Source organism: Cryptotermes secundus, unplaced genomic scaffold, assembly GCF_002891405.2.
Source record: "Cryptotermes secundus unplaced genomic scaffold, Csec_1.0 scaffold1232, whole genome shotgun sequence".
NCBI lineage: Eukaryota > Metazoa > Arthropoda > Insecta > Blattodea > Kalotermitidae > Cryptotermes > Cryptotermes secundus.
This window is the reverse complement of record NW_019719383.1, coordinates 217,819-289,907: the sequence shown is the minus strand read 5'-3', so window position 1 is coordinate 289,907 and position 72,089 is coordinate 217,819. Positions and strand designations below refer to the sequence as shown.

General features: G+C 39.6%; 3 protein-coding genes and 1 long non-coding RNA gene across 7 annotated transcripts; 3 read left to right on the top strand and 1 right to left on the bottom strand.

Moving 5' to 3' along the window:
• The first annotated feature begins 19,830 nt into the window (after positions 1 to 19,830).
• On the top strand, positions 19,831 to 30,528 carry LOC111866497 (JNK1/MAPK8-associated membrane protein). 2 transcript variants are annotated; one of them, XM_023855496.2, is made up of 6 exons: positions 19,831 to 20,105; positions 20,848 to 21,085; positions 21,618 to 21,830; positions 26,477 to 26,646; positions 27,850 to 27,926; positions 30,290 to 30,528. In XM_023855496.2, the coding sequence occupies exons 1-6, from the start codon at positions 20,012 to 20,014 to the stop codon at positions 30,503 to 30,505; spliced, it is 1,008 nt and encodes a 335-aa protein (XP_023711264.1). In that variant the 5' UTR covers positions 19,831 to 20,011; the 3' UTR covers positions 30,506 to 30,528. The 2 variants fall into 2 exon arrangements, with proteins under 2 accessions (XP_023711264.1, XP_023711272.1); XM_023855504.2 differs by having other exon boundaries at positions 21,618 to 21,819; positions 30,290 to 30,504.
• A 74-nt stretch (positions 30,529 to 30,602) lies between these two features.
• LOC111866488 (WD repeat-containing protein 92) lies at positions 30,603 to 66,171 on the bottom strand. Its single transcript, XM_023855484.2, has 8 exons — positions 64,636 to 66,171; positions 59,708 to 59,808; positions 54,119 to 54,249; positions 51,161 to 51,262; positions 47,568 to 47,683; positions 46,776 to 46,910; positions 43,939 to 44,036; positions 30,603 to 30,825 (listed from the first exon to the last, which is right to left on the bottom strand). The coding sequence occupies exons 1-8, from the start codon at positions 64,807 to 64,809 to the stop codon at positions 30,618 to 30,620; spliced, it is 1,065 nt and encodes a 354-aa protein (XP_023711252.1). The 5' UTR covers positions 64,810 to 66,171; the 3' UTR covers positions 30,603 to 30,617.
• LOC117282483 lies at positions 30,819 to 38,871 on the top strand. The gene is made up of 2 exons (XR_004513234.1): positions 30,819 to 30,901; positions 38,374 to 38,871. It is a non-coding gene; the product is annotated as an uncharacterized LOC117282483 (long non-coding RNA).
• Positions 30,909 to 38,871, top strand: LOC111866477. Of its 3 annotated transcripts, none has more exons than XM_033752338.1 (3): positions 30,909 to 31,976; positions 36,210 to 38,244; positions 38,285 to 38,871. In XM_033752338.1, the coding sequence occupies exons 2-3, from the start codon at positions 36,210 to 36,212 to the stop codon at positions 38,290 to 38,292; spliced, it is 2,043 nt and encodes a 680-aa protein (XP_033608229.1). In that variant the 5' UTR covers positions 30,909 to 31,976; the 3' UTR covers positions 38,293 to 38,871. The 3 variants fall into 3 exon arrangements, with proteins under 3 accessions (XP_033608229.1, XP_033608227.1, XP_023711221.1); XM_033752336.1 differs by having other exon boundaries at positions 36,210 to 38,284; positions 38,325 to 38,871; XM_023855453.2 differs by having other exon boundaries at positions 36,210 to 38,871.
• Positions 66,172 to 72,089: the final 5,918 nt, after the last annotated feature.

Here is a 72,089-nt window from a genome sequence, read left to right as displayed (position 1 = left end):
AATGTTCATAATCTTCAAGGGAAGTCTCTCCTGTGAACGAGTTAAGTGAATTGGCGAAACGCGTAATGTTATTTCGCTCCCTTGTACGTTTCCTCTTAAGGTTATGTAGTTGTTCTACGTCGGCCATTATGAAAATCGTACACTAATTCTCCCTCCTCGTGATAGTCGCTTGAAGTGGTGTATGTAGTTCTGTTAGTTCTGCCTCCCTCTCAAAGATGGCGGGATACTCGTAAGTTGTGTTACCGACCGATTTTCTGGTAGTTCCGCTTTCCTCCACCAGGTACGTGACGGGTTCTGCAATGCGTTTCTACGTTATGGAGTTATGGAGTCACTTGCCTCGTGTCTGAAGATCCTGGCGTCTTTGTGTTTCTCTGTCCAAACCTCTACTCACCCAGTTTCTTCACTTGAAAATACACTCCGCGACCTTCACAATAATAACAATACACTCTTACACTATCACGTCGCGTAATGGCTCGCTTGTCCCGGGTTTCGGCACCAAAATGTGGGAGGAAGTAAAACAGCACTATGCACACAGTAGCCATATTTATTCTCTCTCTTTCTGTCTACATAGAGGTTGAAAGTTAGGAGAGGATCGTATTACATAGAGGAAGCAATGCGATGGTGGTGCAGGTGTAGTTAAAAGACGTCAGTCTTCCACATCGTGGGGTGGTACTAAGAATGTTAGCAGGAATGAGACTGATGAGGGACTGATCCAAATAAGGACTTTGTAAACAAGAATACTCACACAAATGTTTTAGTTAATAACCTACCACACAGACATTACTTGGAGCAAGAATCAATGATGAGGTGAAATCATTTAGCAGAAAGTCAAAAAAATTTATGAAAATTTTTGGAAATTCACGTGTTATTGAGGTGGAATCCGAAAGGGACATGTTCATTAAACATGGGTTACATATGAAATCAAGAGGTAAGGAGAAGGTAGCATAAAGAATAGTAAAAGAAATTTTGGATATGTTGAGGGAGAAGAAGTCTGACCCAATTACATTTAAAGGGACGGATGAACAAGGGCCGGAAGGGGAAGGGACTAATATTCCACCGACAAAGGAAACACAAGGATCGATGAAAGAAAAAATAAACCTAGGGAAGAAAATGACAGGCAAATAAGTAAGAAAATGGTGAATTATGTAGGAGAAGTGAGGGATGGCAAAGTAAAATGGTGCAAGAACTGGTTCAATCAAGAAGACCTCATAGATTACACCTACAAATTGAAGCGAGGATTTTTTATGGGTATCCCCCAACAAGAAATAAAAATTATGACTAGTGAGGTTAGCAATAAGCAGGTTTCAACATCAAATGAGTTATTAATATGGCCCGGATTTTTATGACCTAAAAACTATAAATATATGCATGCACTTATGACCCAAAATTATGTCAAATATGACCCAAAAAGTGTAAAATATGACCTTAAATATTAAATGGGATATAAAATTTCACAATTTTAATTACAACTTTTACTACAGTTTAAGAATAAAGATGATGAATATATGATAGTAGGTCCTACTTACCAAATTAGCCCTATTATGTCTCTGAAGGAAAGAAAACTGATGGAATTTCGACATTTCGTACTGGATTAAACCATTCATTGCTTTCTTTTTAATACTGATATTTGCGTCCATATTTTAGACAAACACTGATGCACAGTGCACACTAACTTAACTCTGTTATCTAAAACCACCATTTAAAAGAACACAAGTTATTCACGTCTCAATTTTCACTGTTACAATTGCAATTTATAACTACATGCATTTTCAAATTTTCAAATTTGAAAGATCGCCGATTATCACTAAGGATAGTTTTGTATTTGGAAAAACTTCGTTCCACATCACATGATGTGACAGGAGCATATTTGAAGAATGTTAAGTCGTTTGGTGACAGTTCTGTATCATCTTCGAATGTTGCTAGTTTACCGGAAAGTATATCTGCAATCTTGCATAATGTTGAATAACCAGCATTCCGATGAAGAACACTTTCTATTTTGGTTTTAATCCTGTCACTTATTTCACCACGAGTTCGGTTTAGTTCATTCTCAATGCTCTTTACAGTGTCCAACGCGTCACAGAGTTCAGTCCCTACAAATTCCAGGCTAGTTATTGCACCTGAAATTGAACAGAAGTTTGACTTTATGTATGCCAGATTTTGTGCTAGAGTGGTAGAGAATAAGTCCTTGACAGCTTTAATTGATGTTGACTCACTGCTGTCAAAGCCATTAAACATTTTCTCAATGGCTGTGTAATTTTCACAATAATATGCCACAGCATCCAACCATGTACCCCACCGTGTGACGACAGATTGTGGAGGAAGTGGCAGTAGATTAGCTCCTTGTTTAAATTTCTGCACTCGAAGAGGGGCCTTGATGGATATTTTCTTTCCGTTTGAAACTAGCCTATCTACATCAGGAAAATGTCCTCGAACTTCTTCAGCCACTCTATGCAATGCATGAGCGAGGCAAGTAATATGGACCATTTTCGGGTAGAGGATTCGAAGTCCTTTGGCAGCCTTCTTCATGTATGGAGCGGCATCTGTTACTAGGAGAAGGACATTATTTCGCTGTATTCCATTTGGCCACAACAACTTCATGGAATTATCAAATAGGACAGCTATAGTCGAATGATTTGCTCTTTCGAGAACTTCACAGTCAAGAAGAAATCTCTCTCCAGGTTGATCTTGTTTCAGGGTCCCAACTATAACATTCGCAATATACCGCCCATCTACGTCAGAAGTCTCGTCCAAGGAAACCCATATCTTGTTGTCAGCAACAGATGTTCGAATCTTATTTAACATATCTTCATAACATGTAGAGAGATAATTCTTTCTTAACGTCGATTCACTTGGGATAGGATGACTAGTGTATGTCTCCAAAAATTGTCTGAAGTGCTGATTATGCAATTTCTCTAATGGAATATTCGAAGATACCATCCACTGACACAAATCCTTCGAAAATTCCGACCCATTGTTCGTTGAAGAAGGTGAAGGAGAAGAAGAAGAAGAAGAAGAAGTAGTGGAACTGTTTTTAAACAACAAACTTTGTCTGCTATCCTTTGTAGATAATCTGCTTAAACATTTACCATGTTTAAAAGTTTTACAATGCTGCTGCACAGTAAATCGCTTTTCTGCCGTAACTTTCACGCCACACAACTTACAATAAAATATCTTGCCATCGGTACTAAACACTTTTTCACCAAACTTCTGTACAAAACTACGCAACTTTGCGCTCCTTGAACTACATGTACTCACTTTAGGCATTGTAAAGTCAAACTGAAGTCTTATAACACCCTCCACATATATAAATAGAATACTTCTAAGCCCTCCAAGAAAGAATGGGATGTATATACCTTATAGTAAGACGGAGTACAATAGGAGAATACCCGTTACACTTTCCTCCCTCCTGCCTCGACTGGGAAAGGCCGGCTTGCCAGGTCATAAATACTACATTTCACAAATTTTCGCCTTTGTAACTGCAAGTACTGTCCAGTCAAAAATGTGGTTTTTAATGCGAACTTCATGTACTTGAACTCTATTCCACATTGAAGCAACAGTCCAGCCTGAAATTTATTATGTAATACTAAATATTATGGAGCCGAAATTTTATATTATATCAAGGAATTGTTTCTAAAATGACAAAAATATGACCTCATTTCAAAATTATGCCAAAATATGCTGTAAAACCAATAAAACTCTAAAATATGCATTTATATGCACAATAAAAACGACATAATTTCAAAAAGAATGACTGGAAACATGCATAATTACATTTAAAAATAGGAATAAACCCTAGGAAAAAAATATGACATGTCATAGAAATCCGGGCCCTAGTTATTAATATTACAGCATAATGTTCAGAGTCTGAGAAATAAGTTATTGGAGTTAAGCGTTTTAATGAATACAGAATTTACAGGCTTAGATATCCTATGTTTCTCTGAACATTGGCTAAATGATGAACAAATGAGATCATTAAATATTGAATACTATAAATTAGTAAAAAATTTTAGTAGAATTAGTAGAAATGGTGGAGGTTCATGTATATGGGTACGTAAAGATTAGCAAGCAAGAGAATTAAGTTATTTAAAATGCATGGGCAGTGAAAATGATTTTGAGATGACTGAAGTGGACTAATGGATTTTAAGCTAATTTTAGTTTGTATTTATTGATCACTACATAGTGACTTTTATACGTTTTTTAATAAGCTGGAAATAGTGACGTCTAAAGTGCAAATGAAAGGTATGAAATTAATTCTGTGTGGTGACTGGAATATAAACTTTTTGCAAGATAGTGCACAGCTTAGTGCAATACTGAATCTTTTATAAACCTATAACTTGATAAATACAGTTATATTTCCAACAAAGGTCACAAAAAACTCAGTATCATTAATAGATGTTATGATAACTGATAAGTTATACTGTAAAAATTTAACGGAATTGTTAGATTTGGGGTATTCAAATCACTTTGCACAGATATTATGTATAAAGGTAAATAAGCCTAAAATAAGATGGAAAAAAATTACAAGAAAACAGTTTTCATGTAGGAATATATAAGAATTCAAACATCTACTTAAGATGGAATCCTGGGAAGATGTTCTTTTATATGATGAAGTAAATGCCCCTTACAATAATTTTTGAACAGATTTTTTGTAATATTTTGAAAGAGCTTTTCTTTTAAAGACAGTTTATAAGAAAAACTGTAGCGAGATTAAATGGTTTGCTCAGGGGATAAAGGTTTCGAGTCAGAAAATGAGTCTTTAAACACTCGAAAGAAAATTACAAATTTTTCAAACGATGTATTAGAATACATTAATATATATCAGAAACTCTTTAAAGGGGTTATAACAGCAGCTAAAAGGAAAGAAAAAGATAGGTTTATGTTAAGTTCACATAGCAAAACAAAGGCAATTTGACAAATAATAAATAAAGAAACTGTAAATTCTCGGCAGGGCGACTATATAACTACGAGTAGTTAAAAGAATAGAAGGGAGGAAATATCAAATCCACAAAAAAATGGCAGACATGTTGAATTCCTTTTTTATTGAAAGTGTTGAAGATCTTTAAGCGAATACTGTAAACCATTCTCCAGTACAAATCTCACAACAGAGGATTCAATATCAAATGAACACAATATTTTGCTCCCTGTTTGATGAAATTCCTGAATATTTAGCCAAGAGATGTTCACTTTACATAAAGAAACTTTAGTACATATTTTCAGTGCCTCTTTAAAATTGGGGGTCTTTCCGGAAAAGATGAAAATAGCTAAAGAAAGACCACTATATAAAAAATGGGAAAGACAGGAAGTTTGTAATTACAGGCCAATATCAGTTTTACCGGTTTTCTCCAAGATACTAGAAAAATTGGTGTATAACAGGTTGATATCCTTTGTAACAAAATATACTCTTGTGGGAACATCCCACATACTATCACGCTAAATCTACAGTGCTCACTTTTCACCATCACGCGCACTAGCCAATCGCATTCAGAGTCACACTCAGAGTCATGTTGCAACTGACGGTCAGTCAGCCTGTCTATCTTGGTGTCGAGCCCCAGCTGGGGCTCATGACCAGATATTTCTTTTGAATGAAAGTTACTGTCTTGTCTATGTGGGGCGCCCTCTCTGACTAGAGGCAGGGTATGTCATTTGTCAGTCAGTCTGTTTTAATATGTCCACTGTCTGTATTTACAAAAATTTACAATACACACTTATTTCTTACGTTTATATACAATATATACAAGGCCTCTAACAGTACAGGCCGAGTACAGCAGATTATGCCCTATTTCCAGTATTATTCGCTACCACGGCAGTCTAGTCACTTGAACGGTCGTATGCCTGACCGCCGCCAAGTTTAAGCCTCTTATACTTTCTGTGGCGGGCTTCACCTTGTCCGATGTTGCGAACATTCTTATTCTCATGATTTTGTATGACTTCTGCTTGTTGCCTGCATAATTTTGTTGTAAAATAATATACGTACGAGATTTTGAATGTCATGTGCAAATCGCGGACCCTTGTGCGCGTCGGAAAATTGCCAATGGTGCAGAGAACCTTGTTTTGCAGGCGCAATCGCATTCAAGGTCAAGCTCATGTTACAACTGACGGTCAGTCAGTCTGTCTGTCTTGGTGTCGAGCGCCAGCTCGGTCTCATGGCCAGATATTTTTTGAATGAAAGTTACAGTCTTGTCTATGTGGGGCGCCCTCTCTGACGAGAGGCCGGGTCTGTCACTTGTCAGTCAGTCTGTTTTAATATGTCCACTGTCTGTATTTACATAAATTTAAAATACACACTTATTTCTTACTTTTATGTACAATATATGCAAGGCCTCTGTCTGTCCAGGCTCAGTACAGAAGATTAGGCCCTATTTCCAGTATCATTCGCTACCAAGGCAGTCTAGTCATTTGAACGTTCGTATGCCTGACCAACGCCAAGTTTAAGCCTCATACTTTCTGCGGCGGGCTTCGCCTTGTCCGATGTTGCGAACATTCTCATTATCATGATTTTGTATGACTTCTGCTTGTTGCCTGCATAATTTTGTTATGTAATCATATACGTACGGGATTTTGAATGCCATGTGCAAATCGAGGACAGGTGTGCGCCTTGGAAAATTGCCAATCGTGCGGAGAACCTTGTTTTGCAGGCACTACAATTTCACTAGTTGAGTGTCTGCCGCAAACTCCCAGGCGGGACTAGCATAAGTCATTACGGATCTAATAAGAGCTTTATGGAGGGTTAGTTTAATGTTAGCGCACAATCGCTCATTTTTGAATAGGAAATACACTCTAATGAATGTTCTGAAGGCCTTGGCTTCGATCATTTCTATGTGTAATCTCCAAGTCACTCTCTTATCGAAGATTACACCTAGATATTTTGCACTATTTACAAATGGAATATTTCTTCCATTTAGAGTAAGACAAGACTCAGGCGGTCGACGACCACGAGAGAAGTAGACCCCCCGAGTCTTATCTTCATTAATTTTTATATTCCAGCGCTCACACCAGGTCTCCATTGAGCTGAGACCGCGCTGGAGTTTTCTAACAATAAAACCCTCTTTGCGATCTGATGCATATAGACACGTGTCGTCCGCAAAGAGGGCCAAATGAATACCATGAGTTGGGGGGGCATCATTAATATACATGTTGAAAGAGTGGGAGACAGGACAGAACCTTGTGGCACCCCTGCTTGCATTTCCCTTGGCGTTGACATTTCGCCTTCAACAGAGACCCTGAATTTACGTTTAGAGAGAAAGGACCCAATAAGCTTGGTCAAAGAGTTGGGAAATTCCGATTTTGATAATTTAAATAGCAAGCCTGAGTGTCACGTGGTATCAAAGGCTTTTTCGATGTCCAAGAACACTGCAGCCGTAGACATTTTATTGTTGAAATTAAGGGTCACGTGGTCCGCCAGCCTCATACATTGCAATGTCGTGCTGTGACGTGCACGAAAACCAAACTGACTTGCGTTGAGCAGGCCTTTTTCTTCAATATGTTTACGGAGGAATTTCAAAACTACTTTTTCGGATAGTTTTCCTGCCGTGGACAGCAGGTTGATCGGACGTAGATTTTTCGGAAATTTCGGGTCTTTACCGGATTTGGGTAAAGTTATTACTTTTGCTTCCATCCAAATATTGGAAAATGAGAGAGCCGAAAACAGTGATTTAATAAATGAGTTAAGTGAACCACTGGCCGCCTTGGAATGTGCCTGAGGCATTTATTTCGGATGCCGCGAATTCCACAAGACTTTTTAATTTCAGGGACTTTATCAATTTCTGAACGTCACATGGCCTGATCCTTAGAAGGGGGCTTTCATCCACGGCTTCCAGTAGAGCTTGATCTCTAGCCTCCACCCACTGTTCATGGTTTTCGTCTCACAGGTCATGTGGCGTGAACTGAATTTCCAAACTGTCGGCAATTTCGTTGGCGTTTTCAGAAGGATAAAATTTAAGGCCAGAAGAACCGTGAATAGCAGTTGGTGCCCTTGGTCCGTCTCTCTTAAGGAGAGATTTCACAATGGGCCATATACTCTGAGGTGTGACTTCAGCATTACCTATTTTTGTTTCCCACCGTTCAAGTGCCTTTTTTCGAGTCATTCGCCTGTTTGATTTGGCGACCCAATAGACTGCCGTTTTACACGCTGGATCCCTGGTTTCTTGCCACAGTTTTCGTAGCCTCTGTTTATATTTTATCAAATGATCTAGACGAGGAAGATCATTGTTTATGTGCGAAAGTGTAATTTTACTTGTCGACAACCTATACAAGTATGCCGAAGCAATAGAGGCTGCAAAGTCGCGTACCGCTTTATCAGCTTCTACTCCAGATTTAATTTCTAGTTTAGGTGATATTAATTCCGAAGCGAGGCTTTCAAACCGCTCCCAATCTGTAAATTTTTCAATGGATTCCGAAAGATTCCTAATTTTAACGTGATCCAGTATGTGGAATACTATTGGTAGGTGATCTGAATCCAAAATATCAGAGAAGATGACATCTAACACTCTGATATTTTTGTGAACCACAGTGTCTAACACGTCACCATTTCCCGCAGGGGAATAATGAGTAGGGCGCTGTGGTGATGAAATTTCGAAATCACTCATATCAAATAAATCCATAAGTTTCAAGCCTGGGGGTTTTGAAACTCTACTATTCCAAAAGGGTTCTTAGCATTCAAATCACCTGCCAAAATAAACTTACGTCTGAAGCTTAAGAGCTCAGTGAAACAAGGGGAGGTAGGTCTACATGATTATGGGGAATGCCTTTTCTTACTGCAACGGCTGTCCCCCCTTTCTGCCCGAGTGGCGGTCGATTCTATAAAGGTGGTAATTTGGGATAAAGTGCCTCTCATGAGGTTTCAGATGTGTCTCTGAAAACAGGGTCACATCTACGTGTAGGTCTTGCAGCTGTTTACTGAGCTCATAGCGCTGCCTCCCAATGCCGTTCGCATTAAATGCTATGACTTTGAGGGGCCTATGAACTCTAGTGTTCATTCTGTTTCATAAGGTTTAGAACAATTTGGTAATGGCCATTATTTTGTCCTCTTCGGACACTGCACCACTGACCTCTGTCATAATCTTCTGTACTACAGTCACTGCATTCACTTGTTTCTTTTTTAGCAAGGTATAAAATGTCACTAGCTTTAACATGAGCTGCCAATAGTTTATGACAAGACAGTTTCTTCCTAATCGACTGTTGTTTCTTGTCTTTTGTTTCACCATATTCCTTGACNTTTTTCTTCAACCCTGAAGATGGGGGCGATACGTTCCTCCGAAACGTCGGTTAACACCACATATACACGGTGCCAAATCCCAGAAGACTGCTTTCTTCACAGCCTAGCCCTTGTTTACTAAGTGTCAACCACTCGTATATTTTCAATTTTTCTAGCCCTTGATCTTGTGTCCAGTAATTAAGGAAATAATTAACGTCATTTTAATGCACCTGATTTTGAGTCACGCTGTTATCTATTGCAGCTGTATTCACACATACGGTGGTTTCGTCTTCGTTGCAGTGGATGGAACTTTCAATTGTTTCACTTTTACTTACAGTTGCACACGGTTAATTGCTGCCACTTTCACTTAACTTGGGTTTCTTACTGCGAATTATTCATTTCTCCGTTTTCACCGATAAATGAAAACTGATGCTGAACTAAAATAACATTTCGTACAGTTTCTGTCATTGAAGCAAGGATTAACCCGAGGACCCACCCCCACTAAAATTTCTGGCTAAATTCCCATTGGTTGGAATAGAATAATATATGTGTGTCCTTACGGCTGGGACGTGTCATTGACAATAGAAACATTTGTGATTATTTACTGTAAACGTCTGACCCATCACTTAAATGGGATGAGTTTTCACATTATTCTACAAGTTTCTATATGTATTACCGGATGTGAGAATACAGCCTGTACCCGTCATAACTCTATTTGTAGTTTGCCGACTGTGCTATTTCAACACCAAATTTATTTCTGTCCAATGAAGTAGGAGGGATTAGGAAATGTGTACCTCATTTTCTGCCAAGATATTTTGTAACGCCGTGCCGAAGGGGAGCGTGGAGTTTCCCCTCCTTACCACCACAGCTTACGCTGTAAGGAGTTAACACAATACTCCTAACTTACCCTCAGCTAGGATTCTCCTGTTCCTGGGCTTCCTTCTCTCATAAAGCTGCCACCATCTATTATATCGTACGAAGGTAGGTGAAAATACTAAGGGTCGGTAGCGCGGTAGTCGAGCGTTCTCTGTTGGCTGACCCTTTCATCCTTGTCACCTCTTATTATTATTGGCATAGAGCGGGCATGTCAGGTCTGACCCGCCTCTACCTATCGTCTGTCATCTCTATGGTGGGAACTACCCCCTGACATATTGTCATAGCTCCTTCCTGGCATCTCTTCATATAGTTTGCAGGTAGCAACGTATTACATTATTATGATTCTTAAGGGGGCGGTGACACCATGGCTACTAAACGCTGCCTGCGTGCCAGGTGCCTATCCCCGTCCAGTAGTACCTCCCCTGATCTGTGGATGCATTCGGCTGCTGTTGCCTTTCATATTGGTAGGATCCGCGGGATCGGTCGTGGAAAGGTGAATATGGAGGGGTGAATCACAATTCCGGTACATCCTACTCTAACTATCCTGTCTATTTACACTCTTATTTACCTTATTTACAATATTAATAAGACCGACCTACAGTCTGGTCTGCATAGTGTCTTTACTTCATTCTACGCTTCCTCATGTTCTCCCTTAAAATAATCTGCCCGTAAAGTTTTACATATTAAAAGCCCACATACTATATTTATCACTACACACTACCAGTAATCTTGACACATACACTATAACGACAGCCATATTGCCGGACTATCTACCTGGGCAATTACTTGTTACATAATTATTACTCTCCACTAAGAGCTCGCCGAGCACACTGGAGTTGCTTCCGATATTTTCCACTACACTTTTATCAACATTAATATTTAACAACATGGCTTATATGAGTAAACGTGACTTACTTGAAATAAAAGAAGCAGGCCAACTTCCAACACTCGTAAGACCCATATTGAATAGCGCCTCCGGCTGACAACCGGTTACTATCTTTGAGATCAAATCCCAAGTCTCCTAAATTCAGTAATTTATATCTTTAACCTGCTGAATCAGTTGTTGACGAAAGATGGAGGTTAACTCCTCCTTTCCTCCTAAATTTCGGGGTGGAAGGTTTCCATTGGCTACCCTACGGTTGTGGGTGGGCCCGTGATACTTTATCATTGCGTATTTGATCATATTATAATACTCCAGTGGCCCCGTTAGCAGAGCTTCTTACTTATGTGATTATGCATAAATGCTGATCATCAACATTCTTAACCTAGTTGCCTGTCCAGGTGTTGACATACTAATGTAATGGCTGTAAAACACTTTTTGCAAGTCTTTGAATATTTAAGCAACGTCTTTTGATTTTCAGTCTCGAATTTGGGACACGACATATTGTGTTTTCATTTTCAATAAAATAACTAAGAATTCATAGTGACATCATCAATAGAAAAACTTAAAATTTTGTTGTAAACAACTGTTCTGTTGGAGAGAGGCAACCTCCGCATTGGGATGGGATGGGATGCAAGGCAAGAGAAGGACAAACTGTTTCCGACGTTGTATAATTTATTACCGGTCTTAAGAATACGAAAATGAATCTTTCCTTAACCTTTAACCGCCGGAGATTTCAAACGCAGGTAAAGCTACCTGACCGGGGTTTATTTAAATGCTCGCCGCTTCCAGGGGTTTAAATCCACGTTTCTGCTCTACGTTTAAATGCCAGTTCCACTTAGAGCGCTTGAGCGTTGTATTTGGAATTGCTCTATCTAATACAATATTTATGATAAAGCAATGGAATTAATAAAAATATTCTTCACACAGCCGTTCTGCCGTATAAAATTTTTCCGCTCCTACACACAACAGTTCTGCAGTATAAAATCTTTCCTGTTTGTAACACTTGGGCTTGTTAGCAGAAACTCCATGCCATAAAAGTGTGCTGGCCATAAGCCATATTTCTATCTTCACAAGTTTCTCAGCTTATTCAGGGTATTTGGTGGAAGTTGATATAAAGGAAAATAGCCTGCCCCTACTTTCTTTGAAAAACCCTTTTTGCTGCTAAACAAGCGTCTTCCACTTACTGGATCTGACGATTCTGAACAGTTTCATCCTGCTATCATCCTGCGGTGCGAAACTGTCACATAGGGACTTTCGTCTTACCCTTATGCGCAACATGCTGGAACATGCTGTAATGTGTCGCTCCCAACCACAACGCCCGTTAGGTCGACCTCCTGCTTTGTCATCCACAATATTTCGTCTAGAGGAGGCCAATCGACATCACTGGCCGACATCTTGTGCCATGAGAATGAAATGCCGTGTTTGTTCTGCACGTGGAAAGAGGAAAGGTGTTCAGACGAATTGCGAGAAATGTAATGTGGGACTGTGCATTCTCGGGTGCTTCAAACAGCACCACACGAAAGCAAAATTTAGTTAGACGACGCAGGGGAGTGGCCTGTACAACCATGAAACAGATAACAACTACAACAACAACAACAGGAAAGGTATTTTACATTGAATTTACTGCCAAACAAGTAACGGGATGCTTTTAAGCCATTTAGAAAAGAACCGGGATGCCATCCCGCCGCATCTCACCCCACCTCAAGCCCTGCTGCTTGGTACGCTCATACTGCTTACCTCCTCTGGGTCGGAATTTCCCTTTGTCCTGATAGCTGTATTGACTTTTGTAGTTCTGTTTCTCTCCTGCATCTTTCGTCTCTGTTTGTCTCCTTGAGTAATTTCTCTTCACTTTAAGCGCCTGATGTTCTTCTTGTTCTTCTTCTGCAATTAAGTATTGATTAACTACTGCCGTTTGAAAATTATTTGGTTGCACTATCAATGTCTTCAATGTTATCTCATATTTGGGTTTGGGTAGTCCAGTTAGACATATTGCTGCTAACTGTCTGTCCGAAAATCCAAGATTATTTCTCTTCAGTAACCTATTAAGAATCATAAACTCTGAGCAGTAATCTTGCATGCTTACATCCTCATATTTTTATGCAAGCCAATTCTCTTAGGTTTATCATGGTACCGTATTCTGTGTTTCATTTACATACTTTGTCCAATATTCCCCATGCGTCTCTGGCTTCATTGCCGTCTTGCATGTCGTTGATCAGTTCGTTACTTACAGTTCTCATGATGAATGCTTATGCCGTAAGATTCTTTGACCCACCCCCTTATCTCCGTTTGTGATATTTGCGCTCTTGTAGCGTCTTCATATCCTGCGATTGCCTCCCAAAATTCACGTAATAAAAGTTCTGACTACACACGCGCCATTCACCCATTATAATTGTGTCGTGTTATTTTCGTATCGTTAAAGTTTTCTCCTCTTGGTTACCCACACCACAGTATATACTTCGTTCAGCCATCTTGACTGGATCTCTTCAACAGATGCCTGCCTCTCACGTCTAACAATTTTCCACGAAAAATAAGAGAACTCCCACACGAATCACTGAACCAGCTCGACCATTTCACACAACACAGTTCAGGGCATAATATTTGTTGCCTTGGCCCATAACCTGTCAATTTATTACGTTGTAAAACTGTTTCTTTGTCTTTATATGAAGAGGTATCAGGTAAACAAACTAGGACGCTACATGGCTGCTACGTGACTGTTTATTACACTCATTCATTCAGTCATTCTTTCATCAATCCTGCAGATCATGATACAATTATATGGAACAAGTCTTTGAGCTAATATACGTTATTAACAGTATTTCCAAAAAGAACGTACTATTTTGGAATCAGAGTTTTTAATAAACTTCCTTCTCGCATAAAATATTAGCTCATAACACGAAATAATTTAAATTTGCTTAAAAAATTTATACTCTTAAATTCATTTTACTCATTGAGTAATATTTTAACTTCAATATCGTTAATTTATTATGTTGTAAAACTTGTTTCTCTTTGTCTTGTATGAAGAGATATCAGGTAAACAAACTACGATGTTACATGGCTACTACGTGACTGTTTATTTCACTACAGTACGCCGACTTACAGAGCGCAGCAATACTTACTCCTAATCAATCATACCAACATAACACAATTTGAACCTAAATTTCGTCCTGTTAACACCCCTCCTGTATATTATAGAATTCAAAGTAAATGCAATTGTATATAACCACTTAACCTGAACACAGCTAGTGCTCAATTACAAAACACTGAAGATACAGTTCTGAGAGAAAAATCAAAAGTCATAAACAAGGTTATCTTAACTTATCTTAACCTATAATTTCTGAAGTGTCCCTTTCGGGTCAGTGATGAGTATGGTCGTCGTGGCCAAAGTACCTCGTTTTGGCCTGTCGGGCATTTAAACTCCGCTAGTGGAAGCGAGCGCACACGCCGATAGTAGAAGCGCATGCAGTGCTAAATATTTATTTTTAAATGTAGTAATTACCAGACAAACTTGTGTAAAACCATAATAGAGGAATTAAAATAATACCTAAGTGAACAACAGCAAAAATATACGTATGAGTTATATCGAAACTCATCCACGAGCCAGTTCATTTATTGCAGATTCTGCAGGTTAATGTGTTGAAAGTATATAGTAAAATTCGATGTACATACATTTTTTGTTGTTATCTGCTTGGTGTATAAATAGGCTGAAATCAAATTACTGCATTCGATTTCACTACGAACGCACAGAAAACAGATCGCATTTATTTCTCAGGCACGCTGTAACTGTCTGATCATGATCCTGGAAAGGGAAATTATCTCTTACAGCTATAACGGAAGGTCTTAGCACTGAATAAGGGACGCCTCTAACTTTCTCTTGAATAGCCATTCTTTCATTCTTCTGTCCTTCGGGAAAAGGATTAGAAAATCCGAAGGGTGTAACAGAGTTGTAAGATTTTCCAGCAGATATACAAATGATTTTATTGCTTCTATCTGTTTTATGACACCAGGGTCTGCTGAAATTGGTCAAGTTTCACAAACAGAAATGAATTTATAATGCAAAATAACTCTGTGAAGAACTGGGAAACCATTTTTGCAGTACGCATCAAAATTAAAAGAAAAACAATGAAAATGAAGTATAACTCTTTTTATAAAATTTTCCAAATATTCCGTTATAATATTCGACACTATGTTCTTTGCTGATAAAAAACAAAATTAATTCCATCAATTTGTCATAAGAATTGAGTTAGATACAGAATTTTTAAAGCACGATGATTAAAATTGTTTAAGCGCCATAACAGGAACAGACATTTGAACACAGAGTAGCAACGGACATTTAAACGCGCACCAGCAGCGGGCATTTAAATAAACTCTGGCCAGCACAAGCTTACTACCATTTAAAAAGTCCGGCGTTTAAATGTTAAATTACGAACCGGTAATGCAAATTGTTATTGTATCTTGTATTAATGCTATGAATCTGAGAGTTAGATTTAAATTGTTCTCTGTTTTTAATCATAAACAGTAAGAGAGAAAATATGTACTGTAATTGGTAGGGAAATTTGTTCAATTTCCTAAACAATTCCCTGCAAGAGCCTCTGCTTCTAGAGTTAGATTTATTATTCTATTTACCCTTTTTAGCCTAAATATATTAATACTAGGGGGAATTGCCCAGAAAATTATACTATAGATCATAACGGAATGAAAGTATTAACAATAAATCATTCTTGTTGTTTCTTGTAACATGTAAGGTCTAACAGTCCTGTAAGATTTGAGGCTTTCACGGCGGTGGCTATGAAGAAAGCAGTCTTCTGGGATTTGGCACCGTGTATAAGTGATGTTAAACGACGTTTCGGAGGAACGTATCTCCTCCATCTTCAGGGTAGAAGAAAATATAATAATTCTGCAAGAGAAGATACCCTGAGAACCGGTAATCTCACGGTCTCTTCGCTTGCAGAATTCTTATATTTTCTTCTACCCTGAAGATGGAGGCGATACGTTCCTCCGAAACGTCGGTTAACACCACTTATATACGGTGCCAAATCCCAGAAGACTGCTTTCTTCTAACAGTCCTGATTGCAAAACCTAATTCAGACATAAGCCAGTTTAAATGTCCTTTCCACAACAACATATTATAGATAATTAAACCAACAAATTTGGTATTATTACATTTAACTATCTGTTATCGTAGTCAATATGAATATCCACTGTACAGCTGTCCTTAGTAAAAAAAAAATTGTACGAAAATATATTTTATCAAAATTTAGTGTCAATGAATTAGCTTTAAACCAATCATTCATGTTTTTAAATGTTTGAATAATACTGTTTTCATAATCTAAATGGCTACAAATCTTCATAATTTTGCTGGTGTCATCTACAAAAAGAACGCGTTTGGATTGACTAATTATAACGTTTAGCAAATCATTTATATATAAAAGAAACGATAAAGGTCCCAGTATCGATCCTTGGGGAACACCATTACCAACTTTGTACCAAGCGGCCTCCGTAGTCTAGAGGTAACGTTCCCACCTCATGACTTGTGGTACGCGGGTTCAAACCCGGCGGAGGTCGTCGAATTTTTAAGGGCGGAAAAATTCAGGGAACAAGTCCTCCGGGAGGGACTTTAAGCCGTGTGTCCCGTGTCATAGCTTTACGGCACGTAAAAGAACCTCATATCTCCAAAGGAGGTCACTGAGCCAAATTCAAGAACTTTCCCGCCCAACAGTAGTCCCTAACGCCTCTGATAGATGGGGAAAGCATTATAGACAAAACCAAGCAAGTGGAGGCCGAACTCGCTTGCTCGGCGGGAGTGATGGTACGCACCAATATCGGCAGGGTATAGAGACTGGCAGAATATCATAGAGGGAAGTACAATGGACCAATATTGGTCTAAGTGTTTGGGGAAACCCACCCTCTCCAATAACTAACTTTGTACCAGCTGGAATGAATAAGCCAGTTATTGAAGAAAGCAGTATTCTGGGATGTGGTACGGTGTAGATGTGGCGTTAACCGAAGTTTCGGAGGAACGTATCGCCTCCATCTACAGGATAGAAGGAAATAATAAGAAATCCTCAAGCAAAGAGAGAGGGGAAATAGGTGCAAGCAGACTATTGTTGGAATTAAACTCAGCTATATGAGGGGGAGAAGTCTACATGGGAAATCATTGGAGAAAAAAGAAGGAAAGGGGAATGGTCTGGGACAGGAGCAAGGTTATAGCAGGTATAGGATATTGTGTCGGGAGAGAAAGGCAAGGTTAATGAGAGGGCGTTAACCCCTAAGCTGGGGGGTTGCTATGTGAGTCGGTCATAGACTGTGACGTTCTGAATCTGGCGTCATGTGCCGGAGGGAGTTTAGGGAACAGATGAGAAGCTTCCATGACTTGTGAGACAAAACCCCACCTCTCTGTTCATATTGTCGGGTTGGAGTTCAATCTCAATGGCTTCCCTAATGATGCAATCCATATATCGGGTTTTGTTGGCAAGGATGGAGGTATTCTAAAGCTGAATGTGGTGTCCCAAATCGATGCTGTGTTCAGCCACAGCTGACTTGTCTGGATGTTGGAGACGGATGTGCCGCTGATGCTCCTTCAACCTCATGTTCACGGAGCGACCCGTCTGCCCAATTTAGACCTTGTCGCACTCGCATGGGATACTGTATACAGCCGGTGTTCTCAGTCCGAAGCTATCTTTGACCGGCCGCAGGAAACTGGATAATTTGTTTGGTGGCAGACCCACTGATTTGATGTTGCGCCGGTACAGCACTCTGCTGATACGCTTTAATATAGTCCCGACATAGGGAAGAAAGGCGACTGAACCCGTATTATCTTCAGGCCGGCTGATATTTGGCCGACGGTTGAGAACTCTGAGGATCTGCCAGTTGTATCCGTTCTTCCTGAATGCATCGCCCAGGAGCACCAAATCCGCATGTACGCGGTCTTGATCACAAGAGCTCTAGCCCTGTGCACCAATGTGGAAAGTGCAGCTTGCTTGTTGTAAGGGTAGTAGAGGTGGGACGCAGCGTTAAGGTAGAGGTTTGTATGGGTGGATTTGCAGTATACTCTGTGACTATGCTAATATGTTATTACTCATTATATGTTATTTCAGTTTTGCATATATAACCTTATCAACAAAATTTGATAACTTTGTCAGTAATGACATAGGTCTGTAGTTAATCATAATAGTTTTTCTTCTGTTCTTAAATAATGGTTTTATTTCTGAATATTTCAACCAATTGGGAAGACACCAGTTGGACGGGTGTTAGAAATATGTTAATTGGGAGCTAATGAAAGGAGCGTTGATGTTTAATTTCTACCTTGAATTTCATCAGAACCACTAAAATTTTTGGTCTTAATGGTTTAACTATATTTTCAAATTCGTTAGTAGAGGTATGGTTGAATTTAATTTTTGGTAAGTGGATCGTGAAAGCTTGAGACACATGATTTGAAAATGACTGAGAGTCTGTTCTTTGAGCAACGCAAGGCTGTATTGAAGTGGTACTGGAAGTACGAAAATATTATAGAGGTACAGCGACAATTGCAGAATGAGTTTGGAACTCAGCCACCAACACGTCTAATAATTGCCCGTATTCGGGATAAATTTGAAACCGACGGTACTGTTCGTGATCATCGCTCGGTTTGAGTGATCCTTTCTTCTTTGAAGGTACCCTAACTGGTCAGGTGTATCTCGATATTCTTCAGACATCGATTTCCCTTGCCATTCGAGAGCTGTTTGGAGATGAGAGATTTTACACACAACAAGATGGTGCTACACCTCACTACCATCGAGATGTCAGGGCGTACTTGGATGACCGTGGATGACACTCTACCTGGACGACGGATAGGTCGAAGGGGTTCTATTGAGCACCCACCACGGTCTCCAGATCTAACACCTCTCGACTTCTACCTATGGGGAACCTTGAAGGATGAAGTTTATCGACAAAAGCCAGCTATACTGAACGCGCTACGAGAAACCATCGGAGCGTCGTGTGAAGACATAACACCGGACCACCGGACACACTGACAGCCGTAGGTCGCTCAGCAGTTCGGCGGCATCGATACTGTTTAGCCGCTGATGGTGGTTACTTCGAACACATACAATAACTCTCTCTCTATCTCTCTCCGCGTAAGAATTGTAAGTACATATCATTTTGTTCCAAAGATATTGACTATTAAAGAGTGAGTACTTTTTTGGACTCCTCTGTAGTTTGAAAATAATTATTTAAATAATCTGTTATCACATCATGATTATCGGTTAATTTCCCACCAATGTTTAAAAACTGTGTCTGATTTTATAATGCTCCACGTGGTTTTCATTTTGTTATTAGAATTATAAATTAATTTATTATAATGAAGTCTTTTAGCTGCTTTACTAACATTGGCCGAAATTTTACAATATGTTTTATAATTATATTTTGGATCTGGCTCATACATTGCTGAATCCCCGGAAAAATAAAGAATTTTATTCGGCTGTGCTCACTGGATATGCATCCTGGAGCAAAACAGTTCTTACTTTTCCCCATTTATCCCGCACGAAATAATATAAAAATTATAAACAAAATCACAGTACACTCGGAGTTTCTTGAGATCCTACAGTCTTTTAGGCTACACCGAAATATGCTTAAAATACAGAAATAGGATTTCGATTAAATATCGTAGCAACACAATTTTACTTGATGTTTCTTTTTAATTTCAATGGTAATCGACCAACGCCCAAAGTTTTCAACGGAACTTGGGGATTCCCTGATTGGGTCAAACTTATGCAATTCGATAAATTGCGATAGGTGTAATATGATTGGTACCCGACCGTTCCAGACTATCTAGTTCAGGTGAATGAGTACAGATGGCAGTTCTGCGTGTTTCTTCTTCTGTTTTCCCAGTTTCACTTTCCTGCTTGCCAGACTGTCCATAAATCCGTGCTCACCATCTCACGACCGCTCACGACTTGTCCTGTGAGGTTATGTTGTATTATTGTCCTTATTGCTATTATTTTGCCACTAACTCAGTTTGAGAGAACGTAATATAAAAGTAGCATATGTGATTTACATACGTGAAGCCTTCGAAGAGTTAAAGCATGTTTGTAAAAAATCAGATGTTACTTGTACCATTTGGATTAATATTCCTATACAGTTTAGCGGTTCCAGTTTTGTCTTACGTCATTGAATTAGGTAACTGATATTAGTAATTTAATTAGATGAAAGTGGACTAGTATAAATATTGGTGGATGAGCTATTGAAAATCTAGTGTAAGTCCTAGAGCGACAGCTATGGCATTATGTTTGAGATTACGACAGTGGTTTCATTTTTGTTATAAGTGTGAAAGAACACCTAGATATGTTGAACTACTTGCTTTCACATCTCATCAGACAGTTTTTTGTATACTGATATGTTTAAAAAATGTAATAGAACCAATAACATACTATTGTACAACTTAATATTGTACCCTAGACAAAGCTCTCTTTTATCTGTATTATTACTGAGTTTTTTAACATTATTCATCGTCCAGTTATTTTTACTTGAAAAAAGTGTAGTCAGTTGGGCCCAATAGACAGAGCAAGTCCCTGTTGTCAGACCTGTTCAGATTTCCTAAACTTTGGAGATATACCAGCTCCATAGTGGTTATGTAAATAAGATCCAAACGTTAATGATGATGGTATATTAGTACCATTATTGAGTTTTTGGACATTATCCACCATCCTGGTTTTTATTCAAAACATGTCTCGAGATAGGGACTAGCTATGATTGGGCCCAACTGAGTAGGTTTTTACCTGAAGACAGGCAGAACCCAGTCCTCAGAACATTTTTTAGTAAAGACAGGACAATGGATAATGTCCAAAAAATTCAATAATTGTATTAATATACCATTGTCACAATATTTTAGGTTTTATTTATCTGTCCTGTTTGTCTGCAGGGCCAGTGAACAAACTTCTTCGATGCCCTGGATTGTACTGTGGGCGGCAGATATTATCAAATGGTAGCTGGAGTAATTGTGGCGCATGTCCACGTGGCTATAGGACAAATGTTTCATCGGCATGTATTGAGTGCAATGACAGACCCGAATTTTATGATTGGCTATATCTTGGTTTTATGGTATTACTTGCACTTGTTTTACATTGGTTCTCTATAGATACAGCTGCTAAGAGACGAAGGTACTTTCTAATTAAATAATATTATAGGCTTCATCTGTGCCTGAACCTCCAGACTATGAAATCATAGTAGTGGAAGGAACTTGTGTTAGGGAATGAGTAGTTTTGATATTATGGTCATAAGCTATCACAATGAAGTTGCCTGAGCCACTGATCCCTGGGGGAAGAGTCCCCAGTACCCACTGGACTTGGTAGACAGCAGAATTAATGGAAGTTCATACCTTATCACTTCTAAAGTTATTTAACAGTAAGTTATATGGCACTGAATAAGAGGGGAAGGTGATTTATGTAAGTAGAAATTTGTAACAATTTAGTTGTGGTCTATTTCAACATACCATTCCAACAGTTTCATTTAGAGATGACAGGAAACTACAGGCAACATGTAAGGATCACCAGAAACCTGAGACTTGGACCAGGTACCTCACAGATAAAAGTCTAGAATGTTACTGTTCTGTCAGGCTGTTTGGTAGCAAAAGTTAAAACCCCCAACTTTTGCTCTTCATCTATGCTTTAACAAGTATTTTTCCTCTTTCAGTTTCTGTAAGGAAGTGTTGGTGCTGCATATCTCGGCTCTGTTTGAAATTGTAACAGCAGCAATTCTCACACTGCTCATGTCAGATCCTGTGGGAAGTTTGGCTGTGCGCTCTTGTCGAACAGAGAAACTCTCTGATTGGTATACATTACTTCATAACCCCAACCCACACTATGATGAGACACTGCATTGCACACAAGAAGCGGTATATCCACTGTATGTTAAATTCTTGAATGCACACTTCTAAGAATTATTGCTTTAAATTTTCTGGCACTCGATAGTGACACTACTGTTTGTTGTTTCATACATTCTTGACATTGTAATGTATGCAAGGCAGAGTTGTACATTGAAATGACATGACAAATAATTCCATTAAACTTTTGATTTATGTGGTAGAGTCATTAAGTTCGTGGAATGTGGTTTTTTTATCGCCGCATGTTACAAGTTATTCACATACACTTAACACAGATGCACATCGGCCCTCAAAATAGTTGCAGTTAGCCGCTCTGCAAACCTGCCAACGTTGATATAGCCATCGAAAACATTGCTGAAACATATTGGCAGGAAATTCCTGTTATGTCGCTTTGCGGCCATTCCATGAACTTATTGACTGTGGCAGTATATACAGAGTGCATCAGAAACAACTGAAATTGCAGGTAATGACTGTATATGCGCTGGCAATGTGGAGCATAATGATCTTGAAGTACATGTTTGGAGATTATCTGTCAAGAGGTTTGGGTTCAAAATGGATTGCTGGAGAGTACATCATGTCACTTTTTTTTTAAAGCAAATCGTATATGATAACTCAGAAGAATTTTAAAAGGCATTTTGGAGTGTGTAACGTGGGTTATGCCACATCACCATCAAAATATGAGTCACAAAATTTCATGCAGCAGGCACAGTGGACATGAAACAATCTGGAAGCCAGGTATGACCAGAACACCTAAAAATAGAGTTTGCTTGCCCAGTATTCATAGCCCCAAGCAATCGGTTATGCACTGTATTGCCATGCAAAATTTGCTGGAGTTTGGTATGCAATAAATTCGCTATCAACTCCAATTGTCTTCTGTACATTCTTCAAGAATTAAGTATGGGTGATAAACAAAATCATCTGCTGATATCACCAGTATAGTTTCGTGCATTCTGTAAATCATAGCTTCATCTTATACTTCTGGAGAAATTTTTTTGAGTTTCAGCAGTGGCGTGCCGTGCATGGAAGCAAGGGAAGCTTTGCTTCCGTAGTTAAGAAACTAAAAGAAAAGAAGTCATATATAAATAATTCAATTTGAATATTGTCATTTAGTGCACGTTCCTGCTCAAGGCCACATGCCTCCTCCTCCCTTCCCTTGCTTGGTGGGACGGACCAAGTTTTCTTCGTTATTCTCCATAAGAATTCGTCGCACATGAAGTGGGCAAGGAAGCAACTTTCGGTTTGCTGGCTAATGCCTGTGATATGGAAGCGAAGGCCTGTGTTCTTTCAATGGTTATGTGAAAATTAACTGTTTATGTGTGATTTCAGTCTTGTTGGGTGTTATAGGTAACCTTAAGTTTTATTAAAATATTGTAAGTGTATATAGTGTATATTTAGATGGCGTAAGATTGTATTTGTGATCCGCATCAGAAAGAAGCTATCTGCGTTCAAGGGAAGCAAATCTGTTATTGCGGTACAAGGACAGGGGCGTGATTAGACTACATGCACAGGCACAGCTAAAACGAATGCTGGGAGACAACGCAACTGTGACTGTGCAATCGAAAGCCTTTTAAAATGGGGGTTTAAGAGCAGGGACTTTTCTGAAAAGAAAATAATTATAGAAAGAGGACGACTGACATGAGAGGTGCCAGAACTTAAAGCACAAACCAAATTTAATTTGGAACAGTATTCTAAAACAGAGTGGCTATCCGGTTGCCATAATATAGGCAAATTGTTTTGTTGGCCAAGCCTATTGTTTCTCAAGGAAAAAAATGTATGGAACAAGACTGGGTTTGGTGATATCAACAACCTTTATATAGCATTGAAATGGCATGAGAACTCTGACTCACATTATTTCAACAGTGCAACTTGTTATGTTCGGGAAATCTCGAATTGACTGTCTACTTGACAATCAAAAGCGCCTGACGATACTACATAGAGAAATAATGAAACGCTTGATTGATATCATCTGCCATTTAGGAAAGTGTCAACTTGGCCTCCGTGGTCATGACGAAAGCGTGGATTCTATCGACCAAGGTAATTATGTGGAATAAGTTCACTTGTTGAGGAAATGTGATCATAAACTCAACGTTCACCTTGAGAACAGTACAGTATTTACAGGTTTATCGAACAGAATACAAAACGACCTTATTGACTCAATAAGTGATGTAAATTTTGGTGAGTTGATTGCTATCAGTGTGTTTATTAGATACCAATGCTTCCCTTACCAAAAATAGTACCGCACGCCACTGAGTTCCAGATATTGCCAGTAAATTGTTCATGAGCTATAAAGCTTGCCCAGTGGTGACATAAATGTTCAGAATTACTGTTATGACGCAACTGAAAATTCTAATGGACTCCATGTCTTATCTCTGAAGAACTGAGTTAGCTTTGCTTCATATTGTTTCAATTCTGTGACCTTTTAAGCAGATGAAGTGGTGATGGTTATAGGAGATGCTGTATGAAAATGGAGGTTTGTGTCTACAGCTGGAATAATGGACAGCAGTGATTACATCTAAATGCCTAATATGATGCTGTAGGTACTCTTATGCAAAATCTGTCCAGGACTGACTGGCTCTTGTTTCTGCGATATGCCATTGCCAGTTCATTCTCCAGGTTTATTGGTGCCAGATCATTGTTTATGGCAGTACTTACAAATACATGTAAGCGGCCTCCGTAGTCTAGGGGTAACATTCCCACGTCATGACTCAAGGTACGCGGGTTCAAACCCGGCGGAGGTCGTGGAATTTTTAAGGGCAGAAAAATTCAGGGAACAAGTCCTCCAGGAGGGACTTTAAGCCATGGGTCCCGTGTCATAGATTTACGGCACGTAAAAGATCCTCATGTGTCTAGGAGACCTCTGAGCAAAATTAGGCAACAATTTCCCACCCAAGTAGTTTCCAATGCCTCTGGTAGTTGGGGGAAATATCAGGTACCGACGGCCGACCTCATTGGCTGAACGGGGCTGATAGCACGCACCAGTACCGGTAGGGTATGGCGACAGTAGAAATTAAAGGGGGACGCACATGGACCAATAACTGGTCTAAGTGCATTAGGAAACCCACCCCCTCTAATAATAATAATACAAAGACATGTATGAGGGCAAATTGAAAAGTCTTTGCCCCTACTTTTTTTTTCAGCTATAATAATATACATACAGGGAAATCAAAATACAGGCAGTGTTCTAAGTACCTTTGACTATTTTTCCACATAGTCACCACCCCGGTTCAGGCATTTGTCCATTGTACCACTAGTCTGGAGATGCTGCTGTTGTAGAATTCAGCCAGTTGAGCGTGGAACCACCACCAGACAGCAGTTTTCACGCCGTCAGAGATGAACCTCTGGCCTGCCAGGAACTTCTTCAGTGGACCAAACACGTAATCACTGGGGGCGAGATCTGGAGTGTACGGTGCATGCTCAATAATCTACCATCTGAATGACTGCAGTTGCGCCCGGGGATTCTCATGGACGATGTGGTTCATCTCCATGACAATGCCAGGCCTCATGTGGCAAACAGGACTGCCACCCGAATGCAGTCATTCGGATGGGAGCAAATGGAGCATGCACCATATAGTCCAGTCCTTGCCCCCAGTGATTACAATGTGTTTGGTCCACTGAAGAAGTTCCTGGCAGGTCAGAGGTTCATTTCCGACGACGACGCAGAAACCGCTGTCTGGCAGTGGTTCCACGCTTAACCGGCCAAGTTCTACAACAGTGGCATCTCCAAACTAGTGGGGTGATGGGACAAATGCCTGTATTTTGATTTCCCTGTATGTATATTATTGTGGCTGATAAAAAATAGGGGCAGAGACTTTTTGATTTGCCTTCATATATGAAATCCTGTGCCACAAAAGATTGGAAGAATTTGCAGTGACCTGTGAAGAAATGCTACATTGCATGACAGATTTTACTTGACATCTAGAGGAATATGTTGAGATGGAAGGAAGGAATCTGTTACATTCAGCTTTCAAGCAGCGTAGTTAAAAAGTATAGTCTTCTGGGATGTATTCTGTAGTCTGGATGATAGGTACCACTGTTTGAGAGAAACAAGCATTATGTTCTCCAAAAGAACACTAATCTTTACACTTACTGCTCTGAGAACCTCAGATCTCTCATTCAGTTATTTGTAAATGATCTTTCACTTGTTTCTGATGGAGCCTGTTTATTTAAATGAAAAAAGATGGAAATTTGTGTAAAATATTTAAAATTGCACTGTTTACTTTTACATCATACAAAATAGTAAGTTAGCCTCTTAAGACATCTTGTTCTTTCTAAGTGTAAGGAATAACCTTACAGTTAACATATAGTCTGCGATCACTATGACATATCTGGCCCAGTACATCATTGGTTTTTCTTTAGCTTGAATTCTAAATAGACACAATAGAGGAAAAACACAAAATTTGTAATTGAACACCACAGTTACTACAAAATGAGTATATAACTTTGCCCTGATTATACACATACTGACAGTTGTTAGGAATGTGTGGAATTCACATGTTGCAGTCATGCCTATTATTTCATACTTGTTATTTATTTGTGTGTTATTGCAGTTCCCTGATGCTTGTTAGATTTTAAAATGTTCATACTAGATTATGTAAGCTAAATAAAATGCTACTAAATTGTGTATAAATGGGCTTCTGAATATGATTCTGTGTGTTTTTGTTTCTTATAGGTACACAATGGTGTTTATTTTTTACGCATTATCTGTTGTGCTTATGCTGCTTGTGAGACCCTGGTTGGTGCAGCATTTTCTTCCAAAACATGGCAAGATGTCAATTTATGCAGCACTTTATTTCTTTCCAACCTTAGCACTTATTCAGGCAGTCTTTGGAGGTCTTATTTGTGAGTATAGTTAATTGAATATAATTTGGCAGCTTTAACAGTATTGTGATAGCTGTAAAGTTGGCCGTTGCTGCAAGTGGTTACTTATTCATGAAGAGTACTTCTGGAATGTGACACCATGTAGTTTGGTAGAAGTTTACCAACATTTCTGAAACATGTCAGTAGATCTAAGCAGACCTAGCGAAGAAATAAGTAGAATTATGTGTTTGCTACACAATATGACATTTATATTAAACACAATGTAAAATTCAAACTTAAAAAAAGAGCTAATAAGTTCAGAATCTCCACTTTTCATTCATCGTGATTAAAAGTAATAAATCAAGATGTTAACGTAACTTGACAAGGGTGATGAGATGAAGAACAATGGATATATATTGTAACGTGTTTGGTTACTGAAGACGCCGTTCGGATTTTTAACTAGTTTATTCAACAACCTACAAGTAATGGCTACAATTAATTATAACACAGTTGCGGGGTTTCACACTTTATAACCCTATTCGCAATAATCTGTTTACACTGTTGCGGGGTTTCACGATTTATAACCCTATTCGCAAATCAGTTCACTCTGTCTTCAGTAGTATACACGTTTACAGTAGGGGGGCTATGTATCACTGTATCACACACTCCCAATTACACTCACGTCCGGTTCTTCCTGCGACGACTGCTATACTCCAACTCAATTCGTAGGCTTCTGCCTTGAGAACTGTTGATAACACACTGGCTCGACTACTACTGAACTCGGCGATGGCCACATTTCAACTCTCACGCTTCGCAGCGCAGCTCTCTTATATAGTGGCTGTGTGTGCCTGTTAAGTACCAACACTGTTACCTCACGCCGTCTTACATCACCGCGCATTACGTTACCGTGTGGAGGGGGGGAGGGGAGCGCTAACTCATCCGCCACGTCACTGTGGCCTGAGTTGCCACGTTGCTGCTGGGTAGAGAGGGGTTCTCCGTTGCACAACATATCACACTGCTCCCTCCTTAAGGCTGTTCATCCCGAATAGCCTAACGGTGCATCCCTGTTAATTTTCTTTGGAGGCTGTTCTTGCAGCATCTGTTCTCCAGCCGTTACAACCGCTCCCTTATCTCACCAAGAACCTCCAAAATTGTGGTCATAAGAATTTGAATCATTGTGTGTGTGAGTGCATGTGCATGGATGCGAGTGCGTGTCACAAACTGAAACCGTTCTTTCTGTTTCAGATTATTCCTTTCCATATGTAGTTATCATTTTGTCTGTCATATCAAATGCAGCTCATTTTGCATTCAAATTAGATCAGGTAAGCATTAGCAAAAGAAAGAAAAACTGGTGTTAACACATTGCGGGCCGGTTCTTTAAATATTTAAATCACCCTGGCGACCAGGGTTTTTAAGCCTAGCACCCTAACTTGTGCACTGTTCACTTTAAAAATTAATATAAAATCTCCTAATTAATTTTATGAACTAGAATTTTTGGAGAACACTTACCAGAGCTCCTAGAAGTGCTTGCACGTGTGATATTTCTGGAAACATTCCCCTTTGTGAAGAGGCATCACATCACAATATTTTGGGGGGCCCTGTGGCCCCTGTCACTGTCACTTTCACTGAGGCTGGCCTCGATATCAGAAGACGAAGCAGTTGGCAAATCTAATAGCTCATCGGAGAACAAATCAAATATTTCTTGTTCTCCGAGAGAAGGCTTCGCCTGCAACTGCTTTCGTCTCTGATCTTAGTTGCACTGCTAACTTCCTGGTTCATACGTGGAAGCTTGGACTTGAACAAAGGCTTTTTTCTTTAGGGTATGACAGGAAATGAATGTCATCATGTTACTAGCTAAGCTAGCAAACATTCCTGAGGTCATCTACGCAGTAGTTATGATGCAATGTGGCCACACAGCGAAATATAGTCGGTTGCAACATAACGCGTGAGAAAAGGGCCAATTGGCTCACCTGGTCCGCAACACTATAGAAACGTAGAGGGCCAATTGGCCCCTCCGGTCCTGAATGTGTTAAAAAAATATATTTGTTCTGAAAAATGTTATGGTCTCCTTAAATCTACATATATTTGTTTAAGGGTATATTTTAATTCTTAAACTGTGTTTTTGTCCTTTAAATAAGATTACCTTATAATTATAAGATCACATTATTTGAACAGAAGATATACTGTGACACAGTAAAACAAAGGAACGCTTTTAAAGTTCAGAAAGGGGGTTTGTGCCATTCTTTTGGCTTTGATTTGTTTCCTTACTTCCCTATATGTCAAGGTGACATATGCTTTAACATTTATAATCTTTTTTGTTTCCTTTCTGTTATTTCAAAACCAGAATCTGTAGAATGTACAGGGAAATATTCTCCTTTGGGTAATGGAAAATGCTGTTTGCCTGGTGCCTCCAGATAGGGTGTGTTGACCTTTTCAGCTTCTGCCCATCTAGGTAAAGATGGAGAGTGCACTTTTGAGGTAGAAGCACTCACAGGGCAGGGCAGATTCTTTCCCCCAGTGACGGTAAACTTGAAACTACAGCTTAATGCACAGTGGATACTGTCAGAGCAGGAATGGTCTTAATCTGAGTCATGCACTATTTATAGTATATTTTTTGGAGTTTATGCAGAAATATCAAAAATGAATTTAAAAATAATACTGCCTAGTTTGTGCATTGCTTACATGTAATACAACACAAATGAAAAATCCATGTGAATTGACTGCATTACTTCTTGGTTTTTCATTGTCAGCCTCCACATACACTATGTAAGTAAAAACTGTCGCTGGTTCTTTTAAAATGTGAATTGTTCAAGGATCATGATATATTTCCTGCCACCTGTAACATAGTTTTACATTTCTACCATAGGCACACTATGACTTTTCCTTGGGGTGGGAAGACAGCAACAAAATGTGCTTATAAACTTATCTACATTTAAACTTTTTGTGGAAATTTTTACTAATTAATTTGTTACATTAATGTGTGGCATATTTTCTCATTTTCAGTTTTTACTTTTTTAAAAAATTGGGTTGGCAGGAAAAAGAGGCCTAGACACCCATGACATCTGCTATCAGGAGACAAGACAAAATGACAGTCACACTGAATACAGGGGCACAGTTTAATCAATGCTGACAGTACAGGGTGTAACTGAAAGGTGCAGACAATCTTTGTGCATGAGTTTGACATACCAAAACAAGAAAAAATTTCCATAACATATGGAAACATTTAATTTGTGAGTTACAGCTGAAAGATACTGTACATGCATAATGGTGCTCCAGCACATATTAGCTATGCTGTGCAAAATGTTCTTAGTAACACCCATTGTGACTGATGGATAGGTAGAGGAGTTCCCACTCTGTGGCCTCCATGCTCATCAGATTTCAATCCTCTGAATTTTAACCTTTTGGGACACCAGAAATCCCCTGTGGATGCAATGGTTTATGATGAGATGTGCTGAAGTATGCAGTGAATCTCATGGAGGACATTTTGAGCACTTGTTATAAATGTACTCTTTCAGCTGTATGAGTAACTCACAAATTAAATGTAATTGATGTGATTAGTCTTGGCACTCCAAAGGCTATGAAATAACTCCAAACTGTAATATTTATATAGATTATACAAATATGCCTTTAAAGTTTAAAATATAAATGCCATGAAATATTTATATCACTGTTTGTTTCTTTTCAGTCTATGCAGTTCTTGATTGTAAATACGGTAACAGACATAAGAAACGTTGTGATCCTGCTCGGTCACTGGCTACTTCATGCATATGGGATTATTGCAATCACACAACTACAAGATCCTGTATTTCATTCTGCACTTGTAGCCTTAGTGCCACTACCAGCTGTGTTCTACATTCTAACTGCTCGTTTCACAGACCCTAACAAACTTCATACAGATTGACAAGACAGAATTTCAGTATCTCAATTACAAGAAATGACGTTTTAGATTGTCATTTGAAGTGGCTGATGCAATAACATTGTTACAACTCTGAATAAGGTGTGATCGTAAAGTGTTATAAGGTGTTGAGCTTTGTGACTATAATGATTCGAATAGTCTGATCAAATGAAGTGCATACAGCCATTCCTTGTTTATCAGGACTCCAGTCGAGGTTTGAGATGGGCTGTGTGGATAGAGTTGCATTCTGAAGCAAGCTGGTTGTCCCCATAACTCCCATTTCATTACCATCTGTGTCACACATAACTCGTCTTGCAGGGTAATTGCTGCACAAGAGAGAAAATTTATTAGACATTACAAGAAAAATAACATTAAGGGATATAATTGTGGGTCTAATAAATTGTGTTGTATATGGGTCTACAAAGGATTTATTGCATATAATGATGACATTAAATTACCTGTAGAAATAGGTACAAATACCAAGGTATTGCATATAATTGGATTATTTTAACAGAATATATGTATAAGCTGTGTAAGCTGTATTCTTCCACAAAGTGTTGTCAGCCGGCCGGATATCAATTGAACTTGTGACCCGAGACACTACGTCACATTTGGAGTGAGGGCCCGCACAGCGCTGGGAATAATACAGCAGCCGAGATTGAAGTTCAAGTGACTACTTTTGTAACCATATTTGGGCATAATCCGGGACTCAGTCTTTAATTGTAGTATAAAACCCCAAGGACTGACGCCCCAAGTGCTTTTAGATCATTCAACTAGCTGAGACTACTTGTATGTCAGTCTAATAGTCGGTACTGCCCGTAGCTTAGGCAGATAACCACTTCTACGTTTCCAGCAAGATCCTGTAATACATTTGTTAGTAATAAAACTTCATTTATATTACAACTGCTGAGAGGTACACCCCATTCTGCCTCCCAAGGGATCCGCTCGCCCAAGGCCAACCTTATCCCTCAACCGCGGGATACAACAACTGGTGTCAGGTGTGTGGGGTGATTAGCAGCCAGACGAGGATCACCTGGAACGTCGAAGGAGGAGGAGGAAGAGTCTACCAGCCAGGAGAACTTCCTACTCATAACAGTTGGTAAGACCCATCTGTTCAGTGGCTCATTAACTGGGCACTTGCAGTTCTTCTAAAGGAAGAACAAGGGATTGGAATCGAACAGCGTACTAGAGGTGAAGAAAGAGGAGCCTCATTAGTGTGGGAATTGTGCAAGAAGGTAGTCAGCAGTCTCTGCAGAGGGGTGGAGACGAGAAGAAGACGATTTTTAGTGTTGCTTCGATAAGCTATTCCTAAGATAGAAATTTACAAGTTACAGGAACGGCGGAGCTGAGAAGGAGCAGATAACAGATAGGCGAAGGGTGAACGACCGAGAGACTTCGAGGGGAACCAGAGGACGAGCCAGCTGTGAGAGAGGAAGAAGGACCAGCTACACCAGATAAACTTCCATTATCATCAACGGTGAGTCCCTGTTTAAGGATATATGAGTGTCAGTTCGCGAACAAATACACAGGTTGTAGAGGCAAATAGCTCCAGCAATATGGCAGAGCAGTATGTTAGTGTGAGTGAGGCACTGAAATTAGTAACTCCATTTAGTGGGAATAAGAGAGAAGTACTTACATTCATTTCTAATGTGGACACTGCGTTCGAGGTAATAAACCCGGAACATGAGGATAGACTATATAAGTTCGTGTTAACACGAATCAGCGGGGAGCCTAGGATAGCGATAGCCCACCGAAATTTGGACAAATGGGTAGAGGTTAGGGAATTCCTGAAAAATACCTACCTCGAAAAACGTACATTGGATTTTCATGCTACCCAGTTATTCAAGGCTAGGCAAGAAAAATCAGAAAGTGTTTCAGAATGGGTGCAAAAGATCCAAACATTAGGCTCGAAATTTAGAGAAGTAGCACTGATGGATTGTTCAGAAGAAGAAAGAGCAGGAATTCTCACGTTATCAGATAAATTGAGGAACATATGCTTCGTACAAGGACTATTTTCTGATAGAATACAGACTATTGTCCGTAGTCGGAATTTCGAGGATTTCGATGGAATCGCAGAAACTGCGTTGGTAGAAGAATGTGCCATTGTGTCTAGAGCAGAGCGGTACAAGACCCCCGGTTCAATCCCAGTGCAGTGCACGATCTGCAGAAGGTCGGGGCACACCAGCAGTAACTGTTTCTCCAAAATAAAGAGAGACAACAGGGTAAATCAGTTTTCGGTGAGGAGACCGGCGCAGCCACACGATGTAATTTGCTATAATTGTGGGGAGAAAGGACATATTTCTAAATTCTGCAAGAAACCCCGAAAAGCAGCGAGTAGAGACAGGCAGAAAGCAGAGGAGAAGGGAAACGAGAATGGACCGTTGGCCCGCAGCCAGCAGACGGTCCGTACAGTACAATAGGCTGTATCAGTGGAAATAAGTATGACGGTTTGGAATGGGAAGTGGATGTTAGCAAGGCGGGAAAATTGAAGTTTCTGGTAGACACAGGCGCTGATATAAGTTTGATAAAGAGCACGAAATTGATGGGAGACGCCGTGTTTGACCCGACCCGTAAAATAACCGTGAGAGCAGTGGACGGATCCGTAGTAGAGACGTATGGCGTCATAGAGGTTGGGATCCAGGAAGGGAAGTTTAGAATTCGATTCCCGTTCCATTTAGTGAATAAACAAGTAGATCTTGCCTACGATGGGATCCTAGGTCGAGATTTTTTGCAGAGTACGAAAGCCAACATATGTTATGAGAATAAAAGAGTAACCTTTGAGGCGGAGGGTCACCAGGTCACTAAAGAGATATTAGGTGTAGGTGAAACACCTGTAGCAGGGCACGCTAGATCAGTGCGATTACCCAAGAGGTCGGAAATAATAGTAGAGGTACCTGTAGAAGAAGGGGAAGCAGGCACTGAAGGGATTATCAGTAAGCTAGAGATAGCGGAGGGAATTTATGTAGCCAACTCACTAACCAAGATTGAGGGAAATAAGGCTATCACCAGTATTCTAAATACGAGAGATGAAGAAGTAGTGATGGAAATTCCCCGTATGCAATGGGAAAGGTACACTCTAGATAAGGAAAATCGAACTGGTTATGTGGGAGCCGTAACCCCAGTGGAAATGAAAACGGGACAAAACAGAGAAGAAAAGGTCCTAGCGAACTTGAGACTAGATCACCTAAATTCTGAAGAAAAGGGAGTAATCGAAAATACCTGTAGAGACTACCAGGATATATTTTACCTAAAGGGAGACCACTTAAGTTGTACGAATGCAGTCAAGCATTCCATAGACGTTATACCGGGAACTAGCCCGATAAATACTAGGCCATATAGACTGCCAGAAGCCCAGAAGGCGGAGGTGGACGCACAAGTAACCAAACTCCTGCAGGGTGGGATAATAACCGAGAGCAAATCCCCTTGGAATAGCCCTATCCTTGTTATTCCTAAAAGAGAAGACGCTAGTGGGGAAAAGAAATGGCGATTAGTGGTAGATTTCCGCAAACTGAATGAGAAGAGCATAGGTGATGCCTACCCTCTCCCCGATATCACGGAGATATTAGATCAGCTGGGCCAGTCGAAGTATTTTAGCTGCCTAGACATGGTGATGGGTTATCATCAAATAGAAGTTGAAGAGAAAGACCGAGAAAAAACTGCTTTCAGCACCAAAGAAGGTCATTGGGAGTATAAGAGGCTTCCGTTTGGGCTTAAGACGGCACCGGCGACATTCCAACGCATGATTAACACAGTGTTATGCGGACTCACAGGGTCGCGCTGCTTTGTCTTTCTAGACGACATTGTGTTATACGCCAGGTCCCTAAGTGAACACGATACAAAATTAAGAGAAGTATTTGACAGAATCCGGAAATTTAACCTCAAACTCCAACCTGATAAATGCGAATTCCTTCGCACAGAAGTGAGCTATTTAGGACATGTGATCACAGAGAGAGGGGTAATGCCTGACCCTAAGAAGGTAGAGACTGTAAATAACTACCCGAGACCGATCAATGTCAAGCAACTAAAAAGCTATTTAGGTATGGCCAGCTATTACCGAAAATTCATCCCGAATTTTAGCAGGATAGCTGCGCCCCTTCATGCTTTACTTAAAGCTAATGTACCTTTTGTTTGGGAAACAGAACAGGAATTAGCCTTTCAGAAGTTAAAGGACAAATTGGTGTCAAAGCCAATCTTGCAATATCCAGACTTCACTAAAGACTTCATATTAACAACGGATGCTAGCAATGAAGGGTTAGGAGCGATTTTATCGCAAGGAGAAATTGGGAAGGATCTACCCATATCCTTTGCCAGTAGAAATTTGAATAAAGCCGAACGCAACTATTCCACTAGTGAGAAAGAGCTTCTAGCTATTGTGTGGGGCGTGAAACATTTCAGACCCTACTTATACGGCAGGAAATTTAAAGTAGCCAGCGATCACAAGCCACTAATGTGGATTATGAATGTTAAGGACCCGGGATCGAGATTGCTGAAGTGGAGAATCCGTTTAGAAGAATACGATTATCAGATAGTATACAAGAAAGGGGCTTTGAACACGAACGCGGACGCGTTAAGTCGTATTCATGGATTATCGCTAGAGAACGAACCCCAATTAGGAACACAGATAGAGGAGGAAAAAAAGAAACAAATCTTGTATGAATATCATGATGCGCCTCTGGGCGGTCATCGCGGAATGAACAAGACCTATAAGGCGATAAAGCAAAAGCATTCTTGGCCCAATATGAAGAAGGAAATCGAAGACTATGTTAAAAGATGTAAGAGCTGTCAAATGAATAAAATATTGCGGCCACGCGGAAAAGTCCCGATGGAGATCACCACAACAGCCAGCCAACCTTTTGAAAAATGTTGTTTAGATATTGTAGGTCCCTTAACAGAGACCCAGACTGGAAATAAGTACCTACTTACTTTTCAGGATGAACTCAGCAAATTTTTAGTGGCCATTCCCATACGAAAGCAAGACGCAGAAACGGTAGCTAGGGAATTTGTGACCCACATAATTTTGAAAATGGGCACACCAAAAACCATTCTAACAGATCAAGGCTCAAACTTCTTGAGCGAAATTTTTAAGAATGTCTGCAAAATGCTTAAGATAAAGAAATTGCAAACCACCTCTTTTCACCCGGAGAGCAACGGTAGCCTTGAACGTAGTCACAGAGTATTGAAAGAATACCTGAGACATTACATAAGGGAAGACCAACTGAACTGGGATGAGTGGGTACCTTACGCGGTATACGTATATAATACGTCGATCCATGTAGCTACCGGATACACTCCGTTTGAACTGATATACGGATTTAAGTCAGCGATGCCTTCTAATTTAATGGGAGATCCAAATCCCCAGTACAATTACGATGATTTCTTAGTTGAATTAAAGAATAGACTACAAACCGCTCACCACACTGCTAGAGAAAAACTAATACAGGCCAAGCACAAGAGTAAAGAATACTATGATAGGCATACGGAGGAACCCTCGATTAAAGTAGGTGACAAGGTATTACTGTTTGATGAAACAGTGAGGAGAGGTAGATCGAGGAAACTGTGTTCACAATGGTTAGGACCCTATGAAGTGATTTGTAAAGAAGGGGTTAATGCGACCCTCAAGATGGGAAAACGGATTCAAAGGGTACACCTAAACAGGCTAAAACATTTCCATTAGTTTCAAGGGAGAAACAAGAATTATTATTCTTTCCAGATGCAGTATAGGAAGACATGGATCATAGCAGTATGGATCGTTTGGTCATGGGGAATCTGGGAAACAAATGCCTCAACTGAAGACCTTGGATACGCCGTAGATCGATATGATGAATCACCAGGGATATATTACGAACATCTAGGAGAAGTTAACTTGTTTAATACAGAATGGAAAACAGTGGTATACTTAGACATAAAGGATACAGACCAAAAATCAGATAAAATAGGAGAATACATAGAACACATAAGCAAATTATGCTTGACCACTTCAATTAGAAATTGGACAAACTGTAACCGTTTCGAAAACATAGCGAGAGATAGACTGAGTCAGATTAGAGGAAGCGAAAGGTTGTTAAAAGACTTGATAGGAAGCAATCCTAGTCACCGTAGGAGACGTCGAGGAGTTTTTAACTTTATTGGCGAAATTAGTAAGGTTCTGTTTGGCACAATGGATTCGGACGACGCTGAGTACTATAATGAACAAATCAAACGATTCGAGGAAAACTCGGAGGATGTAACAGACTTAATGAAGCAACAATTATCGATTGTCAAGGCTTCGTTGGGAACTTTTAATGAAACAATATCCGATATGGAATATAATAATAACCTTATCAAAAGAGGATTGACCGAATTAAAAACTTATATGGAGAAATTTATAGGAGAAACCGAAGCTAGACTGGACCTAATATCGATTAAGATTAATATAGAAAGTCACATTGCTCAAGTTAACAATGCCTTGAATGCTATGCAAAGAAATCTTGATTTACTAATAGAAAGTATATTGAATGCACAGAAAGGAGTGTTGCAACCACAAATTGTTTCCCCTAGCTTAATTCTTGAGAGTTTGAAGAAGAGCATTCCGTATTTTCCCGAAGGTACACTGACACCATTTTCCTTAAGCAAAGACTCGATCAGTATGATTTATAAATTATCTGATGTACATGTATACATAAATAAGGATATATTAGGGTATGTAATAACCCTACCGCTGGTGAATAAGAGTGTTTTTAAGGCATTAAAACTAATACCTCTTCCCATAGCCAAGGACAAATTCAAGTTTGTGTACATTGAGACAGAGAATTCAATATTGTATGTGGACGAAACTAGACAATATTATTTCACCACCAGCAGAGAGGAACTGGACAAATGTAAGTTAATGAAAGCAAGTTCATTTGTATGTAAACAGAGTCAACCCCTACTAAATAGTCACCTGAGAGAATCTTGTGTAGTAAAATTGTTACAGCCCAGGAGAACTATACCTCAGAGTTGTGATACCCGATTAGTGTCTATCACGCACCCGGTGTGGACACAACTGGAGAGGCGAAATGAGTGGATATACTTTATCCCATCTAGCGATAGTGTGACGATTGTGTGTCCCAACAAGGAACCAGTGGAAGTGTTGCTCACTCACACTGGGAAGCTAGAAATTCAAGCAGGGTGTAAAGGTTACACAAAAACAGCATTATTATCAACAGTAAAGGAAATTAAGGTGAACGATTCCAGAAAGGGAGGAGACCTACTATCAAAGGTAGACGCCGAATTTGAATGCTGTGAACAATTAGGCTCTCACCTCAACCTGAGCCATATAGATTTAGATATGAAATTCAAACATATAGTTAATCATGTAGAGGACTTAAAATTCGCTAGTTTTAAGATTTCTGAACTGGAAAAGTTAGCCAGAGAGCATGAATGGAAGAGCAGGTATGCTCAGTACCATAACACGTATTCAGTGTTAGCATATATTTTTGCTAGTGTATTGATGATATATGTACTGTATAAGCTAGTGAGGTGTGTATTACCTCGTTTTAAAGCAAACACTGCCCTAAGAGCGATCGCTGCCTCCACCACAGAACGTTTGGGTCTCACCACAGAGTCAAACGGAAGGGGCAACATAGTAAACATTAATATTAAAACCAGCAGCGAAAGCATTGCAAGTAACCCAGAAGATATCCCACTTCGAACTCTACCGGAGGTTACCAACCTCAGAGAAACCGGAGAAGTTCGCAGATCAACAAGAAGTAGATCTGCAAAATCACATTTCTAAATTCAGTTAAAGTGTAAATTCTGCAAAATCACATTTCTAAATTCAGTTAAAGTGTAAATTCTGCAAAATCACATCTCTAAATTCAATTAAAGTGTAAATTGAATTTTTTCCTAAGGGGGAGGTGTTGTATATGGGTCTACAAAGGATTTATTGCATATAATGATGACATTAAATTACCTGTAGAAATAGGTACAAATACCAAGGTATTGCATATAATTGGATTATTTTAACAGAATATATGTATAAGCTGTGTAAGCTGTATTCTTCCACAAAGTGTTGTCAGCCGGCCGGATATCAATTGAACTTGTGACCCGAGACACTACGTCACATTTGGAGTGAGGGCCCGCACAGCGCTGGGAATAATACAGCAGCCGAGATTGAAGTTCAAGTGACTACTTTTGTAACCATATTTGGGCATAATCCGGGACTCAGTCTTTAATTGTAGTATAAAACCCCAAAGACTGACGCCCCAAGTGCTTTTTAGATCATTCAACTAGCTGAGACTACTTGTATGTCAGTCTAATAGTCGGTACTGCCCGTAGCTTAGGCAGATAACCACTTCTACGTTTCCAGCAAGATCCTGTAATACATTTGTTAGTAATAAAACTTCATTTATATTACAACTGCTGAGAGGTACACCCCATTCTGCCTCCCAAGGGATCCGCTCGCCCAAGGCCAACCTTATCCCTCAACCGCGGGATACAACAATTGAGATTCAAGCAGATTGAGCGATTTAAAAGTTAGGTATATTGGTTTGGAGGGTAAACTTAGACATAGAATCCAAGTCAAAAATATCCATTCCACTATTCTGGAGAGTGCTGCAAGGCTGACTCCACTGTCCAGTGTTCTGAAATTTTCCATATGATTAAATTTACAGACAGGAGAATATCCTGTGTGGAAACCCATTTTGCAAGAGAGTACAAGAGTACAAGTTCATAAACTTGTGTTGCAATGGCTCTGAAATGGTTTAAGGCATTATGTATTGCAAGTATTTTCTGTGCAGATTAGTACTCAAATACACTCTCTGAAACAATGTACTTCTTTTTAATCACATTATTCCAGGGCTTTATGAACCAGAATATATTGCTTATCCTAGTTTGCACATATGTGCACACCCACAAAAAATTGTACAAAGTAGCAATTTATGTTATGTATGTTATCCAATATGGCTTGTCTTGTGGGCTTTAATTCTAATGGCAAAACCCAAAGTTTTAATTTTCATCACATGGGTCATAACGTTTTTTCTGAGAGATGGTGACAAAAACAGTTCATGGTTTACTTATTTGAATAAAAGTTTTAAACTTCTCTTTAATAAATATAACCATTTCCTTGATATCTACATGTAATGCACTCATTTTGTGAGCCTGGCTCCTCAATATGATTGGTCTAGCATTCTCCTGATTACTGTAAACAGCTTTAGTTCTTCTGTTCTCTGACAATATAACAACATATGAATGTGATAGAAAGTTTCTGCACTTCATTCCACAATTAGATTTAGTATGGAAGGTTACGGGTGTTATCACTTTTCTATACAGTGTCCCTAGACCACTTCTGTCGTCTAGTGGTCAGAGTTCCTGACTACAGATCCAGAGGTCCCAGGTTCGATTCCTGGCGCTACGGGATTTTCCGAGAAGTAGTGGGTCTGGCGATGTGGAAAGCAAATGGAAAAACTACCACATTATCACATTTCCTGGATAGTCTCTTTCCAAAAACAGAAGATCGCATTAAGTGGAGAAACTGTTTTGGAAGAGGCTGTGGACCTGTTGTCTGACAGATTACTGATGAATGAATGAAGTGGGTCTGGAACGGGGTCCACTCAGCTTCATGAGGATAATTGAGGAGCTATTCCGAGGAAATAGAGGTTCCGGTCTAGAAAACCCGAGATTAACAGCCGTGGGGGGATCCACTGCGCTGACCACATGACACCCTCTATCCGCAAAAGTTGGCATTAACTTCGCCGACAAGCGGCGGTCACTCAATCAGTATAGTTTGCTTGTGGACTAGAGGCCATGGAGTTTTTTTTATGTAATCTGACTGCTTCTCAGCATACTTTGTGTAGCAGTCCACGAGCTTCCTGATGCCATCAGAAAAACTGTTGGGCTGAGTGTGAAGAGTCACACAGTGCTTCCTTCACCTCACTATCATCTGCAAATTGACTACCTCTGATAGCCCCCTTTAGAAGTCCAAACAGATGGAACTCGAAAGGTGCATGATCCAGACTATAGAACTTAAGTCTAAGCTCCCAAAAGGTTTCCCTGGTGTGGACAGCAGTATGAGGTCTAGCATGTTCATGCAAGATGAGAACGACTTCTGATAATGTTCCTTGTCATTCTGTGCAAATGGCTGACTTCAGTTCATTTTGTAGCAAGTCAGAATACATTTCATTCATTAGATTTGTTGTACATTCCTGGTAATGTTGAAGAATCGGACCTTGAGAACACCATCAGAATCACCCTTCCTGCTGATGGATGAATCTTGAATGTATTTGTGGCAAGAGATGATCGGTGTGCTTCCGCTGCATACTCTGATGTTTGCTTTGTGGTTTGTGATGGTATATCCAAGTCTCATTGCCACTGTTGCCTTCACTGAGGTACCACTCCAGCAGATAAGACTTGATCCCCACACAACAGCACCTGTCCTCTTCTGTCAGTTCCCTCAGGATCTACACAGATTCTGTGGAATCCAAAAATGTCATGCACTTTTGAATGAGCCAAACCTTCCCTGATGTCTGCTGTTGATGCACTGGCTTGTATTATTATTGCTCTGTCCTTGAAAATCACTACCCTGGCTCGTTCTGTTTTTCATCACTTGTTGCCACGGACAGGTGTCCTGAGCATTCAGAATCAGTTACACTTGCCCTGCCTTTCTTAAACATACACACTATGTGAAGGTAATGCACTGTTCCCATTTTTAAAAAATAAGCTTGTGTGAAGGTGTTAAATAAAACCTTCTGCCCACAAGAAACAAACCATGGCCCATTGTTCTTCTGTGGTGCAAACTGAAAATGGTGAAGCCATGTTTTTGCTTCACTGCAGTTTAGCCACTGAATCCAAGGTCATGTTGGGCAGTGTACTGACATTTTGTTTCACAGGGTTCAGTACTGCCAGGTGTCATAAGGCCATCTTATACTTTCTGCAGACAGGAGCAAAAGTGAGGATGCTTTTTGGATCACCTTTTTATGTGCTGTTAGAGTTTGCTAGAGCTGACTTTTTAAAGCATAAACATGGAAAAGCGCTTGAAAGCAAAAGATAAGTTGTTTTGAATATACCAATATTTCACTTACAGCAAAAATTCTAAAAATAATATAAATCTGGCTACAAATGAAAATGCTGAAGCTACAAGCATTTCAAGAGCCCCAGTTATATGGAAGATATAATGTCACTGCAATTATATAAGTTATATTTTCTAAATTTTTCACATAACAGTGTCACAATCTCATACTGACAGTAAGATAAAGCCTCTTTCAAAATGAGGGCGGGCTTTGGAAACACAATTAAATTTGTCTGTCCTGTAGTTTGGCAACAGGAGTTGTAATTGTGAAAGGGAACCTGCAATTGATTTCAAGTTGGTGTGTGATACAGTAGGTGAAGGCATGAAATTAAAAGTTCCATTCTTTAGTTTACAATAACTTATATTGATCTGACACCTCTATTGTAATGCCTATTTAGCTTCACCAGAGTTCTCATTAACTGGCTGGCAGTTACTGAGCTACCCATCCACCTGGATATGTAACTACTTTCACCACCACACTCAAACCCAAAAACTGATTAAAGGTAAAAAAGTTGGGAGGACCAGGAATGAAAAGCAGTGTAAGTCATGTGGATTGTCACTTTTCTTAATGTTATGTAAACACACGGTATGGTTCCCATTACCTGAAAGTTGTATGACAAAAACCTTGACTTTCACACTGTAAGCATGTTGTAATTTTTAACATACAAAAAAAAAAGTTCAAACCAAATGTGTAGGTATGTTTATGATCTATCTACATGACTCTCTAAAGGCCTGCGACAGTAGCTGATTCACTATATGAATATTATATTGGACATTGTTCACTGTCCATGTATGATATACACACAACATTTTGGGAGTTTCCTGTCTTCAGCAATTTGTTGTGATTTCTTATTACTTTGATATTTTAATGTGGATGAACACAGCATTGCTAGGTAACTGATTATGGATCCCAAAAGAGATTAGCCGTCACCTGAAGGGGGACAACACGCTGTGCGAAAGTGGCACGGCAGAAGGAAGACTTTGACGGGAGAAACTGCATGAGGGCCATGGTTGAGCGAGCAACCCAGAAAGTGGGGCTGCTCAAGAATTTACGGACGCACCATGAAGGAAAAAGAGGAACAAAAGGATCTAGGCGGCAAGCGGCCGCTGTACCCGAGAAAGAAGAGGGCAACCACGATCAGTATCAGAGGGTGGAGCTCAAGACAGCTATCACCTCTGGGAAGAAGATGATAGGCCTGCAACACCTTCAAGAAGACCCTACAGATGGAAGTCATGAAGCAAGCAAACGGGATGTCCGGCGGGTTTCAGAAAATGATGAAATGGACAACATGGAAGGATCAACCCCCTCCAAAATGGAAAAGTTGCATACAGAGCAGGAGCCAGAAATGTGGAGGCACTGACCACTTGGGATGCTTTAAACCCACCGTTCAAAACGAAAAGCTTGGATGATGATGAGGCACCTTGATAGACTGGAATTTTATTAGGGAGCCGCTTGGAATGAGCGCCTGTAAGGAGGGAGAGGTAGTAACAGTGGTAGAAGTCACTGAAAGAAAAACAAACTGAGCTACAGTAAGGACAGTAAGACCAACTGCATACATTACAGGAGGAAAGGATGATAGACCATCTGATTGTTCAGGACAAACAGCCTTATGGAGGCACACAGCATTACTAGGTAATTGACTGGTAAACACATACCACAGCAATGAATGTGAATAGGGCGTCCATTGCTAGGCAATGTATGGGTGGATAGGCCTGACAGCAATATATGATATCCATTGCTGAGCAGCAATGTGTTTTTGTGGATGGTCCGTGCCAAGCCTATATAGGGAGTAGGGAAGACTGTTCAAGGGGATTCGACAGGAAGATGTTCAAAGCAGCTCAGCAGTTAAGTTGATAGGAGTTCAAGGCAACTGAGAGACTAGTGACTCCTACATGGTTCAAGAGAAGATTATAAGAGTAGCGAAGATAATGGACTGACAGACAGTCCAACAGTAGAGTCCTGGAGCCTACAGATGAAGATTAGAATTGAAGTGTGAAGACTTTGCTGTATGTGTTAATGTTCCAGTAATAATTTGGAGAGTTGTGTTGAACAGAAGTTGGCTAGCCTCCATTAGCATTAGTTCATACCAAGATTTGCAAAAACCCATCAACTGGTTAAAAGTGTCTAGGAGGGAACATACATATGAACATAACGAAACTCTAATCTTGACACTTGTGAGGTATGCAGAAAACCCGGAGCACGAAATGCATGGTAGACAGCATGGATGAGCAACTGTGCCTAAGCAAAAGCAATGACTACTTATAGCCTATTGTAGCTGTGCAAGACACTAGTATGGTAGTGGCCAATGTGCTCCAGAATGAAGCTATAGTTTTATACAGTGTAGCGTACAGGTCTGCTTCCTCACCGTGCAGGTGTCATGATTTGAGTCTTTCCCTCCTAAATCAGAATACTTACTATTTCCAGAGACACAATGTTCCAGCACCACCACATGTAGCAAATATCTCCCGATTTTGTGGTAAATGTCGAACTACCCATATGGTCGATTTATGTGCCTGTAAAGTGACAAATTCAACTACTTATTGACACAACTTATTTACAGTATTGTGAGTGTAACAGCTTCATCCAAATGAAATGCTTTATTGTCGAAAATACAGAGTACATGATTGGATCTTGTTGTGTAACATGAAGTGTGCTGTTGCCGTGTTGTACCATGAAACTGTAGATATAAGTAACAAGGTGGAATTTCTGTCAGAAGTGCCAAGGAAGAACTAAGAAATCTCTTACTCCTGAACCAAGATTTTCTACAAGTTCACCATTTAACACAGTAAGAGCTGTAATTAGGTAAGGTCATGGCGACATGCAATATGACGACATACTCCAACCAAACTTGCAAAACCAATCAACCATCTCTTTTGCAGCTAGCCAAATGACCCACATGATAAGCAACAGCATCCTCAGCACAGCTGAGTTGTGAGCTTGACATCCCCTCCAACAGTGTCTACAGAACCATGATGCCAAACTTCTGCTAGACCACATTAATGGAGATGCCATAGAATAACATGGGTGAGAAGGGACAGAGTATGCATAGCCAAGAGCACACACTATAGAACAGTGGAGAGAAAATACAGGGTTACTACAAATGATCCATTCCATTTCAAAACACTATATTGGTCGCCCCGTGCTTTTCCGTTTACACAGAAAACCAGTCTCCTTAAACTGCCGACACCACCACAGAATGCTCTGTTTACATGGTTGTTCTTTTCTGTGCTCTGCTCTGAATGCACGCTGCACTGCAATAAGACGAACATCATGCATATTCCAACACACAGAAATTCTTTTCCAGCTTCATCGCCATTTTGTGAGGCACTGCACTCATGCTGCCACCTGGTGTATCACAATGCAAACTTGGTGAGTTTGTGGTTCTTTTCATGTATCATATTTGTATGTGTAATACTTTGGAAAATATAGTGTTTTGAAATGGAATGAATCATTTGTAGTAACCCTGTATACAGGGTGATTCACGAAGTTTTACCCCGGCTTACAGTACATATTCCTGGGGTTATTTCCTGCAAAATTTCCTTATAAACTTGTGATCGATTTTCAATTGTTACAGAATAAAGACAGATTTTCGAAACGCATCATTGTGAATGCAGGGCTATGCTTCCCTCCTTGGGCGACCTTACGTTCCAGTCAGCTGTGTCAGCAGATAAAGGCAGACTGGCTGGAATGTTGCGCAATCCTAGGCAGAGCGATCCAGTAGTTAACAGGACGTTGTGTTGGTGACTTTGTGAAGTTAAGATGCCGTACAGATTTTCCACTGAGGAATTTGCCGATATGGTGTTTGTTTTGGGTGTATGTGATGGAAATGTGAGAGCCGCTGCTACTGAATATCACTGGCGTTATCCTAATCGCAGGATTCCGAATCCTAAATCCATTAGCAGTACATTCAACACATTAAAACAAATTGGTTCTCTCCCCAGCGTTCGTATACAATATGAACGAAATCCTCAACATGAACTGTGCGAAGAAGAAAACATTCTCGAGGCTGTAGAGCGCAGTCCGCATGCCAGTACAAGAAATCTAGCTCGGTGGTTCAGTGTTTCTCAGTCCATGGCGTGGAGGACTCTTCATGAGAACGGGCTGCATCCTTATCATTTACAGCAAGTACAATGCCTACAATCAGGAGACCGTGCTCTTCTTTTGCAGTTCTGCAACTGGTTAAATGGAAATCGGCAGTTGTACCTCTTGATAATGTTCTGCGATGTGGCACAGTTTACACGGGACAGAGTCAACAACAGTCACGACTTACATGTTTGGGCAGACAATTATCCCCGTGCCACGATAGAATCGAATTATCAACACCGATTCAGTGTCAAGTGTGGTGTTCTGTATGATCAGTTAATCGGGTCGTTCATTTTTCCTGGCCGCTTAACTGGTGAGATTTACCTCCACTTCTTAGAAGAATTACCACAGTTACTTGAAGATGTTCCTCTGGCAACAAGACGCTGGATGTACTTTCAGCATGATGGGGCACCTCCTCACTTCTCCCGCGCAGTAGCAGCTCACTTGGATCGGCATTTACCACAGAGGTGGATTGGTCGCGGAGGCCATAACCCCTGGCCTCCCAGGTCGCCAGATCTAACGCCATTAGATTATTGCATTTGGGGTTGGATGAAGGACATTGTGTACCAGGTAAAGGTATAAACACGTGAAGCGTTGCTTGAACATATTCTGGACGCGGTGATGACAATAAGGAACAAACGTGTGGAATTGCAAACTGCTACGAGCGCGGTTCATATGCATGCGACACGTTGTGTTGACGTGCAGGGAGACAGTTTTGAAAATCTTATGTAAATCCAGTCGTCTTCTAAAGCACTATACAGTTTAAAGGAAACAGATTGATAGAAGGGTGTGATATGCAACCACTGGTATGTTTACAGAATGGGATGCTGAAAATAATGTAATTTTGTACCATAAAATCGATGAAAAATGTTGCACAATGCAAAATTAAGGAAGTGAAAACAAAAATTGGTTTCAGAATGCTTCTTTCCTAAAACATTAACGATTTAAAGTGTTTGTATTGTATTTATAATTTGTTTTGACTGAAATTCAGAGAAAAAAAGATTTTTCACCAGTTTTCAAATTACGGTATCTCTTTAATTATGAGTTGGATACCATTAGTATATTAAAATTTTTTGTTCCAAATTACCTCAGGAATGCCCTCCCTATGTGGGGGTAAAACTTCGTGAATCACCTTGTATAATGTTACAATGTATTGTTTATTGACTTACCTTTTCTGTTAAATATGCAAATCCTTTCTTTGGATGTTGTGTTCGTACATCAAAGACATAAAACTTTGATTCTAATGTTGTGGCTACCATCTTGTTCATGGATATATCTCTCCTGTCAAATTCTATTCCACACACCTAAAGAATTATAAGCAGATATTAAGAAGCATTATATATTTATTCAAGATAAAATAATAAATCTGAAACAGCAGAGAATGTAATACAAGTGAAACTATTATTGCCTTGGGAAGGGAGAGACATTGTATGGTTACATGTACAAGTAAACTAGGGGTTGGCAAACTTTTGTTAATAGCTGGCTGCTTTCCATCTTCATAACCCAGGAAGCATGACTAGCAGATAATAAAGAAATCAAAAATAGATGATAAGTGCACAGGTACTGCTACATTTTGATATAATTACAGTTCTACAGTTATTTTAACCTCATCAGGAATAGAACCCATGACCTTCCGGCTTGTACCATGTGACCTCCAGCTAATGCTGAGGTCAAGAAAATGATCTATACATCCACTTCTCCATATGCCTTCATGGCGAAGTGCTAAATGAGTCCAGCACAGAAACAACTTTACCTTACAGTTATTTGTGTGTTGAGTGTTGGTAGCCATAACATTTTTAGGGACAAAAGACAAAATTTAAAATAAAATAACATTTTCTGGTTTATAAAAATTTACAGATGGGCTACCAGCTGCCAACCCCCCATTATACAGTAAAATAATTACTATGTGTTGCTAAAATTATTTACAAATTAAATCAACTCTAATAAGTATGTAGACTTACTCCATTTTTCACATTTGTTTCCCACCTAAGGGACATTGTTTTCAAATCAAACATCTTTATATCACCATTATCATAGCCAGAACAGACAATTCTTTCTTCAGAGTTATAAGAATTACCTAAAACAAAAGAGGAAAGCCTTTGGAATTTATGTTGACCAGTGCAGTAGTCCTGTTCTAGACACTAATGTGATAAAGGTTTCAAACTCCAAATTTTCTTTCACATTTTCCCAGTGCAGACATCACTGCCCCAGAAAGGAAATGAAATATCATCATCTCTGGCACTCTCACTGCATTACCACTAAGGCCACAGAAATGAGTTTCATGGATGGTGGGACGATGATACTCAAAGATACCAATTGTGCTTGCTTTTGTATTCCACTCCAGCCCCTGCGGCCCAAGTCAATCAGCCCAAAGCAGTTATTGCTAATGAAGGTTATGATATGGGTATTATCAGCATTCATATAAAGAGAATCACAGATGCTGGGGGAATACAGGAATGTACAGCTCAACAGTATTGTGGAAGTGGTCAAGCCATGGGACTTTATACCATGGTCTCTGTATAATCTTCAGTCTTTATTCCTGTTAGTTCATTAGCTGTCCCATATGCAACTTGCTTTTAAAAACCTTTAAAATTATTAAATGTTAAAAACTCTTTCTCTGGTGTATGCACACTACATGCTTCAATGAACACTGGTCATCTTCAGGTGTCTCTAAAACTGCTGATGAAACTGCTGTGCTTCTGTTTGTAAGTTCAATTTTTGGAATATTCCCTTGTCAATGCACCAGTGGTGATTGGTAGTTCCTCTTATTCTGTCATGTGTAGCTGTTATGAATGATTTATAGTAAACAAGTAAACTTAAGTTCAAACAAATAGTTTATCACCAAATGGGCTGGTGTAGTGGTAACACACTAGAGTTGTATTTCAGGAGTGCTCAGTTTGAATCTCAACAAGGACTGAGGATTTGTGATTTTCCTCAGTCCCTCCAAGCAAATGCTAGGATAGCACCTCCATAAGGCCACAGCCACTACCGCCTAAATCCTTTTTAATTCCTCATTCATCTACCATTTGACATTACATAGGCTAGCTAGTGTTAGCAGCACTAAATAACCCACATAAAAAGTATATTCTTACCTAACCTTCCATAAAATCATCATTTTTAATAATACATTTTAAATATTCTTTCTTCTGTTTGATGAAAACAAGTCTAGTAAGCCATACATTACTAGAGAAAAATCTTGGAAAAGTACAAAATATAAAATATATTTTAGGCTAACACTACTGCACAGCAAAAACATGGATGATAACCTGAAGGTTAATAATTTACTAACTCCATGGAGCACAGTCCTTGAGAAGCCAACAGTCAATCAGATACTCAAAGAATTTGCCAACAGGGTCACAGATATATATATATAATTTTTTCTTATTGCTAGTCGGGTGGGATTAAGTCCCTTGTATTGCGGCCACTTCTGGCCTATTGTACCAGCCCAAGATGATAGGTGAGGGTGGCTGTGGAGCAACTGGTGGAATCAAGATTGGCAGGGGAAACTGAAGTACTTGGAANCAATCCAGTCATATTTTGTTAATACACCAATGTCTGGAAATGCTTCCTTTTGGCAGTAATGGCCACAAAATTTTCCAAGAGGATGCATAAGTTTTAGGGGATTTTATCGTTGTTTTACATTATAAAAGTTGCTCAAAATGGTGGCTGCCAATTTCATTGCATGTTCTGCACCACCTTGCCATGTTATGCTGAACTCTTTGAAAGATTCCTGACATTTCCCAGGTGGTTCCTGCTGCTACTTCAATTCTTGCCACAAGATCAGGTTGTGTCTCCACTGGAGACTCATACACCAGGCTTTGCATGTAGCCCCAGAGAAAGAAATCCAGTGGAGTCAAGTCAGAGGAGCGAGGGAGCCGGGTTATTGGGCCTCCACGTCCCATCTGTCTGTTGCCAAAAGTTTCATCCAAATACTCACGGACAACATTACTGCAGTGTGCCGGGGCACCAAAATGCTCGAACCACATTTCACAATGTACTTCCAAAGGCACTACTTCCAGCAGCTCGGGTAAGGTCTCTTAGAGAAATGTTAAGTCAGTGTCACCAGTAAGCCGCAGAGATAAGAGGTCCTCCTTCACATTCCAGAGGCCCTTGCACTTAAAGCGTTTCCAGACATGAGTGTATTAACAAAATATGATCAGACTGAACCCATCTATCTACCACAGAGCATTGTAACATGTATTTATTTATACCCTGCATATATATATATATACACGAGGGGGTACCCAAAAGAAACCGAACTTATTTTTNGCAACATCAGCAAAACGCTGAAAAAAAGTTTTGATCATTTCGGGACTCTTCTTTCAAAGCACAACATGCTTCCACGCGACCTTGTTTTTGTTCAGCAGTCAGCAGTCGTGGCACGAATTTCGCAGCCACCCTTTTCATTCCCAAATCTTCTGTCAAAATTCGCTGAACTGAGCTCCAAGTCACTCCCGACAGCTCCACAATTTCTTCAATGGTCCGTCGTCAATCTTCCTTGATGATTTCACGAATTTTTTCAGCATTTTCATGTGTTTGGGCCATGGAAGGACGACCAGAACGAGGTTTGTCATCAATTGACATTTCACCATTTTTGAAACGGGAAAACCACTCAAACACTTGAGTTTTCCCCATAGCATCATCCTTGTACGCCGTTTTTAACATTTCAAGAGTTTCTGTTCCACTTTTCCTGAGCAGAAAGCAGAATTTCACCGCCGCACGCTGTTCACAAAAATCAGCCATTGCAAAAACGACGCTCACACAAAACAGTTGTCACTATAAACTCTGCCAAAACTAGTCATTACCTTCTGAAGCAACGGTAGTCGGCTTATCGACTCAGGAATGTTAGCTCTATGTGCTCATAGCGGCAAAACGCAGTACTACAAAAACTCTGCCCACAAAAAAATTAGTTCTGCTTCTTTTGGGTACCCCATCATGTATATATATATATATATTACTTTCCTGAGGAATACTTAAGGGAAAACCAGAAGAGAGAAAATATTTGGTGTTTGGAACAAAGTCAAAACCCTTTGTTAATGAATTAAGAGAGATTACGAGTAAATCAATTTAGACTTGCAAAGAGTCATATATGTGGAGTTTCTAAGAAGACAGTGACACCAGAGATGGCAGGTAGAAGACCTAGAGGTCAAAGGTTGTATCAGCTGAATGAAGAGAATGCAAGAATTATGCATGGCAAATAAAAATGCTGAAGATACTTAATCAACCCAACTGGTTTCTATAAAATTTTTGCAGAAGAGAGGAGATCCCTCACACACACACTGTGGGAAGTAAAGCTCCTTTAATTGCTGTCACATATAATGTAAGGACATGAGTAAGTACATACTTTATCTGTTTGACATATCAGTTTGAATTTGAATTTAGTAGATGTGTGTACAGGTGCAATTCTCATGTAATTTCAAACAAAACTCAAAGAACACATTCTGGATGCCTTCAGATTACAGAAGTCATACTTGACTACAATTATTACATCTGAATTTTGAAATATTAACTCTAAGATATATTTGACATAACTTTGACTTCATTAAAATATTACCAAATGCAACTGCCCAGCAGTCTCTCCTAGCATCTCCCTCAGCTGGTTCCATGGTAGCTACAGGTTTGCCCTTTTGACGAGGGTCCCACACTTTCACACTGCCTAAATGTAAAGGTACAATACATAAATAAAATACTCAAATAACCTGTGTCAGTATCTACTGTGTCTGTAATTAACTTCACGGTGCAAAGTCCTTAAGAACCTACCAGTAAGAGTCATGAAATTCCATATCTTTTATGGTACATAAGATTTATTACTATGTTCCCAAGAGCCCATCACTGGTCCCTATCCTCAGTCAGTTGAATCTAGTCTACTCCACCCTATTTCTGTTAGATATATTGTAATATTATCTCCTTACATGTATTTATCTCCAGTCTAGAAAACCGAGATTAACAACAGTGGATATCCGTTGCGCTGACCACGACACCCTCTATCAGCAAAAGTTGGCACTCAGTTTGCCATCAAGTGGTAGTCACTCGGTCGGTATAGTTCACTTGTGGACTACAGGCCACAGAGTTGGTTTCTTTTTTGTTACGTATTTGCCGTTGTTCCAATGCATTCTACATATACTCATAGTATCCTCCTTGATATGGTCACCTCAATAATAAACAGTTAACAGTATATATTATGGAGTTTACCACAGAGCAGTATTCTCCAGCTTCCTGTTCTATTTCTCTTAGGTTCTGTCAGTTATTCTCAACAACTTCATCACAACACCCATAACTTCTTACATTTGCAATTATGCCACTACAAGTCTTCTAGAAAGTAAAGTAAGTAAAGCTTTCCCTGTAACAGGCCGTGAAGGCCCATAGGGTTGTGAGATGTTGAGGGTCCCACATTATCTAGACAATCGGCTCATAGATGGCAGTTAGGTTGTCAGCCTTACGCACCAGCCGCGCTTTACTCGCCTGGAAAACTATTTAATTAATACCTGGTACTCATTTCTGTTAGAGACTGAGTCGACCCCAGGGTCATAGTGCAGCTGGAAGGATTAGGTCAATTGAAAAAATCCAATGAACTCATCAGGACTTGAACACACGACCTTCCGGCTTGTAGCATAGCCCCTCAACCAACTATACTACCGCGAATTCCAAAAGCCTTCTAGAGCAAATATAATTCTTTATACTTACTGCGCCAAAATCTGTGTGAATTACACCAACAAATTTTGAAAATGAAATAGTCTGAAGTTTGTTGCAATGTTCAGAATTTCAAGAATACAAGAAAGGCCTTCCAGCATTTCCATACTGTCTACCTATTCTAGAAGCTTCTCCAAAAGCTAATGTTTATGAATAGACACCTACAGATTCCACCACATGATTACTTGACAAACATTGAGATAATAATGTCCCTTCATAAAATTTTAACCAATGCACAGTTTTCATGGAAAACGTGATTAAAGCTGAATTTGGTGTGCCAACACGATGTTGATATACATGTACATGCCCACAGATTCTATCATGCAGTTCCTTGATAAAATTTTGACAGATATATAACTTCAATGGAAATTATGTTTAAATTTTAATGTGATGTGGAAAAACAGTATGTGTTCCACATAATAGGGTTATCCATGAAAATTATACTGTGGCACATTTGCTCAAAATAGAACTGTAAAGCTAACAAAGACAGCTGTTACTAGAAAATAGCTTTTCCACAAAAATTATACTGTGGCATATTTGCTCAAAACAGAACTGTAAAGCCAACAGAGATAGCTGTTGCTAGGGAATGGCTCCGCAAACATGCCTATTGCTAGGCAGTGGCTCAGTATCTGTCTCGTGATGGGCTGCAACAGACGTGCATGCAATTATACAAGAGCAGTTGGAAACAGTGCTTCATTATGAGAGAGAGAGAGAGAGAAGGGGTGGGGGGAGTCTGCAGGCAGTGAGTTGAGACTTGCAGTTGTGAGAAGTGAGAAGATGGTAGTTAAGGCTGGTGACATTTTGTGAACCAAGCGGAAAGGGAATGTCCACCCTTGGAAGCCGCTATAAAGCAGTGCAGTGAAGACCATGACTGAGAACACTAGTATGTGTGTGACAGTGTTTTGTAAAGCATAGTCATAAGCTGTTTCAGAGTTCCATAAAACCGATTACCAATCCAAACCCTGTCTATAGTCACTCTATCATGTGACAATATATTGATCAAAATTTGATCTAGAGGCACTTTCATCTTAATATTCGTCAAGGATTCACATGATGAAATCTGTAGGCATGAATTTCCAGACACCTGCATATTACATCTCCCTTAACTTGTCATTGAAATTTCAACAGATTTTGCACAAGCGAACGTTAATGAGCAGAAACAAATAAACCAACTATGCATCAAGTGTAAACCGTGTCTTGTGTCTTGTCAAAAGACACTGTTTACACAGAATATAAGAAAAAGGACCCCCACAGTGGAAGAACCACACGCAAGTTTTAATTATGACACATAAGATGAATAATCTTAACAAGTTTTAGTGTGTGTAAATTTATTATAGTTGACAAATATGCACTTTTTAAATACTTTTAAATAATTTTATAAAGGCAAGCAATGAAATAGATTAGCGTAATTAGGGCACCTGATGATGGCACTATGTTGCCGAAACATGTCGTGAAGTAACAGGTGAAACTGAGTGCACTACAAGACGACAACTGTATACATATCATGGATGAAAATCAGTGCAACAGGACGCTAAAATACAATATTAGAAATTTGAATTACTGAAATTGATATTCCTTAAGAAAAAAAGCAAGAATCAAGGAGAAACATTCCAGTCTCAGCACAAATATCGTCATACAAACTTAATCCTTAATGTCCGCCATTGATTTCACAATGGTCATGCAAAGAACACCAAATTTTAGCAGCACTACCACTGTACTGGGTAGTGACATTTAACACACTGGCCTGATGCACTGAATATGTCAGACAGTGCTGCTATGGAGAAAGCATGAGCATTTGATTTCGTACAATAATAAATCTCACCATCTCTGCTTCCAGTTACAATTTCTGGTGCTCCACATCCAATATTTTGACCTCCAATGCCATCTATACTATTGATTATCTCTTTGTGGGCAGCTGCTGAATATATAGGAGCTGTTGTATCTTCCAGATTCCTATATGAAATATTTATAATCATACAAGTACTAACAGGAACCAACTAATAGAACAAATATATAAAAATATACCAAGATTAAATCAGTTACTAGCATCATATTTTTGGAAAATGGCAATATTAAGAAACTGAGCTTATACCCGAGAATATTCAGAGGCAAAGTGACTGAAATGCACTCATACAACAAAAGCATAGGATAATATTTCATGAGATGTAACTTAATATACTTTCTGTGGTATAATGAAATTTGTTGTCACATCCTTCTTATAATTTGAATACATTTTATCATAATGAAATCCAAGACCATAATGCAGTAATTCAGCTATACGATTCTTGCCATTCTGTCTCCAAACTATACATTATTCACATTTATCTCATTATTTTTCAAACAGTTCAAACCATATACGAGGGGGTACCCAAAAGAAACCGAACTTATTTTTTTTTAAACTTATTTATTCAAATTTTAAGCACAAACCTTCAATCCCCTTCAAAGTACTCCCCACTTACACTAATACACTTGTCTAGTCTTTTATTCCATTTTTCAAAACATTGTCTAAATTCATCTTTTGAGATGCTTGACAGCGCCTCCGTCATTTTTTCCTTCACCTCAGCAACATCAGCAAAACGCTTTCCTTTCATGTCTCTTTTCATTCGAGGAAACAAAAAAAAGTTTTGATCATTTCGGGACTCTTCTTTCAAAGCATAGCATGCTTCCACGTGACCTTGTTTTTGTTCAGCAGTCAGCAGTTGTGGCACGAATTTCGCAGCCACCCTTTTCATTCCCAAATCTTCTGTCAAAATTCGCTGAACTGAGCTCCAAGTCATTCCCGACAGCTCCACAATTTCTTCAATGGTCCGTCGTCAATCTTCCTTGATGATTTCATGAATTTTTTCAACATTTTCATGTGTTCGGGCCGTGGAAGGACGACCAGAACGAGGTTTGTCATCAATTGACATTTCACCATTTTTGAAACGGGAAAACCACTCAAACACTTGCGCTTTCCCCATAGCATCGTCCTTGTACGCCATTTTTAACATTTCAAGAGTTTCTGTTCCACTTTTCCCGAGCAAAAAGCAGAATTTCACCGCCGCACGCTGTTCACGAAAATCAGCCATTGCAAAAACGACAATCACACAAAACAGTTGTACCTATAAACTCTGTCGAAACTAGTCATTACCTTCTGAAGCAACGGTAGTCAGCTTATCGACTCAGGAATGTTAGCTCTATGTGCTCATAGCGGCAAAATGTACTACAAAAGCTCTGCCCACAAAAAAATTAGTTCGGTTTCTTTTGGGTACCCCATCGTAGAACAGTGTTCTTTAATAAGAGATACATGTATATAATTAACTGACTGCCTGACTAAGGAACCAGTCATTTCAGTCTCTGGTTATGGAACCCAAAGGTTCAATAATGTTAATATCAAAACCTGTCCTAGAATCAAATCAAAGGTAGTTCAATTCAGTTCACATTCCCATAACATATATTTCCAATATTATTTTTAACATTATTTTCCAGAATTCCTGTGTCCTCAAAATAGCTATTTTTTCAGTTGAAGATGGGGTTAAGACAAGAATTTGGGGGTGGGAGGAAATTCAAGAGTTGACACAAGAGCAAGAATGTTGTCAACAAAATTTTTTCACTATAATTACAATTTATAAGGCTAGCCGCTGAAATGTACTACTTATACATCTTGATATTAGATCCATTTTCAATAAAGAGTTTTCATAAATTATTGTATTAAAAAATTAATTCTTGGGCCATGCCCTTTGTCACCACACGCAGAAGAGTTTGGGGGGGGGGGATTTGTTAGCCCTGCCAACCACTGCAATTCTGATGGGCTGAGTAATTATATGTAACTGCATAAATAAATGCAGTTATCTGAAGACTCTAAAATTTTGAGACTGAAAAATTTGTGTTTGAATCAAGATCAAGGCACTGTTTCTCTTTATTCAAAATAAAAAATTTGAATTGCACATACCTGCAACTTACAAAACACCTCAAGTTATAGTATTTTCCATTCCCCATTCATGCACTGAATCTACCATGTAGTCACACATGCTTGGTACATATACAGGAATTATGTTAACCATCAACACAATAAATATACTCAGTTTTAATGTTTGACAATCTGATCTTTTATTCCTACTACATGTTTTGGTCATGGAGTTATATGTAGGAATATATATAGTTATTGAATTACTGATACGGATCCATATCAGTACAACGTGTCGTATTATATACTAACATAAAATTTTTGCATCAAGTTGATGTTACAATTAAAGTAGAGGATATAAAACAAGATAAAAGATAAATATTGTCATGTGTTGTCTGTGTGACGTGACAAATAACTTCATGCCAGTCACCGATGTAGTGAATATTTATTGTACTTTGCTTTTACACTTGCATACTTTACAGTATCACAATTACTGCCTCTGCTATACTCCACTTAACTGAAGCTTTCAACTCTCAACTTCCACTGTCTTCGGCGGCTGCTACATTTCAACTTCAACTGTCAATCATCAACTAATTGTCTCGTTCCTTTACAACCTGGTTTCGGATGGAACAGTGGGCACCTTTGGCCAGGGTTTCATTTCACGTGTTCTATGCTTGTTACCGCATTAATGCATTATTTCCGCTGTTTCAACAATTCATTGCCACAGCTATTCCTATGCAACCGTCAGTTGGTATTCGCTATGTTGCTGTGGGAACTCGACAATTTCCATTGTTTTCGTTGCTCAGCGATGGGTGACATATAACATGTTACAATATAAAAAGTATACCATATATCAAGATTTATAATGTGTTGAATATGGAATATTAAAATCATTAAAAGTATTTTTAAAATGTTTAAAAAAATATTAAAAAGTGTAATATTGTGGGTTAAGAATGTGTATGCCAACTTAAATACTAAGGTTCCAATGCTACAGTGTAGAAATTTGGCATGTACATCACTAAAACTACATCGAACCAACGCACAGTGTAGAACACACCGAATGTATATACACCCAGATAAGAAACGCATACACCATATTGTATAATTATATAACAATACATATCATGAAAATTGCATTCCTAATATACCACACATTAACAACCTGTACATCATAGAAACTTGTCTTTGGGCTCCACAACCGGCCTTACTAAGCAGAAAGCTTCTACAGTAAGACCAATACACAGCATTCATGCCCAGTTCCTACACAGTAACTTTGGGCTCCACAACTGGGCTTACAAAGTAGAAAGCTTCTACAGTAAGACCTACACACAACATACATGCCCAGTTCCTACACAGTAACTTTGGGCTCCACAACTGGGCTTACAAAGTAGAAAGCTTCTACAGTAAGACCTACACACAACATACATGCCCAGTTCCTACACAGTAACTTTGGGCTCCACAACTGGGCTTACAAAGTAGAAAGCTTCTACAGTAAGACCTACACACAACATACATGCCCAGTTCCTACACAGTAACTTTGGGCTCCACAACTGGGCTTACAAAGTAGAAAGCTTCTACAGTAAGACCTACACACAACATACATGCCCAGTTCCTACACAGTAACTTTGGGCTCCACAACTGGGCTTACAAAGTAGAAAGCTTCTACAGTAAGACCTACACACAACATACATGCCCAGTTCCTACACAGTAACTTTGGGCTCCACAACTGGGCTTACAAAGTAGAAAGCTTCTACAGTAAGACCTACACACAACATACATGCCCAGTTCCTACACAGTAACTTTGGGCTCCACAACTGGGCTTACAAAGTAGAAAGCTTCTACAGTAAGACCTACACACAACATACATGCCCAGTTCCTACACAGTAACTTTGGGCTCCACAACTGGGCTTACAAAGTAGAAAGCTTCTACAGTAAGACCTACACACAACATACATGCCCAGTTCCTACACAGTAACTTTGGGCTCCACAACTGGGCTTACAAAGTAGAAAGCTTCTACAGTAAGACCTACACACAACATACATGCCCAGTTCCTACACAGTAACTTTGGGCTCCACAACTGGGCTTACAAAGTAGAAAGCTTCTACAGTAAGACCTACACACAACATACATGCCCAGTTCCTACACAGTAACTTTGGGCTCCACAACTGGGCTTACAAAGTAGAAAGCTTCTACAGTAAGACCTACACACAACATACATGCCCAGTTCCTACACAGTAACTTTGGGCTCCACAACTGGGCTTACAAAGTAGAAAGCTTCTACAGTAAGACCTACACACAACATACATGCCCAGTTCCTACACAGTAACTTTGGGCTCCACAACTGGGCTTACAAAGTAGAAAGCTTCTACAGTAAGACCTACACACAACATACATGCCCAGTTCCTACACAGTAACTTTGGGCTCCACAACTGGGCTTACAAAGTAGAAAGCTTCTACAGTAAGACCTACACACAACATACATGCCCAGTTCCTACACAGTAACTTTGGGCTCCACAACTGGGCTTACAAAGTAGAAAGCTTCTACAGTAAGACCTACACACAGCATACATGCCCAGTTCCTACACTGTAGCACTGGAACTTTAGTATTTAAGTTGGCATACACATTCTTAACATACCATATTAACATTTGTTAATAAATATTTTAAACATTTTTTAAAAATATTTTTAATATTCCATAATACATTCAACACATTATAAATCTTGAAAATGGCATACATTTTATATTTATTTTTTATGTTATTTTGTATCATCTACTTTAATTGTAACACCAATTTGAGGCAAAATTTTTATGTTATGACATGTTGCACTGGTATGGATCCATTTTTTTTAATTCGCATGGTGGGGGGTGGAGTCCAACTGGGTCCACTCAGCACAGCAGCCACTGATTAGTCTATTGTACCTGCCCCGGGTGATTAAGATGATGAAATTGGTGGAATGAATATTGGCAGGGGAAATCGGAGTACTCACAGAAAACCCTCCCCAGTGCCACTTTGTCCACCACAAATCCCATTTGACCAGACCTAGGATCGAACCTGGGCTGCAGCGGTGGGAAGCCAGCAACTAACCACTTGAGCTATGGTGCAGCTGATATGGATCCACATCATTAGTTCAATAACTATACATATTCCTATATACAACTGCCTGATCATGGTCTTATATGACTGAAACACGTAGTAGAAATAAAGATAAAATTCTAAAATATTGAAACTGTGTATATTTGTTGTGTTGATGGTTAACATAATTCCTATATATATATGTCTGTGGAACACACAACAGGATGCAACCAACGAAGATATGCTCGGTACAGATTTTACTTCATTAATTAATGTAACACTCAAGACAATCAGTATATCAGCAACTCTTGTTTCTCAATTAATTATACTGAACTCTCCAGTTATCATTACAAATACATTTAGTGTACAATCAGAATTATTTACCTCTTTTGGTTACCTCAAAAATACATATACATATTCCAGTTAATCAAGTGAACGGCATATTCTTACCATATATTTAACTTTCCTTCAAAATCACCTGTGGCCAAGTATCGGTCTTGCAAACTGGACGCACCATAAGTGCCACATTTGAAAGCCTTTGTTTTCTCTACCTGTGTTTAATAAAATTTACATTAGTTTCACATGGTACCTTTAATAAAACAAAGATATCTGAATATAAACATATATTCAATTAACAGCGTGTACATAAACAATGGGACTAGATCTATCAAAGTAGTGGATGGATTTAAAAAGTGCAATAAAACACAAATGGTAATGATCTATTAACTTCAATTAGCATAAAGTATCAGTTACGTCATTTCATGTCAAATCAACATGGCAGGTGGAATATCTTGGACTTAATGAAACTTTGTAAGTGATAAATATGAAGTTCTTCCTTCCTATGTCAATAAATTTCAAATTTACTGCATTTTGAAGCTTTTTAACTTTTCCCACAATCTGATTCACTGAGATGCTTATAACATTGTTCCTACTTACGACAGAGATCTCATTGTTCTGCCAACTGAAAGCTCTTAAGTGGGACTCTCATTTGGAATGCCACTCAAAATGTTTAGGATACAGCAACATTTTGACCTTAGCCTCTGGCCTCACTTTATAAAGAAGACACACAGCAAGATTTATGAAAGTTTTTCCAAAACATCTTGTGATTCTTTCAGTATTTTCATTTGGGATATAAATGGGCTGATGATATGTGTGTACATTCACGAAAACAGGTTTTATATACATACTGTTGCTGGTATCCTGGATTAAAGATTACAGCAAGCTATCCAGGTAATACAATGTTAACAGGAAAGACAAAAATGAGGCCCTGCTGACTTATTCTTTTAAGTAAGAAGTATTATCTGTAAGAGTAGCTACATAAAAAGTATGTAAAGCTATCCCTGTAAGAGGCCGTGAAGGCCTATAGGGTTGTGAGATGTTGAGGGTCCCACATTTTCCACACAATCGGCTCAAAGATGACTGTAAGGTTGTCAGCCTTACATACCGGCCGTGCTTTACTCCCCAGGAAAATTATTTAATTAATTACTGGTACTCATTTCTGTTAGAGGTTGAGTCGACCCCAGGGCCATAGTGCAGCTGAAAGGATTAGGTCAATTGAAAAAAATCCAATGACCACATCAGGACTTGAACCCATGACCATCCGGCTTGTAGCATAGCCCCTCAACCAACTACGCTACCGCGTGCCCCAAGAGTAGCTACATATAGTCTGCAAAGCCTAGTTTCTAATTTCTCAGTGGGGCAATTGAATATCTATTCACTCATAATATATATGTGCAGTTTCTGGATTCAAATCTGCTAACACTTTTTAAAATTGAACCCAGATAATATCAGGGGGTGAAGGATGCATGAAAGATTTACTGAGCCAGAGGGATGGAAAAATGCTGGTTATATTTCACTGTCATTCACTTCTAACACACATGCCAGCCACCATTTTCTGTCATGTTCACAAGTTACAGATCCTCTGGTATCTTCACTTGATAATCGTTTAATATATGTGCAATACTGAACACATCCGCTTCTGAAAACACTTCTAGCTGAACTTGGAATCTTGAGGCAAGAATGACAAAATGTATTTTCTAAGCACCTGGAAGTGTTCAAGCTTTGTTGAACATAACTTCAAATATCATAATTTCTTTGCTGTGTTCTTTTATAGTAAAAGAAAGGTAAAGCTAGCCCTGTAACAGGACATGGAGGCCCACAGGGTTATGAGAAGTCGAGGCTCCCACATTTGCTAGACAATAAACTGACAGATGGCGGTGAGGTTGTCAGCCTTATGCGCTGGCTCCCCTCTACATCCAGGAAGATTCCTGGTACTCATTTCTGTTAGAGCCTGGGTCAACCTCAGGGCCATATGAGGCCAACTGAAAAACTAAATGACCTCATTTGGAACTGAACATGTGACCTTCCAGTTCTTAGCATAGTGCCTCAACCAACTATGTAACCATGTGCCCCCTGTTCTTTAACAGTACAGTACTCAAAGGTGACAGATAATCTTTACAACAGGCCACTCACGATGTGGCCCTATTCCTCTACATCAGGAGATGTAAATGAGTTGTCAACTTCATATCACTGCTATCTTACCCCTCAGGATATAGCTCTGGTATCCATTTGATAGGAGGCTGGATGGGTCTCAGAGACAGTCTGGACACTATGGAGAAGAGAAAAATTTCTTGCTTCTCTTGGGAATCAAATTCCAGTTGTCCAACCCACAGCCTATTTGCTATACCGTAACTGTATAATATTCAGCACTGAAACTCAAATGTTTACACTGTCCATGATTCACTTCACAGCAGATACTTCACCTAAACATGAACAGAAAGATAAAGGTAGGAAAGAGCAGAGGCAGTTGCCACCATTCTCACGGAAGAATGAATTACACCATTCTTATCTAAAACTTACATTACATTCCCACTCTCCCCTACTTTTCTTGTTATGTGGAGCGACAGGCTTAGAGTATTATCATATCTATGTGCCTGTCTTCCATACCAACTTTTGAACCAACTGCCTAATATTCAGAAAACTTGGTATGGCGATCATGCCACTAGTAAAGTAAAGTAAAACTATCCCCGTACCAGGCCATGAAGGCCCATAGGGTTGTGAGACATTGAGGGTCCCACACTGCCTAGACCAGGGGTCTCCAAACTTTTCGAACCGTGANCGCACATTTTTTGCCAAAAATTCAAGAGGAAAACTGGGGTGCGGCTTATATTCGAAATATTCGAAATCATACTTCATTTAAAAAAAAATATATATATATATATATTCATAATTAGTAATACAGGATGTTCTACTCCTGAAATAATATTCCAAGAAAATTATTTTTTTTATAATTTCTGTCTGAAAATTGTGTTGTGGCCTATACACGCATGCGGCCTATACATGCGTAAATATGGTAAATTGAGGTTAAAATTTTGAAAAGCTAATCACAAGTAGCGACTTTAAATGTTCGTCGAATAAATTTGTCCTGTATTTTGACTTGATGGACTTCATCTGGGAAAAAGTTTGTTCACACAGATATGTCGCCCCAAAAATGGAGATAACTGTACAAGCAAATTTCTTTAAATTTGGAAATTGCTCAGAGTTCAGAAATTTATAAAATTTGATCAAATTTCCTTCCTTGTATGTCTTTAATATGATAATTTTCCTAAAGTACAATAATTTCCATTTTAATTTGACTTGGGACATCTGCTGCATCGCAGTCAAACGGATTTTGAAACAATCTAATTTCCTGAGCACTGGCATCCAAATCAGCAAATCACTTCCAAAATTGTTCTTTTAAATCTGAAATGACTAAATTTGCAAACAAGGAAGGAAATTCATTGTCACCCTTATTATGCAACTCTGCACAGTATAGCATATGAACAAAGTTACAATTTTTCACTTGGCTTTCCAGAAGTATCACCTTTGCTATGAATGCCTTGATAAGTGCAAATAAATCACATTTCTGCACAATTCTTTCGCGGGCCGGATAAAATCACATCACAGGCCGGATGTGGCCCACAGGCCATAGTTTGGAGACCCTTGGTCTAGACAATCGGCTCAAATATGGCGGTAAGGTTGTCAGCCCTACAAGCCGGCCACACTTTACTCACCAGGAAAATTATTTAATTCCTGATACTCATTTCTGTTAGAGGCTGAGTAAACCCCAGGGCCTAGTTTGGCTGGAAGGATTACGTCAACTGAAGAAAATTCAATGACCTCATTGGGACTTGAACCCGTGACCTGCCAGCTTGTAGCATAGCTCCTCAACCACTATGCTACTGCGTGCCCCCCCATCATGCCACTAGAGGATTTTTATCTAACCATCAATTAATAACATTATCAGGGCCATGTAAAGTTTTGAGTTTTGAGCAGGCATGGAAGGAAGGATGTCATGAGGCTCAAAACAAGCTGGTCCAGCTAATATCAACCAATACTGTTAGATCAAGTTATAATTGCCAAACCATTATTAGCACATATGATAAGTTTCTTCTGTGCCTTCACCTTTCATAACTTCATATGTAACAGTCTTTCCTACCATATTTTTAAGTGTCATACTCCTCTGGTATATTTAGCTTTTATAGTGTTACATACTTTTCAATTCTACCTTTTCCTTTCCTAATATGTGTTACTTCTTTCTTGGTTTTCCAATATAAATGAAAATGTTCTATCGATATCTTCTTGCTGTACACCTTACTTTGACTCTACAATGACACTCAATTCAGGGTGTTATGAACACAATTTTTGTGACTATTTCGTGTCATATTTTCTAATTGTCTAGTTTTGGCCTCCATTCAATAATAATGGCAAATTAAATGATTACCTTACAAAATATTAATTCATTATTCTGTATGTTGTCTCTGTAATATTTACTTTATACTATGTATCCTTTGAAATTTATCACATTTTAAATTAATACATTCTTTTTGCAATGAGATGTTACAACATGAAATTTTAAACGTTTTAAATTTTAAACATGTTTCCAAATTGTAATAACTACTACTTTAGTTGGTACAACTTTTATCCCATACACGTTTTTACAATATTCCTGGTAGCAGAAACATTCATCTTGTATCGGCCATTAATTCAACAGCCTCTGTGTGTGAGGCAAACAATACCAAAATAATTTCAGGATACCTAACCTAAAATTTAACTTCGTATGTCATTCAGCCACTGATTTGTCAACTTCCATAAGAATGTACGTGTGTGTGTGATTTTCCAGCTATAACAGGTAGTCTTGCCTTACTCCTTGATCTAACCACTAGAATTTTGAAGTTTATTTAAGCCACGTTACGTTAAAATTCTGACGGATTTACTCATCACAGTCACTTCGCTATTTTCTTAGGTGTTTCACGTGTATAATTATGGGAGGTTTAAGGCGAACACAAGAGCCAAGAAATTTACGCCACTTATCTGGTCACATAAAGTCAGAACTGTACCTCTTTTACGAGTTGGATATCACCTTCGTTTATTTCGTATACATTTATAACACCAGTTCCTCTAGGTTTCGAGCCCAGAACTACAAACTTTGCTGAACATGGTATCCAGCGACAATCAAATAGTGATAACGATGTGGATTTTTCTGCATAAGTTATTACTTGCGGTTTCTCCATAACTTAAGCCAACACACGATCATCATTTATTTACATGTCACCTAGCAACCACGGGGAACCACTGCCGGACGACGCGCACGGTCATTTCTTCATTTCTCCGCTCAGTTCAGAAAATTGAGAACGGTACAGAAGCTTAAAATAAAACCATAAAACTCAGCAGCTCAGCAGGAACCATGCGTACCGAGATATACCACAGGCAGCGCTTCGCGTGCGTGTTCGACGTATTCGACTGAGCCAGCTTTACCACTGGTCCGTTCCACGCAGACCTAACGGACGTTTTTAAATCGTAGTGAGGGTAGTGAGTGTTGGATTTATGGAATTCCTTCACGCATATTTTAGTACATCTCTGTGCAGATTTAATGTTGAAAGTAAATATATTGTGAAGAGTTCTGTCTTGTGGAATACATCGCCGTAGTTCGTTGGAAGTCAGCCGACGTTTCGGAGGAACTTGTCGCCTCCATCTTCAGGGTCGAACAGTAAGCCAAGAAGGAAAGCAGACATAAACTTCTGGCAGACTACACGGAATCATAACCCAGAAGATGGAACGCTTCATAACCATAGCTGCAAGAACCTCAAATCCTACACCATTATATATATTTATCCTTTTGCAGTGTTATTTAAGCTGCAGGATGTTTCACTAGATGACAGTGTAAATATGTAGATTATGTCATTTGCACTTGTTACCTTAGGCCGGGTACACACTAGCGAGCTGTTGCATGTAACGTAACGGTTACTGTAACCACATTCTGTTAGTGGGGACGCCTTCCGATCCACGCTCGCTTACCTCGGAGTAGGCTCGTGGACGCTACACTCGCTTGCTCGTAATGTGTATGTTTCCTCCGAGCCAGGAGTAGCGTTGTGAATCGCTAAGGAGTGGGACGATGAGAAATGCCTAAATTTAATTGAAATCTACAGGAACAAACCGTTACTTTGGGACCCAAAAGATAGAAATTATTATAAGAAACACCTGAAAGACGATGCATGGGCTGAAATTGGTGTTGTTATGCATGCGACTGGTTCCGACTTCAAGTAAAAAATGGTGAATTTGCTCGCATCACCACACGTGAATCAATCCCTACGTGACAGTCTGTCCCCTACGACCAACACACAAAGTGACATGTACTCCGAGTGGGATATTACCGAACTGGTTTGACATGATTTGAATCTTTTGTGTAAACAACATGTATGGATAATAAATGACACAATAAAAACAACTGATACATACCTTTGTGGTCTTTCAATCCATCAGTGATGGCTCCACATATGTCTGCAACAGTAGAGCTAATACTTTGCTTGGATATACGGAATAGATACTGTACACTTGTAAAAGAGTCACCAGTCGCCAAGTATCTCAATGTCACAGCTAATCAAACTAGCACCGAAATCGCCTCTTTGAACTTAGTGTTTCTTTCCCTGATCCTAGGTCCAACCAGATTAATCAAATATTCGAAGTCAGTTGGATTCAGGCGGGTGAAATTTTTGTAATGCCCAGTAATTTTTTACGATTTCAAATCCAAAAGAAAAGCAGGACCGCTTCTCTCTTTGTATAGTGCATGCTGCCAGAATCTTTGTGGGCGTTTGTCGTCGTCAATTAAGTGGTGTATCAGGATATACGAGGCACTAGCAATTGATTCGGGCGATAAGGAGGAAGACATGTCTTCATGGCGAGCTCACCATGAGCAGTATGGATCCGGTCGCTCGCAGCTGGTTACACGACGACTATGGACGTGTCGTCCATACGAAGACGTGGTTACAGTAACCATTACGTTACATGCAACAGCTCGCTAGTGTGTACCCACCTTTACGTATCAAGAGACACACAGTAATGTTATATCTAGAGATGCCGTAGGTATATGTGGAAACCTACCACAACGCATCTCCAGGCCAACTACCAAATTCTGGTCGGCTGGCAAAACGAAGCAAGCGCTAACCAATCAGCACGGACCATGGTAGCATCGGCGCCCATTGGGCCGATCACCTCTGACACAGCCGATACACATGACGACCACATCGCTCTGGTAAGGCTTGTGAGCCAGTAAAAGTAATATCTGGTCATGAGCCCCAGCCGGGGCTCGATACCAAGACAGACAGACTGACTGACCATCAGTTGCAACATGACTTTGACTTTGCGAGCCATTGGAAGCTGCTGGTACTTCGTGTCAGCATTGGAGCGCGCATGGCAATAGTGACCAACCTAGCAGCAATGCCGCCAACCGACTCCCAAAGTGGCCGCAACGATCCTTGGGAAGCCTTCCGCCAGCGCCTGCCGTTATACGACCGCCATCACTCACACAAGCCAGCCCGATGCGGCTGGAGCTTCGCCGTCATTAATCAGGAATTTACATGGTTGTCTCTTCAAACACTGGAACCGACGTCCCATATTGGTGACCCCGATGAAGAATGGAGACAACGGTCAGCTTACCACCAGAGGAGATGTCCAGAGTGACCGTGCGGCTTCCACTGTTCTGGGCCAAGCGGCCAGCAGTATGGTTCGTCCAGGCTGAGGAACAGTTTACTTTGACAGGCATCAGCAGTGAGAGGACCAAATTCTGCGACCACTGGTACACCGTGAAACTAGAAGACATCCTCACTTCTCCACCGGTATGAGAATCCTACACCACGCTGAAGACCGAACTGGTGAGGCGGCTGTCCCCCACAGAGAGCAACACAACCACCAGCTCCTTAAGGTCGAGATGGGCGACCACAAGCTGCCCGAGTTTTTAGGCACCTCAGGAGCCTCGCCCCAAATGTCTCCTCCGAAGCACGTGGTCTGGCTGGATACCCCCCCACCCAACATAATGGTCATCTTCGCTGGCCAGCCCGAGGGCAGCTTAGTCGCCGCAGCCCACATCTCCTAGGCTACATCCCAGCCAGAACTCGCGAGCGTTGTCCCACTCCCTGACAGTACCGCACTTCTGCAGCTTCTCGAGGACCTTTCTTGCCAGGTGGCAGCACTCTGTGCCAAGTGGACCCACCATCACTCCAGCTCCAGGAACTGCCGCCTGGGCATCAGACCCCCTCCTGAAACGACACTGCCGCACTCCCTGCTGGTACCATCGCCGCTACGGAGCCTGGGCCCAAGAAAGTACTCAGCCTTGTGCCTACCGTCGGCAGGGAAACTAACGCAGCAGACATCAATGGCAGCACATGTATGCGCTGCATGCCCTCCTCTTCATCACGGTCAGGTTTAGTAAACAGCACTTTATGGATTCGGACCTCTGTGTATACATCCCCCACCCCACACACAGGCTTATTCTGTGATGCAAGGAACGTGTCAACTACAATCTCTGTGCAGCTAATGGCACTACCATCCCCACCTACGGATGCCTGTCTCTCAGCCGCAATCTCGGACTACACTGGGATTTCACGTGGTGGTTCGTGGTGACCAATGTTATACATCTCATCAGTGTCGACTCTCTCTACCATTTTGGTCTCCGTGTGGACTTCTGACACAACCACCTACTGGACAGGGTTACGTCTATTTCAGTGTAGGTACATGAGTGTAGTTTGTATGGGGTCATAAGTATTTTGGTTAAATTTTTATTTTTACTCTTTTAAATAGCTTTTCCATTCTAATGAAAAATATATGAGGTTAGTATTTGCATACCACACATATTTGCGCCAATTGTAAACTACTGTCAACAAATCTGTGAATCTGTCTATTCAATTCAGATGCTGCCTAAATTAAAAAGCAGGAAACTGTGAAATTAAGCAGCCAGTAAGTTTTATACAATTCTGAATATTTATGAAAAGGCTTCCCATAGCTTTGGAGATGGGACTGAAAAATTTGTCTTGTTATCATTTTCTATTCCAAAACTCTCACACACACCTCTCTACTGGGATTCATGACATAACTAATGCTAACACATATTACAGCATATAAATTAGTTAAGAGGCTGCATTTTATTGTTTCAGTGTAGTTTTCTGCCAAATTTCATGTCTCTATTTTAATTTCACAGCCATTTTCTTGAAGCTAACGTGGGAATCATACCACACAATGATTTTAAAGAAGCACTTGGAAGATGTACAATTTCATGAGTCCTAGAAAAGAAACTGTGCTGTGGCGATGCACATCCCTGTTGCACATTCTCACCAGTTTACAGCTCACCTGCTGCATGCACCACTCTTTCCCCTACCCCCCCCCCCCGTCCTCCCCCCCCCTTCCCCCCCCCCCCCCCCCCCCCCACTTCTGTCATCTTTCCTATGGGGCAATGTTTAGAACCTCAAGGCAATGCTTATTGAGGCTTCATACTGCACAATTGACTCTGAATTTTCATCTGGTTCAGATATCTAAATCCGTCTTGGTTTGCTGTCCACCTCCTACAAGCAACCTGACCCATATGCCACCTGCTGTAGTAAGTTAGTTTTGGTTCCTAAGGATCGGGATTTTTCACTGTGGGACCAGAGACAAAGAGTTTGAGTTTAAATCTTTGCTTTATTTCCCAGTCATGTCTGATATATTGTTAATATGCTTGCACAAATTTTACATTTGTAATGTTCATGCATTTTGTTTGTGTACACACCCATGCACATATNAGTGCCTCAACTAATTACGGCAATGAGAAATGGAAATGGGACAAGAGGATACGAAACAAGAATAAACAAGACAGAAAGGAAAATTGTTGTTGTATTTCGCTGGTCATGCTCGTGAAAAAAAAAAAAAAAAGAAAAGCAAATTCTTTGTCTACAGGTACAAATTTGCAGTTCAGTTAACATTCTCACTATTGCACCCATGCATTATACATTTATTTTATACTGCATATGAAAGCCAAAAGTAAAAGAAAGAAAAAATATAATAGTTAACAGATACATTAATATACATTTATTCAAAGAAAGCAATTCTTAAACCTAATGCAGACAGCTTTTTTTTTTTGTGGGTACCAAGTTGCCTATATACTATATCAATGCATTTCTCATGTATTATGCCATCATACATTAACTAAATTTTTGTGTTTATAGTATACACTGTTCAATCATGCATATAATTACACTTCGCTTTAGACACTAAAGTCTCATATAAGGCACAGGAAGCAGGAAATTAAAACCAGCTTATGATTATTAAAAAAATACCAGCTGAAACTTGCCTCATGTGAAATGTATATTATTGAAACCTGAAAATGTTGTCCACTTGCTGTGGTCAATCCCAGCAGGAAATCATCTCATAAGAACTTCCATATGTTGTTATTGAAACATCCTCTTATTTATATTGTGGCATGCCAGAAAGCCGGAATGATTGATGAGATCACAATTGATTTCCTAGGCAACAACCAACGTTCCCACTGTAATGCTGCAATCGGAATATGTCCATTGCTACACCACAGCTAACAACCTAACAGTGGAATTTCCACCGTTATACATGAATTGTTGAAGCAACATTTCGATAGCAGTGAGCGGAAAGAACCCTTTGAGATTGTATTGATTATCTAGTCCGCATAGAAGTTTTAAAGGTCCAACTGTGACAAGAGATGAGTGCAGTTTGCATGTGACCTCAGAAGAGTAGTCAGTCTTCAGTTGGCTTTGAAGCAGTAATTGTGATTGTGAATGATTGTACTTCTGAAATTCCAATAAACATATTCGCTAAACCCGAGACCTGCGTGAATTTTTGTCGCATCATATAGGCAACACACAACAATATATTTTGTTGCAAGTCATAATTTTGCACAATCATGCTATTGCTTCGATTACATTGATTCATTCTTACAAACTAACAGAAAATCAGGGCATTCCTGAAGGTAGTTAGAGATATGTATGTTAAGAGATTTAGTGTCTTGAAATTGACCAACAAAATAAAGTCTAGCAAAGACTGGAAAAAAACATAACAGCATGTCAAGAATGCTAATGAATACTTTAAGCTGGACTTGTAGTTGACAACGGAAATGGAAAGGTTATAATTCAAGAAACAGTGATTAGACTGTCAGGAAAGTACCCAGAAGACTTGAGAGTAATATTTTGTATGATATTCAATCTGCTAGTGACATATATTCTATTGTAATCACTTCTGTTCATTTAGCATGAAGGTATCTTTTACATTTATATTAATACATTTATATTTAACAAATATGTACTTATGTATTTAAAGAACTCATTATATAAAAGTTACTGACAGGTTCAGAATTTTGCTAAGTGTCGCAGAAGGGCCATAGGCTTTGCAGATATCGTGTCAATACTCGTTCCTGGATCTCTATTCTAAAAAGAAAAAATACAATTAAATGTCAGAACAACCTGATTCAGAGATTAGAGCAGAAACCTCTTAAATGTGATACAGCAGTATCCCCACAGTGCAGGAATCTTTACTGTTTTAAAAACAGTCACTTTCCGAAAGATTTTCTATCAGTGCCTTAATGTGATTTTTGTTTACTCCATTTGTCAGGTCCACAATTACTTCTTTGGCTAACAGGCATTTTCTCCAGAAAGACTAAAGCATTCATACAAAGCAGTTTGTGTACTGGTGAATAAATTTAAAAGAAGTGGATCTATGCATGATGAAAACAGGTGTGGACACCCAAGGATGTCTCGTGAAAGCACTGAATCTGTTCGCCAAGTGCCTGAAGAGAATAACTAATTATCAGCTAGGAATGCAGCTGGCAGACTGAACATACCAACAGTTCAAAGAATCTTGCATTCAACTCTAGAAAAGGCCTTACTACATTCAAATGCTGCAATCAAATGAAGATTATCCAAGACGAACAGCAATGTACACAGAACTGATTGATCAAATCCAAAATGACAGCTTAACAGACATTTATTCAGTGATGAGGCAACTTCTCACAACTGTGGCAAAATCAATGGACATAATTTGTATCTGGGCTAATGAGAAATCAAACAAGTTCTGTAACCTCACCATCAAAATCCTCTCCCCCCCTTTTTATTTCAGTAGCTGATAGAGTTAATAATAAGAATTTATGAAGAAACAAAGGTTTAAGACACACTGTAAGAACAAGGAATAGGCGATGAGCAGATAAACCAAACTTGCATGGACAAGGACATCTGCTAGTCCTTGCATCCAAGCATCTGGTGTTATTTTCCAAAAGGGCAGAAAATGATACTTCAAGAAACCCCACTGAGTTTCTTTAGAAATTGAGAATTAGACTTACAGCAGCAGGACACTTTGAGAATTCGAGAAGTGACAGTTTCTACCAGCTGTAAGTCAAAAGTCGGAGTGCCAGGAGCTCAATAGCGACCCCTCATAAGTTGCATCACTGTCAATTTCGCTGTTTGGTCTTTTAGGGCGAAATTCCCTTAAAAATAATCTGTCATTGGCTGGAACCAAAATTAAACCA

Excerpts from the sequence above, each read along its gene's own strand:
- LOC111866497 (XM_023855496.2), top strand. The coding sequence starts at position 20,012 with ATGTTTGTAAAAAATCAGATGTTACTTGTACCATTTGGATTAATATTC. Across the intron at positions 21,086-21,617 it reads ACAGCTGCTAAGAGACGAAG|TTTCTGTAAGGAAGTGTTGG; the intron begins GTACTTTCTAAT and ends TTCCTCTTTCAG. Across the intron at positions 26,647-27,849 it reads AGTCTTTGGAGGTCTTATTT|ATTATTCCTTTCCATATGTA; the intron begins GTGAGTATAGTT and ends TTTCTGTTTCAG.
- LOC111866477 (XM_033752338.1), top strand. The coding sequence starts at position 36,210 with ATGCAGTATAGGAAGACATGGATCATAGCAGTATGGATCGTTTGGTCA.
- LOC111866488 (XM_023855484.2), bottom strand. The coding sequence starts at position 64,809 with ATGGAGAAACCGCAAGTAATAACTTATGCAGAAAAATCCACATCGTTA. Across the intron at positions 47,684-51,160 it reads CTGCTGGGCAGTTGCATTTG|GTAATTCTTATAACTCTGAA; the intron begins GTAATATTTTAA and ends CTTTTGTTTTAG. Across the intron at positions 44,037-46,775 it reads TTGCATATTTAACAGAAAAG|GCACATAAATCGACCATATG; the intron begins GTAAGTCAATAA and ends GTCACTTTACAG.